The sequence below is a fragment of the Lepus europaeus genome, chromosome 18, assembly GCF_033115175.1.
Source record: "Lepus europaeus isolate LE1 chromosome 18, mLepTim1.pri, whole genome shotgun sequence".
In the NCBI taxonomy this organism is placed as follows: domain Eukaryota; kingdom Metazoa; phylum Chordata; class Mammalia; order Lagomorpha; family Leporidae; genus Lepus; species Lepus europaeus.
Window position 1 is genome coordinate 52,668,125 of NC_084844.1, and position 60,948 is coordinate 52,729,072.

At 54.5% G+C, this 60,948-nt stretch overlaps 2 protein-coding genes and 1 pseudogene across 2 annotated transcripts; all 3 read right to left on the bottom strand.

The window, feature by feature from the left end:
- Nucleotides 1–99: 99 nt before the first annotated feature.
- LOC133746750 (synaptophysin-like protein 1) lies at nucleotides 100–815 on the bottom strand (annotated as a pseudogene).
- A 19,750-nt stretch (nucleotides 816–20,565) lies between these two features.
- On the bottom strand, nucleotides 20,566–22,323 carry MFSD6L (major facilitator superfamily domain containing 6 like). Its single transcript, XM_062175600.1, has one exon. The coding sequence runs from the start codon at nucleotides 22,321–22,323 to the stop codon at nucleotides 20,566–20,568; it is 1,758 nt and encodes a 585-aa protein (XP_062031584.1).
- Nucleotides 22,324–25,473: 3,150 nt separating this feature from the next.
- Nucleotides 25,474–58,927, bottom strand: PIK3R6 (phosphoinositide-3-kinase regulatory subunit 6). The gene is made up of 19 exons (XM_062174933.1): nucleotides 58,915–58,927; nucleotides 52,241–52,324; nucleotides 51,675–51,766; nucleotides 51,462–51,530; nucleotides 50,821–50,953; nucleotides 50,595–50,664; nucleotides 49,440–49,623; nucleotides 48,504–48,669; nucleotides 46,856–46,942; nucleotides 45,745–46,168; nucleotides 45,373–45,451; nucleotides 44,753–44,884; nucleotides 42,845–42,955; nucleotides 36,541–36,631; nucleotides 36,232–36,302; nucleotides 35,642–35,732; nucleotides 33,608–33,723; nucleotides 26,147–26,259; nucleotides 25,474–25,713 (listed from the first exon to the last, which is right to left on the bottom strand). The coding sequence occupies exons 1-19, from the start codon at nucleotides 58,925–58,927 to the stop codon at nucleotides 25,557–25,559; spliced, it is 2,283 nt and encodes a 760-aa protein (XP_062030917.1). The 3' UTR covers nucleotides 25,474–25,556.
- Nucleotides 58,928–60,948: the final 2,021 nt, after the last annotated feature.

The window sequence follows — 60,948 nt, forward strand, 5'->3', positions numbered from 1 at the left end:
AGTCATATTACTTTTATTAGGAACCAGTAATGCTTCTCAAGATGTTGGCAACAAGTCATAACAAGACACACATTTCCTACAGCGTCTTTCTCCCTTTAATTATATTCCTGCAGCAGGTGGAACACCTCCTTGGCTGTGGGCAGTGGAAGTATTTGATGGACTGTGCTAACTGTCCCCTGGTATAAAAACCGTGCACTTCCTCCCCAAAGTATCAGGTTCAGAAAGCCAAGGATCCCAGATATGTTTACGGACCCCACACTAGTCACAGAAAACAAAGCAACAATACACATCAGCTGCTTACAAGGCGGAAGTTCCTGAACAATGTGATGCCCAGTGGATACTTTAATATCCGTAAGAGCTTCACCCAGGCTGCTGGTGCTCACCAACCACAAAACGGTGGCTACAAGAGAGGTAACAAAGTCAGCCCTGAGAAGTTCGCCACTATCCTGATGTAGGCTCGTGTGACCAGCACACAGCAGAAGGGCAGCAATGCGGGACAAGAACAAAGCCTGCAAACCTAACAGACAAGTGTGCCGAGGAAGAGTAATCTCCTATGAGAATGGGACTTTCTCAACATACACCACACACGCTTATGTTTGCCTAAATGACACCTGATTCAACCTGAACAGATAACCAAAACTGGCTGCGATAGTTTTACTGTCAGGAACCGGAGGAGGACAATTCACTAGAACCTCTGTTTTGTCCTTAAAACCTCCACAGGTGGCAAAAGTGAAGATGGAGGCAATCCACTCCAGGATCCTGATGAAGCCGGGTGGCAACTTGAGTGGGCTAAGGTTGATCTGGAAGTAGGACATCCTCTGAGGACAGGAGCGAGAGAGACAGGACAATGGGGGTGGGGGGTGGGGACCAATGAGACCCCGAGCAGCCAGCTGGCGAGCTCTATTTCTTTGTTAGTCTCATAGCTAGTCTTATTTTCACATATAAACGTTTCTTTTTTACCAAAATTAAATTTTTAATTTATTTCTTTTTGTTAGAGAGAGAGAGAGAGAAAGAGAGAGAGAAAGACAGACAGAGAGAGAGAGAGAGAGAGAGAGAGACTCACCTGCTGGTTCCCTCTCCAAATGCCTGCAATAGCTTGGGTAGGACCAGGCTGAAGCCAGGAGCCCAGAGAATATGAATCTTCCACATGAGTGGCGGAGACCCAAGAACTCCAGCCATCACTTGCTGTGTCCCAGGGTCTGCTGTAGCAGGAAGCTGAGATCAGCAGTGGAGCCAGGACGTGAGCCCAGACGCTCCAATAATGGATGAAGGCGTCCCGAGTGGCATCTTAACCGCTTCACTAAACACAGACCCCCCCCCCCCCCCATCAGCATTTTAATTCCCAAAAATCTAGCTTGGAAGACCTCTCTCTCTGTCTCTACTTCTCTCTGTAACTCTGTCTTTCAAATAAATAAAATAAACCTTTAAAAAATAAATTGATTTGAGAGGCAGAGTTACAGAGATAGGAAGAGAGAGAGAGAGAGATTGGTTTCCATCTGCTGGTTCACTCCCTAGTTGGCTGCAATCACCAGAGCTGAGCTGATTCGAAACCAGGAGCCAGGAGCTTCTTCCGGGTCCCCCACACGGAAGCAGGGGCCCAGGCACTTGGGCCATCTTCTACTGCTTTCCTAGGCCACAGCAGAGAGCTGGATCAGAAGTGGAGCATCTCGGACTCGAACTGGCGCCCAATGGGATGCTGGAACTGCAGGCGGAGGCTTAACCTGCTATGCCACAGCACCAGCCCCATGCAGTTTATTTTATTTTATTTATTTATTTATTTTTACAGTGAGAGAGAGAGCTGGACTGGAAGAGGAGCAACCGGGACAGAATCCAGCGCCCCAACTGGGACTAGAACCCGGGGTGCCGGTGCCACAAGCGGAGGATCAGCCTAGTGAGCCGCGGCGCCGGCCCTATGCAGTTGATTTTAAATCACATAGGAAAAGAGATGACTTGTAAAGAAAGAAATGTTTATACCGTCACTTATTTTTACTGATTTAGGGAGCTTTCCCACTGCTGTTTATCTTTTCATACGGGGAGGAGTTACTGTATAGTGTCCTTTTGTCTCCAGGAGTCCCTTTGGTATGCCGCTCAGGTCTGCTGGTAATGAGTCTCTTCATTTTTGTTTACAAGCACCTGTAAATGTCTTAACTCTACTATTTTTCAAGGAGAGCTTTGCTAGGTATGCTGCCTCCATGGTGTCTGATAACATAGCTGTTAGTCTTATTGAGTGTCCCTTGTACACAACATATTCTATTCCTCTTGCCACTTCAAGAGTTTCTCTTTGTCTTTGACCTTCATCAGTTTGACTATATTATGACTAGGTGATTTTCTTGAATTATTCTACTTGGCGGTAAGTTTCATGGGATATGCATACTAATGGTCTTCTTCCTGCATTTGGGATGTTTCACTCATTTTTTTTTTCAGATTTATTTATTTATTTGAAAGGTAGAGTTACAGAGGAGAGGGAGAGAGGGAGAAAGGGAGAGAGGGAGAGAGAGGGAGAGGGAATCTTTCATTTGCTGGCTCACTCCCTACATGGCCAGGCCAAAGCCAGGGAGCCTGGAATTCTATCTGGGTCTCCCATGTGGGTGCAGGGGTCCAAGCACTTAGGCCATCTTCCACTGCCTTCCTGGATGCATTAACGGGAGCTGTATTGGAAGCGGAGCAGCAGGACTCGAAGCAGTGTGTATATGAGATGTTGGATTGTAGGCAGCGGCTTAACCTGCTGTGCTGCAAAGCTGGCCCCGCGACTGTTTTTCTTGTTACTACTTATTTGTCTGCTAACTTTCCTGCATTACTTCTCTGGATTCTGTATTCCCTGCAGGGTGCTGCCCCTGAGTTCTCTGTTAGCTCTTTTTATTTTTTTTTAAGATTTATTTATTTATTTGAAAGAGTTAAGAGAGAGAAGGAGAGGCAGAGAGAGAGAGAGAGAGAGAGAGAGAAAGAAGGTCTTCCATCTGCTGGTTCACTCCCCAGTTGTCTGCAACAGTTGGAGCTGTGCCCATCTGAAGCCAGGAGCTTCTTCTGGGTTTCCCACGCAGGTGCAGGGGCCCAAGGACTTGGGCCATCCTCCACTGCTTTCCCGGGCCATAGCAGAGAGCTGGATCAGAAGTGGAGCAGCCGGGACTCAAACTGGTGCCCATATGGGATGTGGGCACTGCAGGCAGCGGCTTTACCCAATATGCCACAGCACCGGCCTCAAGAATTATTTCTATTCCTAAGTCTGATTTCCTGGCATTCACTCATGGGTCAGTATAAGGAGGGGTCGGCCAATGAGTGCTCTGAAGATTTCCCTGAATGTCTTGCCCGTATGCCTCCCACACTTTGCCAAAAAGATCTGTTTCTGAAGGCAGACCTCCAGACTGCAGGCCGTTCGTGACACCGATTTACTTCTGCTTGTTGTTTGCACGGATACTCGGGGTCAGCCCAAGGTGGGTGCCTGGGACCCTCTTCTTTCCAAGGTCTTCCCTTAGCGTGCCCAAGTGCCCAGCTTCCAGCATCCCTGGGAACACACTGCCGCGCCCTGAGGTTCTCTCGCTCCCAGGGATTTCCTTTTTAAACTGGTTACTGTTGTTGGCCAGGCTCTTGTTTGTTGCAACCAAAGTCACAGTGGCGGGCAGCTGAGATGCACACTGAGAGCACCGCTTCGGCAGTGCACTCATTGGAGGTGGTTCGCTCCCCCTGAATTCAGCTATGAGTCAAGAAAAACGTTCACAGCACCCTGGGAATGGAGGTTTTTTTTTTTTTTTTTTTTCCAGGAGGCTGCTAATTTGTAGAAAATATGGACTCTGCTCCAAGGAGAGGATTTTAATAGAGTTCCAAAGGAGGTCAAGCCTCTCCATTAGCTTTGCACCTGCAGGCTTTTCAGGGCTGTGAGGCCACCAGGCTGGGGAGGGAGAGAAGCTGGGAACGGCTCCGTGGCCAAAGTGCACAGACACCTCGGCCTTATGGAAATCCAGTGTTTTCTCTCGGACGGATGATTTTCAGTGCGCCCTGTGGCTTTGGCACATTTGCATAGCTCAGACATGGTTTATTGTCATGGTTTCGCCGGCAGTTGTGTTGTTTTTTAATGGAAGAGTGGTTCAGCAAGGGCCTCACTTCACCATTCCAGAAGTGAGTGAAATGATTTTAAGAACAGAAAAACCTCAGTAAGATGAGAAATGAATCCAGGACGGATGAATGCAGAAGGCGGAGCGAAGGGGGAAAGCATATCTTGGAAAAGTGTATTGGTGCCTAAACTGGCAATGCCTCTGTCCTTAAAAAAATAATATATGGAATTGAGAAATAGAGTCCTAGACCAGCAGAGTGGCTGGGGAATGCAGACGGGAAATTGCTGGTGGGAAGAAAGATCTGCAGGCGGCAGGAGTGTGCCAGGGTGCTTGTCCTGTTTGAGGAGGCAGATACATGTTGTTCAGCTTCAGAAACTGACAAGGGAGGGGCCAGCACTGTGGCACAGTGGGTTAAGGTGCCGCCTGCAGTGCCGGCATCCTATATGGGCACCCATTCCTGTCTTGGCTGCTCCACTTCCCATCCAGCTCTCTGCTATGGCCTGGGAAAGCAGCAGAGGATGGCCCCAAGTTCTTGGGCCCCTGCATCCACATGGGAGATCTGGAAGAAGCTCCTGGTTCCTGGCTCTGGCCTGGCCCAAACCTAGTCATTGTGGTCATTTGGGGAGTGAACCAACAGATGGAAGATCTTTCTCTGTAACTCTACCTTTCAAATACATATATAAATCTTACAAAAAGAAATTGATCAGGCAAAGAATAAGCGTAAGTAGCGGCCATAATGAGTTAGTATAAGTCACAATGAGGATATAAATAGAATGCATTATTTTCTGAAAAATAAACTTGACCTTGTCAACTCAAGTAGAAAACACAAACTTTTTGGTGGGAGGAGGAAAATGTGGAACCACTGCCAAGAAAATGGACAGGAATAGAAGGGAGATAGGAGAGATAGGAAATACAAAATGAGATCGCAAAAGACGGCCCAAAGGAACACTAATGAATGTAAGTGTTGATGAATTTAGCTCACCAATCAAAATATAGAGACTCTGACTGGCTTTACAAGCAAAATCCAACGAGGTATTCTTAGCAAGAGATCATTTAGGAAAAACTGGAAAGTAAAAGGTTAAAAACTCTGGACACACTAATTAAAGAACTCCAGAGTAGCAATTTTGACATCAGAATAAAAGTGAATTCAGGGTGGAAATAGTGTAAGTGCTGAATAGAAACGCTCCATATTAATGAGGAATAATAAATCAAGAAGAAATAACAATATTACACATATATGCCCTGTGATGTATCCTCAAAAGATAAAAAACAGCATTCAGGCCGGCGCCGTGGCTTAACAGGCTAATCCTCTGCCTTGCGGCACCGGCACACCAGGTTCTAGTCCCGGTTGGGGCGCCAGATTCTATCCCGGTTGCCCCTCTTCCAGGCCAGCTCTCTGCTATGGCCCGGGAAGGCAGTGGAGGATGGCCCAAGTCCTTGGGCCTTGCACCCGCATGGGAGACCAGGAGAAGCACCTGGCTCCTGGCTTCGGATCAGCGAGATGCGCCGGCTACAGCGGCCATTGGAGGGTGAACCAACGGCAAAAAGGAAGACCTTTCTCTCTGTCTCTCTTTCTCTCACTATCCACTCTGCCTGTCAAAAACAAAACAAAACAAAACAAAAAAAAAAACAAAAAACAACATTCAACCAAAATGGGAGAAATTGACATAGTAACAACTATATTTGGAGACTTCAGCAGAACTATTTTAGAATATGATAAATCAAGATCAAAAATAAACATGTTAGGATATTTGAACACTCAATTAATAAGATTGAACAATTAATAAGTTATATGTGTACATGCACACAGACACAACTTCTTATACCTAGCAAAGGAAACCTGTGAATTTCAGAAAATGAATTCCAAAGAAATTACATCCTTCAGTCATAATGAAATAAAGTCAGAATTCAATAAGAAGAGAGCACTTATGTGACCCATATTCCTAGGGAAAAAAAGTACATTATCTTTAGGCTAAGGAAGAAATGACAAGGGAAATTATGAAATACTTAGAACCTAATTACAGCCTAAACGCATGTGCCAAATCACAATATGAAAATTTGTGCTAAAAGCAGTCGATAAGAAAAATTAAAAGGCTTGCCTACAGAGACTGGGAAATGAGAAATACCGAGCATCAAAAGTTGAGTATGGAACTTAAGAAGTGAAAAGGAAAGAGTGAGGGAGTGAACCTACACGAAGGAAAAGGAAGAAACAATAAAGACAATGGCAGAAATGAAAAATGGATAAAGTCAGCAAAAACAAAAACTCATTGAAAACCCTAACCAGAAGCCTCTGGCTGAGGAAGCAAGCGTGATTGTGTTCAACTGAGTACGGGCTTGGCTGCCCCAGCTTCTCACCTCCTGCTTGCCGGGCAGCGGATTCTCCCCTGAGGGAAGGGGATCAGGAGGAGGCGGCACCTAAATCTCCCTGGCAGACCTGGGAAGCGGGGGAAGCATTTTTGGGTGAACACAATGGCCGGCAAGACGCAATCGGTGAAGAAGAGAGAACAGGTGTTGGGCAGGGAGGCTGTCTCTGACTCAAACTGTACAGCAGTGAATTTCAAAACCTCGGTAAAAGAGGATGAATTTCCAGGAGAAAGCAAAGGATCGTATGAAGAAATGCACAACTACTTGCATCTGCTGATCTACAGATACGGAAATGTCTAACCCACGTGCAACAGCTAAGCCCTGTCTTATACAAGCTGTTCCAGGAAGTAGGAAAATGTTCTTTAAAAAAGGAAAGGTGCTTGATTGATTTTATGCGGAGAGCATAACTATAATAACATACCTGAAGGAAAAGCAAAGAGAACCTAAAGGCAAAAAAATTGAAATAAAATATTGCCTAGTTAAACCCAACAGTGTATTTTAAAAAACACAACTTATCGGAATCGATTAGGAGCTATCTAATAATGTTTAGTAAAAAGAAAATATACTGATACAAGCACTCAGATGGACCAGAGAAGAAAAGTTACATTATTTTCTCAATAGACGCTGGGAATCCTTGATAACATTTCTGATAAAAGTGACAGGAGAACTAGGGGGAAAAAAGAACTTTTTTTTTTTTTTCACTTATTTGACAGGCAGAGTTAGACAGTGAGAGACAGAGAGAAAGGTCTTCCTTCTGTTGGTTCACAACCCCCTACCCCCCCAAATGGCCACTACGGCTGGCTTGCTGTGCCGATCCGAAGCCAGGAGCCAGGTGCTTCCTCCTGGTCTCCCATGCGGGTGCAGGGCCCAAGCACTTGGGCCACAGCAGAGAGCTGGACTGGAAGAGGAGCAACGAGGACTAGAACCCGGCGCCCATATGGGATGCCAGTTTTGCAGGTGGAAGATTAGCCAAGTGAGCCATGGCGCCGGCCCAAAAGAACTTTTTTTAAAAAAAAGATTTATTTATTTATTTGAAAGGTGGAGTTATAGAGAGGCAGAAGCAGAGAGACAGGAGAGAGAGAGGGAGAGAGAAAGGAGAGAGATCTTCCATCCACTGGTTCACTCCCTCAATGGCTGCAATGGGTGGAGTTGGGCTGATCTGAAGCCGGGAGCCAGGAGCTTCTTCCGGGTTTCCCACGTGGATGCAGAGGCCCAAGGGCTTGGGCCATCTTCCACTGCTTTCCCAGGCCATAGCAGAGAGCTGGATGGGAAGTGGAGCAGCCGGGACTCAAACTGGCACCCATATGGGATGCTGGCACTGCAGGCTGGGGGTTTACCCACCATGTCACAGTGGCAGCCCCGGAACATCATTAACTTAATAAAACCTCAGCAATGGGTCCGGTGTTGTGGTGCAGTGGATTAAGCCACCACTTGCGATGCTAGCACCCCGTATCAGAGTGCCGGTCAGAGTCCTGGCTGTTCTACTTCTGATCTAACTTTCTGCTAATGTGCATGGGGAAGCAGTGGGGCATGGCCAAGGTGCTTGTGCCCCTGCCACCCACTTGGGAGACCAGTTCCTGGCTCCTGGATTCAGCCTGGCCCAGCCCGGGCCATGTTGGTGGCCATTTGGGGAGTAAACCTGCAAATGGAAGATTTCTCTCTCTCTTCTCTCCCTCTGTCACTCTGTCAAATTAATTTGACTCAAAAACAAAGCAAGCATCATACTTAAAACTTTGGATAAGTTCTTTTTAAAATTTGGACTAAAAAACTAGTTACTTTATCATCACTATCCAATATAACATTGGAAATCCTTCCTATAGGAACATCATTGCCACCACTGGGCCACAGAGTAAATGCAAAATTTCTATTTGCAGATGACACACTCACCTACACGGTAAGCCCAACAGAATCAAGTCCTAAAGACACATTTCAACAAGGTTACTGGCGCCTCTGCCCAGCATACAAACACCAACAGGATTTTTTTTATACACCACCAATCACCAATTCAAAATATAAGAGAAAAATAAAATAACCTGTCACAATCACATCAACAAGTATTACATATTTAGAACCTTTTCAACCTGGGAGTAGTGAAAGATTCTTAAATCAGATCCTTAACACAAATCATAATGGAAAAGTTAGAAAGTGTGATTGCATCAAAATCAAGGATTTATGTTCAAAAAGGACGGCAGAGACAAGGTTAACAGATGGGTGACAGACTGAGTGAAGTTCCCTCCAGCATGGAAATCAGCAAGAGGTTATTTTTAGAATATAAAACACAATCCCGCAAAACATCAAGAATAAGTCAGGAGGGGCCGGCACTGTGGCAAGCGGGTAAAGCTGCCACCTATGGCACCCACATCCCATATAGGTGCTGGTTCGAGTCCCGGCTGCTCCACTTCCGATCCAGCTCTCTGCTATGGCCTGGGAAAGTGGTAGAAGATGGCCCTGGTCCTTGGGCCCCTGCACTCATATGGGAGACCCAGAAGAAGCTCCTGGCTTCGGATCGGTGCAGCTCCGGCCATTGCAGCCAATTGGGTAGTGAACCAGCAGATGGAAGACCTCTCTCTCTCCCTCTCTTTCTCTTTCTCTTTCTCTTTCTCTTTATCTTTCTCTTTCTATTTCTCTTTCTCTGCCTCTGCTTCTCAAATAAAAAAAAAATGCAGAACTTCTGCAGTGGTCCCACATATAAGTTTAGTACCCGAGAGAGCAGAGAGAGATACGTAGAGAGAGCTTCCACCTGCCAGCTCACTCAGATGCTTGCAATAGGCTCAATCCCGCTCTTGCATGTGGGTGGCAGGAAGCCAATTACTCGAGCCACCTTCACCTGCTGCCTGCCAGGGTCGGCGTCCTCAGCCAGTGGGAATCAGGAGCCACAACCAGGAACCGGACCCCAGCACTGCACCACAGGACCAGGGCATCTTAACCATGGCCGCCCAGCCCAGAAGGAGCCACTTTGTCTTAACAACAAGTAAAAAGCTGAACCAAGTGGGGAATCAATGACACTACTAAGATCCATAAGGCATTGCGTCCCCCAAATTGGAGAGATTGACAGGTGGATGGAGGGAATCACCACATGCTGGGACAAACCCACTGGCAGAAGCCTCCCCCAGGAACCTGGGCAAGGGTAGGAAAACCTGGGCTGGAGTGACAGAATGCTCAGAGGGGAGGGGGAGGGGAGGCGGAGGCGGAGGCTGAGGGGGAGGGAGGAGGAGCCAGTCAGAAAACAAATTTTATCTCCGAGAGCTCTACCACGTTCCCACAGTGAGCATTGTGGGAAAATTCCCATCCTGCTTCCATCACGGGGGAAGAAAGGCGCCATGTTGAAATACGCCCCAGCTTTCCATTATTCTTACCCAGCTCTAACCTGCTGAGCTTAATGGGCTTGAGGAAAGGGCGTCCCCCCCCCCCCCCCCGCCTCCCAGGGAAATACTTAATTCCCCTCCAGCCTTCTACGTGGAAGAACAGCACTAACCCCCTCCAGCCCACTCTAACCATCCCGGCACCCCTAAGAAGGGGGAGCCACCGAGGAGCGAGTGTGCAGTCCACGGCACAGGGGCACCAGCCACGGACAGATGTGGGACCACCGAACACTTCCCTCCTCCCTGCATCCTCCCACCTTACTCTAGGCTGATTTACAGCAGTTTCCTTCAGCAAGAAGCTCAAGTCTAGCTATGAAGAAAAATGTACAAGGCAAACTCAAAGGGACTCCCACCCCCGCCTTAAACAGCATCTTTTTATGTTTTAAAGATGTATTTAGGCTGGCTAATCCTCTGCCTGCAGCGCCTGCACACCGGGTTCTAGTCCTGGTCGGGGCACCAGATTCTGTCCCGGTTGCCCCTCTTCCAGACCAGCTCTCTGCTATGGCCCGGGAAGGCAGTGGAGGATGGCCCAAGTGCTTGGGCCCTGCACCACATGGGAGACCAGGAGAAGCACCTGGCTCCTGCCATCGGATCAGCGCGGTGCACCGGCAGCAGCGCACCGGCCGCGGCGGCCATTGGAGGGTGAACCAACGGTAAAGGAAGACCTTTCTCTCTGTCTCTCTCTCTCACTGTGTCCACTCTGCCTGTCAAAAAAAAAATTAAAATTAAAATTAAAAAAGATGTATTTATTTGATTTGAAAGGCAGAATTACGGAGAGAGGGAGAAACAGAGAGAGAGGTCTTCCATCTTCTGATTCGCTTCCCAAATGGCCACAATGGTTGGGGCTGAGCCAGGCCAATGCCAGGAATGTAGATCTCCATCCTAGTCTCCTATGTGGATGGCAGGTGGCCAAGTGTTTGGGCCATCTTCTCCTGCCTTCCCAGGTGCAGTAGCAGGGAGCTGGATCAGAAGCAGAGCAGCTGGGACTTGAACCAGCGCCCTTATGGGATGCCAGGTGTTGCAGGTGGCAGATAAACCCCCTGCACCACAATGCTGACTCCCAAAGAGCATTTTTTTCCCCAAATGTCTGTTGCCCTTTTGTCTTTTGCCCTTCTTTGCACAAATGTTTATTCAAGGCCCTTGCCCATTTTAAAATCAGGTTTTTGGGGGCCAGTGTGGTTTTCACACAGCATTAAGACACCGCTTGTGACATCGGCATCACGTATTGAGCACTGCTTTGAGTCCTGGCAGCTCCTTGCAAATGCACCTGGGGAAAGCAGCAGACCATGACCCACGCACTTGGGCCCATGTGGGCCACTCATGTGGGAGACCCGGATGGAATTATGGGCTCTTGGCTTTGGCTTGGCCCAAACCCTAGCTGTTACAGCCAACTGGGGGAGTGAACCAGAAGAGGAAAGATCTGTCTCTCCTCCTCTCTCTCTATCACTCTTTCAAATTTATAAAAATAGATATTAAAAAAAAAAGTCAGGTTTCCGTTGCTGTAGAGTTGTAGGAGTTCCTTCCATAAGCTGCATGGTAACCCCTTCTCAGACGTATCACTGCTGAAGTGGTTGTGTAACTGGCTGATGCTCTCTTCCCTCCTGTACGTGGCCTTTTCTCTCTGTTTCTCATGACCTTGGAAGCCTGACCTGCCTCCTGGTGTCCTTGGCGCCCACTCGTGAACCCCTCCGTGTGGCACTCGGGGACCCAGAATGACTTGGAAGGTGGCCCCTCCTTAGATTCCTTGGGTTGCAATGGAACAAAGACACTTAAGCTTTTTTTTTTTGTTTGTTTCATTTTCTAAATGCTTCTTTATTCTCTGTTCATGACAAGGCTAAGGAAAATCAGAGATCACCCACACAAGCTGTGGCCCTCCCCGTGGCAGGTTGGATGTCTTTGTCCAATCCTCCCTAGCCACTGCCCAGCCAGTCTGGCTCACCAGTCCCCAGGACAGACGTAATAAAGTTTATTTGCTGCTGGCAGCCAAGAACCCTCTGGCTGCTGGTGGCCCCTTGCTACCGTTTATCCGCGGCTCAATGCTGCCATTTAAGGTAGGTTCTTGCAGTGGCCCTCAGACAGCTTCTCTCTGCCCTAATTCACCTCCCGGTTCTCCAACAGAAACCTAGAAAGCATTCAGGACAGCTCACAAGAAAGGAGGCTCCAAGCCAACACAGGCGTGGGATTCTCCGCTTCCTGGTCGTGCAGTCTGCCTGCGCGCACAGATTTCCATGCCTTTTGCCAAGAACCGCAGAGAGGGGCGTCGTTTACTGATGCCCCAGACCAAGGGGGCGGCGACGGCCCAGCGTCCACCGACACTGCAGCCCCAGGGGTTGCCTGCTTGAGGCCAGAGTTCCAGAGGCTGGGGGAGACGCTCTCTGCAGTCCGGCCCTGCTCCGATCAAGGCGGAAGCCGCCGCAGTACTGGCGCCCGTGTGCTTGGGATGCACATCCCCAGGGCTGCCCTGGGCTGCCCGGGCTGGGAGCCCTGCCTGTGCGTCTTCCAGATCAATTGCAGGAAAAGCCAATTTCAGTCTCTCTGGGACCTGCCGCCTGTCTCTCACAAGACCGGCTCAGATCCAAGCTCCCAAGGCTGAAAGACAAAGAGGGAGCTATCGTCACCCTGAGCTGGCGAGGGGACAGAGGACCAGGTTCGCCGGGAGGAAGCAGCCGCCGACTTGTTTTCTCCGATTGTGTTTGGTGCCCTCTGGTGGTAAAGCTTCCAAACTGCAGGTCGAATCTCCACTTCCAGGACCGCGTGGGCTTTTAGGAAACCCTCACTGAGCGGGGGCTTAGAGCCCTCTCCTGCTGAGTGGAGGTAGGAACTGGCTCTTCAGCCTTCACAGGATGCTCCTGTCCCTTGCCCCGGGGAAGAAGGGCTCAGGGGTCCCCATGCCAAGGTTGAATGGCAGCAGGAAGGCACCCCCTGCATTGATGGTGCCTAGCCAGTCTTCTGTTCCCTGACAGCCACACCCCCCCACTGGAGCCCCCACCCACAGGCTGCTCCTCTGGCTTGCATCATCAACCCCTGGACCCTGGCTGTGAGGGCACGTGGGCTACCCAGTCTGCTAACCGTGGGTAACAAAACCTGGGGAGGAATGTCCCCTGTTTCACACCCAGGAAGCCCTTTGTCCCAGAGAAGGGGGTGGTGGGAGGAAGCGGACCCCATACCCTTATCAAGCCTGGAGTAAATGCAGCCTGGGCTGCTTTCTCAGATCCGGCTGGAGATCTGCCCACCCAGTCTCTATTCTTCACCCTCGCTGCCTTCTTACCACTACTCTCTGCCCCATGTCTGAAATTCTTTTTTATTTTTAAGATTTTATTTATTGGGGCCAGCACTGTGGCATAGCAGGTAAAGCCACCATCTGTAGTGCCTGCATCCCACATGGGCACTGGTTTGAGTCCCTGCTGCTCCACTTCCAAGTGCTTGGGCCCCTGCCCCTGTGTGGGCCTTTCAAATATGTAAATAAATAAATAGGCAGAGTTATAGACAGAAAGAGGGAGAGGCAAAGAGAGAGGTCTTCCATCCACTGGTTCACTCCCCAGATGGCCACAACAGCCGGAGCTGGGCCAGGCCGAAGCCAGGAGCCAGGAGCTTCTTTTGGGTCTTCCACACAGGTGCAGGGGCTCAAGAATTCGGGCCATCTTCCACTGCTCTCCTGGGACATTAGCAGAGAGCTGGGTCAGAAGAGGAGCAGCCGGGACACGAACTGGCACCCGTATGGGATGCCGGTGCTGCAGATGGAGGCTTAGCCTATTATGCCACAGCACCGGCCCTGAAATTCCTTTCTTGCAGGAAGACCGGAACCTCTGTTGCAGCTTTGTCTGCTCGGCTCAAAGGAGGGGCTCGTGTCCATGTTGAGGGCATGAGCTTAGGAGGCCGTAGAGGCCAGGACACTCACCATTGAGACCTGGGAGCTGAGAGGCGGCTGGGAAAGCCACTTGCTCAGGAGGTCATAGCTTAAGCTTTACCCCTGCAGCAGAAGACACCTTGCAAACCACATTCCCGGCACAGGCCACGGCTCCCACTTGTAACCTCCCGTCTCTAAGCCGCTCCACAGCCGGGCTCTGAAAGCAGACAGGAAAAGCCTCTGGATGCTAGCAAAGTTCTCTGCTTTGCCCACTTGGTGGGCCAACTTAGAAAGAGGTTTGCAAATATGGGCCATTGGCAAGATGCTTGGTGAACACATGTCTCACATAGGTTAGGCTATGGAGTTAACCTCGGTTAGTAAGAAGGTTGTTGTTGTTGTTTTAATAATCTGTGCTGAGTATGAACAGTCTGTATTTCAGAGAGAGCACCTGTGACCTTCATCAGATTGTTTTAAAAAATTGTTATTTATTTGAAAGACAGAGAGATTTTTTTTTCAATTTTTAAAAAAATTTATTTGACAGGTAGACTTATAGACAGTGAGAGAGAGAGAGAGAGAGAGACAGAGAGAAAGGTCTTCCTTCTGTTGGTTCACTCCCCAAATGGCCGCTACGGCCGGTGCTGCGCCAATCCGAAGCCAGGAGCCAGATGCTTCCTCCTGGTCTCCCATGCGGGTGCAGGAACCCAAGCACTTGGGCCATCCTCCACTGCCCTCCCAGGCCACAGCAGAGAGCTGGACTGGAAGAGGAGCAGCTGTGACTAGAACCCAGCGCCCATATGGGATGCTGGTGCCGCAGGCGGAGGATTAGCCAAGTGAGCCACGGCGCTGGCCCCTCCACCTGGGTCTTCTATATGTGTGGCAGGGACCCTGCTACTTGAACCATCACCTGCTGCCTCCCAGGGTGCACGTTAGTGGGAAACAGGAATCGGAAAGGGAGCTAGCAGGGACCCAGGCACTCCAATGTGGGATGGGCGTGCCCCAAGCACCATCTTCAGTGTTGTACCAATGACCCACCCCATTCAGTCCATTACTAAAAAGATCTATAAGTGTCCAAATGTGAAAAATGACTTGTAGGGACAGCACTGTGGCGTATAGGTTAAGCCTCTGCCTGTGGCCCCAGCATCTCATATGGGCACCAGCGCTTGTTCCAGCTGCTTCTCTCCCCATCCAGCTCCTTGCCAATGTGCCCGAGAAGCAGCAGAGGGCGGGCCAAGTGCTTGGGCCCCGGCACCCATGTGGGAGTCCCAGATGGAGTCCCAGATGGAATGGGAGTCCTGGGTGGAGTTCCAGGCTCCTGGCTTCAACCTGGCCCAGCCCCAGCTGTTGTACTCACTTGGGGTGTGAACCAGCAGATGGAAGGAGAATTCTCCTCTTTCCCTCTCTCTCTGTCATTCTGCTTTTCAAATACATAAATAAATCTTAAAAGAAAAAGAAAAAAAAAAGCATAGCATGGATTTCAAAATCCTTTGTCCCAAAATAGACTTATATTTAATTCCATTTTCCAGAAACTCTTTGAATTGAAAGATTGCTATTTGCACACACGGCGCAGGGTGGGAGAAATCGGCTTTATTTAAACAGAGTACTTTGCACTAACGACCGACTTCCAGATCTTTATATATCTTGGACGTGATCGGTGATCTTAGCGTTTTCCCACAGAGGCTGTTGTCCCAGTGCGTGGGATGGAATTCTCAAAGAGATCGCCGGAGGCCCTGGGGCTGGATTCTGTATGGGAAACCATCCCTGCCAGCCCAAAGGGACCGAGTCTTTCTGGTTTTGTTTTCCCCTTTAAAACGCTCGAGGATCTGGTGCCCCGACCGGGACTAGAACCCGGTGATTCTGTCCCGGCTGCCCCTCTTCCAGGCCAGCTCTCTGCTGTGGCCAGGGAGTGCAGTGGAGGATGGCCCAAGTGCTTGGGCCGCGGCGGCCATTGGAGGGTGAACCAACGGCAAAGGAAGACCTTTCTCTCTGTCTCTCTCTCTCACTGTCCACTCTGCCTGTCAAAACAAAAACAAAAACAAAAACAAAAACAAAAAACGCTGGAGGAACGAATTCCACTGCGTGCAAGAGCTGCTCTGCTAGGCTAATGCGCCCTCGGGGCCACCAGGGGGCGTCTGTTCTCCCCCGTTTCTTTGCGCAAGGCACAAAGATGCTCAATGCCACAGTCAATAAGGAGAGTTAAAGCCGCAGGGAGGTACGGCTGCACTCCTGGCTAACATGCTTGGTCTTTAAAGATTTGTCTATTTATTTGAAAGGCCGAGTCAGAGAGAGAGAGGGAGAGAGGGAGAGAGGGAGAGAGGGAGAGAGAGAGAGAGAGAGAGAGGGTCTTTCATTCATAGGTTCACCCCCCAAATGGCCACAATGGCCAGGGCTGAGCCAAGCTGAAGCCAGGAGCCTAGAACCCATAAACCTCCCACATGGATGCAGGGATCCAAGCACTTGGGCCATCTTCTGCTGCTTTCCCAGGCCATTAGCAGGGAGCTGGATCGTAAATGGAGCAGCCGGGACTTGAACCAGTGTCCATATGGGATGCCAGTGCTGCAGACAGCAGCTTAGCCCACTGCACCACAGCGCTGTCTCTGAGGGTGAGTTGTTATTTTAAAAAAAAAGTGGGCCTGGTCCGTTGCCAGGCCCCGGCGCCCCCCTCCCCAGGTGGCCTCCGTCTCTTGCCCACGCCCACACCAGGTGCACCTGCTGTAAGGGGCGCAGTCAGGGGAGCCCTCGCAGAGGGAGAGGCAGCTCCACACTGCTGGCACTTTCCGCCTCCATCACCGTGAGCTGAACAAACACCTTCTCTTTCCAAAAGCTCCCGGGGCACGGTGTTTTATTATAATCATGGAAAATGGAAGAATATCCTTCTCTGTCTATGTGCCCAGGGCTTCGGAGAGTTCATGAAAAGAATGTGCATTATGAAAAAACTGGGCATAGATTTCAAAAAAATATTTTGCACTCAAGTAAGCTCATCTTTCCATTCTGTTGTCCACAAATGTTTCGAAGTGCCCTCAGCTGCAAGTGTTTTAGTTAGACTCTTCTCTTCTCCAGGGGAGGAGCTGGGGATTTTATTGATCCCTCGCTTCTTTCTGGCCAGTAGCACAATTCCTTTTTTTTTTTTTTAAATATTTTATTTATTTATTTATTTATTTGAAAGACAGAGTTAGAGAGAGGTCCTCCATCTGCTGGTCTACTCTCCAGATGTGCCAATCTGAAGCCAGGAGCTTCTTCTGGGTCTCCTACGCAGGTGCAGGGAGACTTGCACTTGGGCCATCTTCTACTGCTTTCCTAGGCCATAGCAAAGAGTTGAATTGGAAGTGGAGCAGCTGGGACTCGAACCAGCGCCCATATGGGATGCCGGCACTGCAGGCGCTGGCCCCCAGTAGTACAATTCTTTACAAAGGACAGGTAGCTGGCGACTCACTAAGCCTGGATGCGAATTTCCCAGCTTCCCATAAAATCTTTTAGGTCATTGAACCATTACCACCTTGTCTGTTATCCCACTCCTCCAGCCCAGGCCTCTCTCTCTCTTCCTTCTTTCCCTTCTTCAGGTTAAACCACACCTGCTAATTTCGATCTTAAGCTCTTGTTTGCCTTAGGAAGTGGCTTGTATTTGGCGTTCTAGTGTGTTCCGCCTACATAGTAAATACTACCCACTGTTCAGTAAATGTCACGCGATCCCTGCCTTCGGTCTAAACTTTCACAAATGTTTAGTTTATTCCAGAGACCGGGGAGGGAAACAGGCAGACAGAAAGACCGAACTCCCACCTGCCAGTTCACTCCTCGCACTGCCCGCAACAGCCAGGACTGGGCCAGGCTGAAGTCAGGAGCCAGGAACGCAGCCCAGGTCTGCCCCAGGGGAAGCGGAAGCTGGAGCTATCGTTTGCTGCCTCCTAGGGTGCACGTTACGAGGAAGCTGGAATCCGGAGTTGGAGCCAGGGTTCAAACTCGGGCACTCCGGTGTAGGAGGGGCTTTGTAACTGGCATCTTAACAACTCGGCTGACTGTCTGCCTCTGCTTACACCTTACTGTTTCAGCCCTCTTCCTTCCCCTTGCCCAGTTCCCTAGAAATAGACCACAGCGATTAAAATCTTAGGGCCCAGGGCCCAGCCTTGTGGCACAGCAGGTTAAGTCGCTGCCTGCACCACTGGCATCCCATATCAGAGTGCACCTGGGAAAGCAGTGGAAGACGGCCCACGTGCTTGGGCCCCTGCACCCACGTGGGAGACCTGGATGGAATTCCTGGCCCCTGGCCTCGGCTTGGCTCAGCCCCGACCTTAGCGGCCATTTGGGGAGTGAACCAGCAAGAGAGATGATCCCTCCTTCCTCTCTGTCTCTCCCTCTTTCTCTGTCAACTCTGCCTTTCAAATAACACACATGTTTGATTAAAAATAAAATCGTAGGTTCCAGAGCTACCAGGCTAGATCTGAGGCTCAGCTCCTCCTCCTCCTGATTGTGTGAGTCCAGCAAGTCACTATTCATCAGTAACCATCTGACAGTGGGACAGGCTGAGAGTGATGACGCCGCGTCTGGAGCGCTTCTTGGCGAAAGTCACCACTAGGGGTCCTTCTTCTCTGCCCTGCACACTTACAGGCACGGAGACACGCAAGGCTGGAAGGGGTAACCCAGGCACTCCTGCAAGGTCCGACCCATCAGAATCCCCTGGAGACTGCACTAGACATACAGGACCCCTTGGTCCACCTGAGGGGCTCTGCTGGGACCCCAGGAACTACTGCATTGTAGACTGGGATGCACAGCCCGGCTTGGGAACTACAGAACCGGAGCAAAATGTCTTAACCTGGGGGTAAGGAGAGCAGGACCCTACCAGTGACCCAGCGTGGGACTTTTCTCAGATTCCGCCCTCCCGTCTGGGAAACTCGGGCCCCAGGCCGGAGCCCCCGCCCTGTAGCAGAGTGCTGAATCCAAGCCCCAGTTCCTGCACTTCTGATCCAGCTTCGTGCTAACGTACCCCCTGGGAGGCAGCAGGTGATGGCTCAAATACTTTCAGCCTCCCAGCCACGTGGGAGACCGGAGTGGAGCTCCAGGCGCCTGGCTTGCACCTGGCCCAGCTCCTCCATCTGGGTCTCCCCCGTGGGTGGAACTTGGTTTATTGTTAGGGTTGCTGTGTGTGTCAAACTGCTGACGTCCTTTCTGTAGGGGGGCTGGCTCATTGGGGTGAAAAGAACATCCCGGGTGTGGATTCCTCTGCTGCGGCCAATAATCCTATATCCAGCCCCTCTTCTTCCTGACACAGGCCTGGTTTTCTCTTGGGGTGTAACCGTGCCCAGCTGAAAATACTCCATCTCCCAGACTCCCTTGCAGTTAGCAGTGGCCATGTGACAAACTCAGAGATCCCCTGAGGAGTGCTGGGATGGCACTTGCTTTCCTTGACGTAGGCATTCATTCTGCATCTCTCTTTGCCTTGTTGTCGGTCCCTCTTTTCCTACCAGGAACATGGGTGTGAGGCCTGGAGCTGCAGCAGCCGTCTTGTTATCATGAGAGTACAACTCTGAAAAGGGACCTCTACAAGGTGGAGAGGGATGAAGAGATGAACAAAAACATTCTAGGTCCCCAGTGGCACAGTGGAGCAGCTAGGCCACCTCTGGACTGCCTGCCTCTGGGGGGTTTTACGTGAGGCAAGTGAATCTCTAATCGTTTCAGGCAGTGGTAATTTTATTTTGTTGTTGTTGGCTATTTGCACCTTTATATTCTTAGGCAGCATTTGAAAGAAAGAAAAAAAGAGGCCCTGGAGCCATGTCTCAGGGGTACTTGAGAAAGTCTGGGTTGTGTTATCAAGTTGTAGTATAAAATATTAATCTGGCCATACTGAAGGGTCTAGGGACTTATAGAACAGAGTAACCAGGACGGGAGGGTAACTTCCAGAGGGCCATGGGAGATGGAATTAAAAGATTTTATTTTGGTGCAAAGTTTTTTGATATCCTTGCATGTTTTCCATCACCTGCATTTCCACAGACTTTTTGAAGTAACCTCGTGTAGCTGCTCCCCTCTCCAGCAATGAGACTTTCTCTGTGTGTGTACAAGGAGGCTCCTTCTACACCCCGTGTCCTGTATGTACGTGGCAGAGGAGGCCTGTTGAGGACTGGCCCTGGGAATGAAGGGCCCCACTTGCGGGGGGCGGGGGGTGTTGGGAAAGGCCCCGGCTTGTCACTGTACCAGCTCCACTATGCGGCAGGGCACAGGTGCAGCGGGACTCCCTCGGCAGCCCACACCATGGGGGGGGGGGTGCCAGCTCCCCTGCAGAGTCAGCACGGCGGCTCTAGCAACCCCTTTCCCGGGATGCGGGGAAGGGATACACCCATTTGCAAGGAAGATCGAGTCTCCTAACCTTCCCTCCCTCCCTCCCTCCCTCCATCCGTCCGTCTGTCCGTCCGTCCGTCCGTCCCACCTGCTCCAACCCAACACAGGGTACATTTCCCATCACGATGTCTTGTTGGAAACCCCAGCACACAGCATTCACAGGCTCGGGCTGATGTCTGTACGACCCGGAGGGGCGGATCCCTGTCCACACGGGCCATGCTCCTTGCCCACCGCATTCCGCAGGGCCCACTGCCTTCCTGGTACCACCAATGTAATGGGATCACGTGAGCCACGGTGGACCTCAATAATGAAAAACTGAAGCTCCCTTAAATGTGACACATCAAATAGAGCGCATACATAGGCAGCAATAAAAAAGAAGTTTTTTTCCTTCTTCCTTTTTTTTTTTAGCAAATGTATTCTTCCTCCATTATTGAAAAAGATTGAATGGCAAAAGCAGTGACTCTCCTTTTACTACAAAAGTGGAGAAAATCCAGGGATGAGACCATCCCCGCGGGGCCCTCGGCGTGGACCCACGGACCAAGGGCTCTCCCTGTGGTCCGCGGCAGGGTTCTGCCCTCCGAAGACCGTGTGTCGGACCCGGCCCCCTGCCCGCCCCGGCTCAGCCCTTCCCGTGAGACTGCTCCTCCTCCACGGCCTTCACAAACCAGTCCTGGTCCAGCCCCGGCTCCGAGTCACTCGTGTCACTCGCCTCCACCGCCAGCAGCTTCGAGTAGTTGATTTTCCGCTCCTGGGGCAGCCTAGGCTGGATGGCCAGGAACAGAGCCAGCCAGAGCAGCAGCGCCACGCAGCAGGCCTGGTAGAGCACAGCCAGGCCAAAGTGCATCACCACGAAGCCTCCCACGAAGCTGCCCAGGCTGCAGCCGCCGCCGTAGAGGTGGCCCCGGAACATAGCGGTCAGGGGTCTCTCCGTGCCGGACGTGGCCAGGTCCTCTATGGAGGCAACCACGGCCCACCACAGGGCCCCGCCGCTGATGGCGCTCAGGGCCTGGACGGGGAGCACGGACCACCAGCTCCAGAGGAAAGAGTAGTAGAGCAGCTGCCCAGCCAGGCAGCCCAGCCCCAGCCCCACCATGCCCAGCCTGGACACCTTGCTGAGCAACACGGTCTTGAAAGGCCGGAGAGACAGCTCTCCCAGCAAGCCCAGGGCCAGCGAGAAGCCCATGACCAGCTCGCCACTGCCGTGGTCCCTCATGTGCCAGAACAGGAAGTTCTGCACCGTGCTGGTGACGGCGCCCATCAGAAAGACGGTGAGGGCCAGGAGGATGAGGCGGGGGGCGCCTCCCATCACAGACAGGGCCTTGATGGTTCTGTAGCGGGGCTCCTGCCGCAGGCACTTGGGCACAGGGAAGGCGATGCTCACCAGCAAGGCCACGAAACTGACCACCGAGTAGCCGTAGAAGTGCAGCGCCCCCTGGGGGCCGCTGCTCACCAGGAAGCAGCCCAGCTGCTCCACCAGGGCCGCGGTGCCACACGCACCTGCTGACACGCCCAGCAGTCTCCACACCCACAGGCTCCCGTACCGGTCGGTGGCGTCCACAAAATCCAGGTATTCGTAAAGGCTGTCGTCGGCCACCTGCTCCAGAGGGGCCGTCAGCAGCTCCCACAGCACCACGGACCCCAAGGAGAGGATGAAAGTCCAACGCAGCCCTTCCAGGGACAGGTCAAGGGCTTTGGCGTGCCCCTCGGTGGTCGACCAGTTGGCTGGACTTGCCAGTCCGGAGCCCTCCGCGGGCAGCAGAGCCAGGGCTGTGTTGACCACCTCATAGGCACCTTCCCAGGTGTTCAGGTCCTCCTCTGAAGTTGGAGTCAGGAGCCCGTGGGAGGTAGTCCTGGCTAAGTAGCCGCCGTGAACGTGCCCCACCGAGTCTTGGTCGCTCCGGCCGGGTCCGTCCGGGCCCGGGGTCCAGTTGCGGGCGAGACCTGGCGCCCCTGCTGGTGGGCTGGAGGCAGATTCCAGGGCCCAGGTGGCGTTCGCAGCGGCCCAGACCCCCGGCGGTGGGGCCGTGGCCGGCACCCGAGCGCTTCCATTACAAGGACCGGAGCCCGGCTCCGTGGGCAGCGGCGGGACCAGCACCAGCAGGAGGCTGGCGCCCACCGAGCCCAGCAGCGAGCCGGTGAGCAGCGCTCGCCTCTTCTGGTAGCTCTGCGCCAGGAGGGCGCAGAAGGGGGCCCAGAAGGCGGCGATCAGGTGCTTGGTTCCCATGAGGACGCCCACCCAGGGCGCGGCCAGGCCCAGCTGCCTCAGGTAGAGGGTCAGGAACGGGCTCACGGAGCCATCGCGGACCCCGCACACCAGCTGGAAGAGCCTGGCCACCCCCAGCGCCCGGCTGACGTCCCACTGGGGGTTGGCGCTCATGGCTGCCCCGGCGCCTTCAGCCCCGAGCTGGCGGCGGCGCAAGGCGGAGCTGGGCGCGGAGGGCACGCCGCGGAGGCCGGGCGGGGCGGCGCCCCATGTCCACCTCCCCTCCCCGGGAGGGAGGCTCGAGGGATCCGGGATCCGAGCTGCGAGCGAGCCGCTCCGGCCTCCGGCGGCGCCGCGGTCGCCAGGTCAACTGCCGCCCCCGCCCCCGCGCAAGCCCCCGGCCCGGAAGTGGCCCCGCCTTGGGGTGGGGGGGGGGCGAGGCGCACCTGCAGCGCTCAGCGGCGAACGGTCGTTACCTGCGCAGGTGGGAGTGGGGAGGAGGGTGGGCCGCAGGTGCGCGTCCTGTGGCCTGCGGAGCGCGCTGCGAGCCAGGCCGCTGTGAGTGCTGCCTTGAGTCTCTGGCTGCCCAGGGTCGCCCCGGAAATCTGGGCTAAATGCCTGGACTGCTTCGGGAAGGTGAGACTGAGTCAGGGTGGGGGAGTGAGAACGCAGTGAACGGGGTCGGTGAGGCTCCCTCCCTCCTCAGATCGGTACAGACACGGGGCTGAGATGGCAAATCCCATCCTCCCCACTTCCTCCCGGCACACACTCCCTTTCTCTGCTTTCTCTCCTTCTAGCACCGTAGAACCACTGCCGGGGGGGCTGGGTGGGGGTAGTTCCATGTACTCACCTCGCCTCTACTGTATCTCCACCCAGATAAGGATTTCTGTCGTCAGGGTCCAGAACTCTCTCACTGGGTGGGAGCTGTCCCCGAAAGAGGCATGGCCTTGGGCCACAGTTTCCTTCAGCCAGAACAGCTGAGGCCAACAGCTGAGGGCAGTTCTTGATGGCTGCTCCTGGGCCTGCTCATTTTAATCTGTGGCTAATCGAGGTCTGATGTGCTGTCACGAAGCCCACACTCCAGAGGTGGTTACAGAAGGGCCTTGTGGTGCAGCGGGTTAAGCCACCACACCTCGGGCAGCATCCCTGGGAGCGTGGGTTGGAGCCCTGGCTGCCCCACTCCAGATCCAGCTCCCCTGTGGATGTGCCTGGGAAAGCTTGGGCCCTGTGTTATATCTTAATGTTAGCTGTCGCAAAACACACCGGACACCGGAGTAAGGGAAAGGGTTTATTGGGGAACACCCAACAGACCGTAGTGAAGGGGCGGTGAAGGAAAAAGAGAAGGAGACTGTAAGAGAGAGAGACAGAGAGGAGGGAGAAGAGAAAGGAGAGGAGGAGAGAAACCAAGAGAGGCCAAGAGAGCACGTGTTCAGGAACAGGCCCTTTTAAAACTTTGCCTGAGGGCGGGCAGGGAAGCAGGAACAGCGAATCCCATTAGGATGGGGGTGGAGCCTGGCTCAGGTCGATGGGCTGTGCGGCCACCTGGCTAAAACTGCACCAGTTTCCTAACACCCTGGAGTTCCAGGCTCCTGGCATCAGCCCTGGCTGTTGGAGGTCATTTGGGGGAGTGAACCCACAGATGAAGATCTCTCTCTAACTCTGCCTTTCAAATAAAATAAATCAAGCTTTCAACTAAGCACGTCAACAATATTAGGTCAACAGAAGTGGCTTCATTGGTTACCATGATAGATATCAGAAATCGTTCCTCACTGGCAAAATGAGTTGTGTCCAAGTCACCATGGCCTGGGCAGAGTTTTTTGGGAAGTATCTCCTGTCTCGCTGGACCAGGGTTTCAGAGTTTGAGAGTCCAGACATTGCTGCAGTCCAGGCCTTTGTAATCTGCTGTAGGCTTTGCTCCAAAGTGGTCCAGTGTCCAGCTACAGATTCAGTAGGTATCTTCATGCAGGGTTTGCTCAGAGCACCTGATTTGGCTGGGGTGGGAGCCACTTGCCAACGTGTGTGTGTGTGTGTGTATTGTAGAATGTGGTCTGCAACTTGTTTTCCTTGTCAGCCCACAGAGGGGTGGTTGGGCTCAGAGCCCTCACCTAACCTAAACAACCGGTAAACTCTGCTGATGTTTCCTTAACAACGTGATGGCTGTAAAATGCTGGGCGGATGTGGGTCAGCGTGCCTGCCCTCGAAGGCAGAAAGAAGAAAATCTAAGCCTCTTCTAGGAAAACCCACTCAAATCCAGAGCCCTTGCACCACCTCCGTCACCAGAAGACCGTCCCTGGCCTCTCTCCTCCCTGGGGGGCCAGCAGCAGGCAGCTCTGGGGGGAACAACACCTCCAACCACCTCTTGGGCTTGGTCAGCCCTGGGCTCCTCTCCACGGGGAGACAGGCACTCTGCCAAGCTGGTGTCCGGTCGAGGTGCCCACAGCTACACCCCTTTCCCTCGGAGGCCCCTGGGCCTGCCTACTTTCAGCTATCTGGTGAAAAACTTGGCCTGTTTCCCGTGAGCCCCGGGGGCACAGGGTCTTTCTCTCTTGCACTCTCCTCTGTGCTGTGAATGTGCCCTGGGCTGGCTTGCGCCCACTCCTGGGAACAGAAGGCCCAAAGTGAGGTGCCCAGCTGTCTGCTCTTGGATCTCTCCCGCAACTCCCATCCGCACCCCTGCCACCTCCTGGGGCTCCGTCCAGGTGACTCAAGTTCAAGCCTTTAAGGTCTCTGTTACTGTCTCCCCCACCCGCTACCTGGCCCTGGCCGTGAGGAGTTTTGTCATTGATCTGTCCTGCTTTTACACCCAGGTGTTGAGTTTTTGAACTTGAAAGTCAAGAATTTTCATGTCTTCCACCACTTGCAATTACCTAGCATCCTCCCCTCCATGTGGGGACAGTGGTGGTCAGGAGAGACCCTCGGTTTATAAGAATGAGGAGAGGATGGGGGCAGGGGGCCAGAGGATACCACCTAGTGCTCCCCAAAACCCTCACCTAACTGTAGCCACTGGGTTTTAGAAGCACTGCTCCCGATGTCTATGCAAATACGCATGGTGCTGGGCGCTTGGGAAAGCAGAAAAATTTTAGTGTGCATTTATTGGATCTAGGAGAGACCCCTGCCCTGGAGTGGGTAAGGTGGGCAGTGGCCGAGTGTGGGAAGGGGGCAGACAAGGGAGGAGCTGGTTTCAGTTTTCTTCATCCACAGCCCCTTGCCTCCACCCCCAGGGTAGCCACAGGGCTCTGGCCACGTCGGCAGCTCTAGCCTTGGTTTCCTGGGGTGGGTGGGAGGACTGGGGACACCAAGCCCACGGCAGGCTCCCTGGGCTCCTGGGCACTTGCTGTGGCCCATTGTGTTTCAGGTTGATGGGGGTAGTGTTTCCTTCCTCGGGGGTTCCTGCCACCTCGGTGGGCTCACTGGATGATGCCGGAGAACGTGTTGATGGGCATGCGAAGGGGTCTGGGCTGGGCTTTGGTCGTCTCCATCGGCTGCTGCCCATGGGAACTGAGCCATGATGGCTTGGACTTCTGGGTCTCGGAAGACGGCTCTGGGCAGGGAGCGACCTGGAACCTGTGGGTGGGGAGAGGCCCATCTCAGGTGTCAAGGCTGCTCAGGGTGTTGGAAAGGCAAACTCGTTATTGGGGGCAGAAGGGAGAGGAAGAATCAGGATGAGGAAGAACACCCTGCATAGAGCTCCTCTGCCTTCCCAGGTCAAACCAGCCGGGGCTTTGTGAACTGGTGCCAGCAGAGGGGGCGGGATCAGGAATGTGTGTGTGCATACGGGACTCTGGGACTCTCGGGAGAACTAAAACCTGGGCTGCTCAGCATCAGCCATTCATTTGCCTCTTCTTCCTGGTGCCTCTTCTTCCTGGATTCAAGTCCGTGTCCACCAAGCCACCTGCCTGGCTACCAGTTGTGCATGGGACAAGGTGTCCTGGGCTAGATTCACCCCCCCACACACACACCAGGGCCTGGATCCTTGTGGGTGGCAGGTGCAGCTCACCTGATCACATCCTTGAACATGCGCCGACTGTCTTTGTCCAGAGTCAGGGTCAGTGGCCTCTGGTCCTGGCTCTGGATCTGGATGTTGGCTGTCCGGAAGGTGTTGGTAACTGTCTGCAACAGAGAGAGAGAGAGAGAGGGAGAGAGAGAGAGAGAGAAAGGGAGGGAGGGAAGGAGAGAGAGCGAGAGAGAGAAAGGGAGGGAGAGAGAGAGGGGGAAGAGAGAGAGAGGGAGAGAGAGGGAAAGAGAGAGAGAAAGGGAGGGAAGGAGAGAGGGAAAGAGAGGGAGGGAAGGAGAGAGGGAAAGAGAGAGAGGGAGAGAGAGGGAAAGAGAGAGAGAGAGGGAGAGAGAAAGGGAGAGAGAGCGAGGGAGGGAGGGAGAGAGGGAGAGAGAGAGAGAGAAAGGGAGGGGGGGAGAGAGGGAGGGAAGGAGAGAGAGAGAGAGAGAGGAAGGAGAGGGAGGGAGGGAGGGAGAGATGTGAGTGTCACCTGCACCAGGCAGGTGCCCAGCTAGCACCTCCCACCCTGGAGGTGTGTTTCTTTGGTCCAGCACGGCAGGGTCTCGGGCTGTCTTCCTGCAGGTTAATCACAGCAGTGAGTGACAACTGATGTGAACTGCTGATAAGCTGCTGTAGCCCTGGGGTCTCCCACAGGTTCCTGCAGCTCTTTTTCCAACCTGATGCCCTCTCTTGGGACCCAGCCTGGGATGCCGTGGACAGTGCCTGCCAGGTTGTCAACTCGCCCGAGTGTTGATTTGGTCTACTTTTGTTTTGCCAAGCATCTCCCGGGTGACAGGCATGTTGTTAGGTGTGGAAATGTGGGGGTGCTTCAGGGGCCTTATACATCCTCATCTCCGGCTCTTCAATGACACAATTATTTGCTTGGAGCAGAGATCAAGGGTCTAGAAAGCAGCCTCCATTTAGGCCCGAGGGCAACAAGACCCCAAGCCCCCTTCCAACCCCCAACCCGAGACAGGCTCCTTGCCACTGGGCACAGAAGCCGGGGCATCCTGGGCGCCAGGTGGCCTCCCTGGGCCTCTGGCCCGTTCCACACACACAGAGCAGCCTTGGAGCCAGGGGGTGGTGGGAGTCCTCCGAGTCCCTCTCCCCATCCTGAACCCTGGCTGCTGGTAAGATTCACCTTTCAACTGCAAAAATTAGAGATTCTTATTGAAGTAGTCAGCATTTGAGCCCAGGCAGGGGCACTTAAAACTTTTATTTATTTCTTAAATAAAAAAATGTATTTATTTGAAAGAGAGAGAGAGAGAGAGGCAGCATTTCAGTGAGGCTTTTGGGAGGAGAGGGGAGGGGCCAGGGATCCCGTCCAGGGCACTGTCCAAGAGGAGTCATAATCCTGGCTCTGCTGTTCACTCACTGTGTGACCTGGGGCATGTTTGTGCTATTAGGAAAAAAAATATTGCAGGGGGCCGCACTGTGGGTTAAGCTACCACCTGAGATGCCGGCATCACGTGCCAGAGTGCTGGCTGGAGTCCCGGCTGCTCCGCTTCCAATCCAGCTTCCTGCTAATGCACCTGGGAAGGCAGTGGAAGATGACCCAAGTGCTTGGGCCCCCGCACCCCTGTGGGAAACCTGGATGGAGCTCCTGGCTCCTGGCTCCTGGCTTTGGTTTGGCCCAGCCTTGGCTGTTGCAGCCACCTGGGGAGGAACCCAGTGGATGGCAGATCTCTCTCTTCTCTCTGTCACTCTGCCATCCAAATAAACAAATACATCTTAACAAGGTATACTTTGCAGGGCTGCTGTGATGGTGAAGTGACACAGAGCATGTTAAGCGCTTGGGCAGTGCCCCTTGGTGTGTCTCCTGGCCTCGGCCCGCTTCTCTCCCCGCCACCCCCACCCCCACCCCCCATCCCGACTCCTGTGACTCTGAGCAGGTGTCCTGTGGGTAAAGACAGGCCTCTGCAAGACAGGGAGGGAGCCCATGACAGAGGGCAACACGCAGAGGATGGAGGCATCCCTGGCTGTGCCACAGAGCCTGTGGCAGCTTTGGTGCCCTGGAGCCCTCCACCACGGCGGGCAGCTGTGGGCAGGGGACAGGCACTGGAACCTAGAGGGGGTCAGGTGGTGTGACCCGCTGCACGTTGGGAGGTGTGGGGTCCAGCTCCCCGACTCCCCACTCAGTGCTCTTTCTCCTGCCTTGGCTGCAGCACCAGGTGACTCCAGCCAGATCTGGGCCTTGGCCTTGGCCTCTAGGGCATCAGATGCAGCCCTAGGCTCTCTTCTCCCCTGGCTGCAGTGTGGACAGAGGCCCTTCACTCCTGCTTCGTGGCCTGCACGCCTCACATGCCTCCCTGCCTGGGGCGGGCCCTGGGAGGCCTGTATCGTAGTCTCAGAGTCCCGTCTGGGAAGGGGGCACTGAAGGACAGCAGAGGGGCCAGATGCTGGCCTTGCCACGGGTCCCAGGCTCAGGGAGCAGAGGCGGGGGGGAAGGAAATGCTGCTGTTTTCTGGTCCCTGGTGGCAGCTTCCTGCCTTCCACACCCTAAAGCTCCACTTCTGCCCCTGCCTTCCTTCCCACTGCTCTTTTATGTCAAACTCCCAAGCCAGCCACAATGCCCTTGCCTGTGCTCTTCCCCCGAGCTGGGAATACCTTCACCTTGAACTTCCCCCGGCCACGCAGCAACTATCTCATCTCCTTGGCTAGAGCAGGCACACAGGGAAAAGCAGAGCTGCTGGAATTCCCCGCTCCCCGCCACCTGCACCTGTGGCCCCAGCAAGTCAGTACAGGAATGAAAAGGAACTGGCCGGAGCTGTAAGTTTAGATTCTCAGAAAGCCCCTGACCAGGGTGTTTAAACAGAAACCACTGCAAGGAACTGACTTGAAAGGGGAAATACAGCGGAAGGGTAAACAGGTCCACCTTGGAGCTGAAAGCTGATGAGCCCCACTGTGTATCAGCCATAGCCCTGTGTACTCAGGAAATGGGGCAGCCAAGGCCCAGGAGCCTAGAGAGCTCTCCGGCCAGGGACACGTACTGATCATGCTATTTACAGGGTGTCAGGTGCTCCCAGGCTGTGTCCCCAGAGCCCTATCAGAGCACAGAGATGGAGCGCCCAGCTCCCCAGGGAGTGGGGGAGGGGAGGAGGGATGGGGTTCCAGGGGAAGCTAAGGCACCAGGTGTGGCTTCTGCACCTGCAGGGAATGGCCAGAGCTCTGGGCACAGAGGAACAGGAGCCAAGTTATGCAGCACCAGAGGTTTGGCTGCCCTAGGGGACCGAGTGAAAGCACAGGGGGACATGTCCGAGCTGTGACCAAGAAAGGTCAGGTGGGCACAGGGGTGGGAGGTGGGCTTCAGGAGCCCTGCTCCGGGGAGGCCATTGCATTTGTCCAGGAAAGGGACAAATGAGGATGAGGGTCTGGACCGAGGGTGGTCAGCTTGGCCGGAGTGGCCTGGGACTTCCCTGGTTTTAGCCCTCAATGTCCCAAGTCCAGGGACCCCTTCAAGTCCCAGGTGAGCTGGGGTGGTTGGACAACCTTGGTGGACCAGAGCAAGGAGGGTGGAGGGGGAGGGGCGGTCTGAGGAGTGCTTGAGAGACACACAGGGCACAGTGGGGAAGGAGGCGGCGTCTGGGTGCCCCCCTACCCCGCTTCAGCCTGGCCCAGCCTCAGCTCTTGTGGGCATTCGAGGACTGAACCAGCAGATGGGAGAGTCTCTGTCTCTCCCTTTCTTGCTGGTGCTCTTTCAAATAAATAAATTTTTTTTTTAAGTCTTTCCTGAGAATTCTGAGCTACAAGTCTGCCCTGTTGTGGATTTGGGTACACACGTGTATTACCTGTGGGACATATGTAATACATGATCACAAGCAAGACAAATAATTTAAAAAAATGATTGGGAGGTTTGGCTACATTAAAATATAAGGCTATTTTAGGTTAAAAAAAAGGACACATTGGGAAAAGTGTTTCTTTTTAAAATTTTTTTTGACAGGCAGAGTGGATAGTGAGAGAGAGACAGAGAGAAAGGTCTTCCTTTTTGCCGTTGGTTCACCCTCCAATGGCTGCTGCGGCCGGCGCACCGTGCTGATCCAAAGCCAGGAGCCAGGTGCTTCTCCTGGTCTCCCATGAGGGTGCAGGGCCCAAGCACTTGGGCCATCCTCCACTGCCTTCCTGGGCCACAGCAGAGAGCTGGACTGGAAGAGGAGCAACCGTGACAGAACCAGTGCCTCAACCGGGACTAGAACCCGGGGTGCTGGCGCCGCAGGCAGAGGATTAGCCTATTGAGCCGCGGCGCCGGCTGGGAAAAGTGTTTCTGAGATATATGACAAATAAGGGGCTTGTGTCCTCCTACGATAGAGACAGCACAGAATTCATATGGGATGAAAGTATAAACAGGAAAGGGGGAATGCAGAAATAGAAATAACTGGCCGGCGCCGTGGCTCACTAGGTTAATCCTCCGCCTGCGGCACTGGCATCCCATATGGGCGCCAGGTTCTAGTCCTGGTTGCTCCTCTACCAGTTCAGCTCTCTGCTGTGGCCTGGGAAGGCAGTGGAGGATGGTCCAAGTCCTTGGGCCCCTGCTCCCACATGGGAGACCAGGAAGAAGCACCTGGCTCCTGGCTTCTGATTGGCGCAGCTCTGGCCGTAGTGGCCATTTGGGGGGTGAACCAACGGAAGGAAGACCTTTCTCTCTGTCACTCTCTCTCACTGCCTAACTCTGTCAAAAAAAGAAAAAAAAGAAATAGAAATTACCCATAAGTGTAAAAAGGCATTCAAGTTCACTGATGGAGCGAGAGAAATGTAAACTGTGAAAGTGAGCCGGCCTCATGAAGTTCGTGGAAATGCACATTATGAGAAAAACACACGTGGATGGATTTCAAAAAATGTTTGCATCAACATCGACTTTAATGCCCCTCTCTATGAAGTACCCTTTTTTTTTTTTTTTTGACAGGCAGAATGGATAGTGAGAGAGAGACAGAGAGAAAGGTCTTCCTTCCGTTGGTTCACCCCGGAAATGGCCACTACGGCCGGCACGCTGCCCTGACCTGAAGCCAGGAGCCAGGCGCTTCTCCTGGTCTCCCATGCGGGTGCAGGGCCCAAGGACTTGGGCCATCCTCCACTGCCTTCCCGGGCCATAGCAGAGAGCTGGCCTGGAAGAGGGGCAACCGGGATAGAATCCAGCGCCCCAACCGGGACTAGAACCCGGTGTGCTGGCGCCGCAAGGTGGAGGATTAGCCTGTTAAGCCACGGCACCGGCCTTGAAGTACCCTTATAGTGAAACGTCTGGCAAGAAAATTTTCAGAAAAGCAAAAAAAAAAAAAAAAAAAAAAAAAATTCAGCATGTTCATGGCACTGTGAACTTGGCGCTACAGCCTACAGGGAGGATGGCTTGAAGGTGGGCCGAGGGGCAGTTTGACCAGTGGCATGAAGTCCTCAAATATGCCTGCCACTGTCTAGGCTTTTTCCTTAAAAAGGCAAAACCATGGGACTGGCATGGTGGGTTGGCTTACCGCTTACCGCCTGCAACACCAGCATCCCCTATGGGCGCTGGTTCAAGTCCCGGCTGCTCCACTTCCGATCCAGCTCCCTACTGATGTGCTGCAAAAGCAGCAGAAGATGGCCCAGGTGCTTGGGCCTCTGCACCCACGTGGGAGACCAGCTCCTGGCTTCAACCTGTCCCAGCCCTGGCTGTTGCAGCCATTTGGGGAGTGAACCAGAGGATGAATGACCTCTCTCTCTCTGTCTTTCCTCTCTCTCTAACTCTGATTTTCAACTAAATCAACAAATCCATTTTTTTAAAAAAGGCACAACCATGATTATTATTACATATTTGTCCCAATGGATGCTTCTCCCAGACGCTTATGATAGAGAAAAATGAGCACTTAAATGTCCTAATAAGAAATCACTTAGGGGCCGGTGCTGTGGCACAGCAGGCTAAGCTTCCACCCACGGCACTGGCATCCCATATGGACGCCAGTTTGAGTCCCAGCTGCTCCACTTCCGATCCAGCTCTCTGCTATGGCCTGGGAAAGCAGTAGAAGATGGGCCAAGTCCTTGGGCCCCTGCACCCATGTGGGAGACCCAGACGAAGCTCTTGGCTCCTGGCTTCAGTTCAGCCCAGCTCCAGCTGTTGCAGCCATTTGGGAGTGAACCAGTGGATGGAAGACCTTTCTGTCTCTCCCTCTCTCTAACTCAACATCTCAAGTGAATAAATAGATCTTTTAAAAAATAAAAAGAGAAAAAAATATATAAAGAAATTATTTAAATATATAGGCATATGCAGCCAGCACAGACTAGAGATACAATGAGACACATGTATATTTAATAACACAAAACATATGACACAGATAAGATCCTACCGAGACAAATTTCGTATATTTTCGAGTGACATTGAGCTACAGACAGGTGTGTACTGAGGCTGTCGTTTACGTGGGACTGTGTCAGAAGGCTAGATGCTGAAAGTGTTGCCAGTCCTCCTCTGAAGACGGGAACGCTCAGTAACTTCACTTCTTGGTGCTTTTTTGGATTAGCCCAAAATAAATCACAAAACCTTTGTTTATCGGTTTGAATAGATTGGCCTTGGCACCAGGAGGTGACTGCCACCGTGGGGTGGGCTGCACGAAGACACACAGAGCCCTGCTGTCTGCCGGCTCTCTCCCCAGGTGCTTGCAGTGGCCAGGACTGGGCGGAGGCCAAAGCCGGGACTGGCAACACCTGAGCCAGCACTGCTGCCTCCCTGGGTCTGCATTAGCAGGGAGCTGGAGTCAGGTGCTGGAGCCGGGTATCAACCCAGACATGGCTTCCTAATTGCTAGGTTCCTTTTTTTTTTTTTTTTTTTTTTTTTTTTAGGATGAAGGTCAAGGTCAGAGCTAGAGCAAGGCGAACTGCCAGCATGTGGGGATGAGCGCGAGGGGATGGATGAGAAAGGGGCTGAGCAGCACTGAGGACCCCAGGGAGGCAGGTGAGCCCCTAATCAATATGGATGCAACATTTACTCCAGAAGCCCTGGGCCCCTGGATTTCACGGGCAGCTTCGCGTAAGCCAGGCGTCTGCCTGGAGGTGGTACCTGCTAATGAGAGCACAGTTCAGGGGTAACTGGGGGGCCCCGAGGCCAAGCAGCATGGGGAGGTGGGCTCCCGAGGGGCCATCAGACAGGGAGGAAGGGGTAAGTCTCATGTCTGCTATCCGTGAGCATCAAATCGGGGCCAACGGGCAGCCACAGGGGGCACGGGGTTGGACATGATGGCTTGGTCTGGTCAGGGGCTGGGCTGTCACTGGCTGACACCCAGCTGTGTGTCAGGGCAGGTAGAAGGCAGGTGCATGCTGCTGTCCACTGCCATCCTGGAGGGTCTCAGACGGCCAGCCGACGGGGCGCCTGAGTGTACCAGCTGGTGCTGAGCGCTTCAAGCAGACTAACCCCGGTTCCCCTGCTCTGCACTCCCCCCGCTGGGCTCCCAGCCCCCCCAACCACATCCCATCCGGCTGGCCTCCTCTCCCCGTGCACCCCGTACTTACGGAGAAGGACCTTCCCGCCAGGTTGGAGGACTTGATGACCTCCGTCACGCTGACATGCAGACACGTGTGGTCTGTCACCGGAGCAGCAGCAGCGGGGCAGAGCGGGGTCCCTGCGACTGAATGAGTTGGGGGAGGGGGAGACGGCTGTGATTGGGTCTCCAGGGAGGTAGGGGAGTTAGAGACCCCAGGCCCTAAGCCAACCTCAGGGAGCCCACAGTGTCCCTTCCTGCTGCCACACCCCGCTGGGACCCCACTTCCTGGTTCCTCCTGGGGCCTAGCTAAGGTTCACTTTCTTCCTCCTTATTCATTTCTGTCCCCTGGAACATTCACAAAGTTTCTGTGTTAATCTCAGCAGGCAGTACACTACTTCTTGTTTTTTTCTTTGTGTCAAATGCCAAGACGTGAAGGTGCTCTGGTGCCCCCCTACGTCAAATGCACAGCACACAGAGAGGTGCGCCGATGGGATGCTGGCCAAGCTGTGACACTACAGGCGGAGTAATTGCCTGAAGTTGCACAGGAGAGGAGGGGTCAGAGTTGGCTTCCTCATAAGTATTCTGGCCTGGCCGATGTGTATATTCACTCAGAATTTCTTCTAGAAAATTCTAAATTCAGGGCCGGCACTGTGGCGTACGTAGCAGGTTGAGCCTCTGCCTGTGGTGCCAGCATCCCATATGGCCACCAAGTCCCAGCTCCCTGCTAGTGGCCTGGGAAAGCAGTAGAGGATGGCCCAAGTGCTTGGGTCCTGGCACCCATGTCGGAGACCCAGAAGATCCTGGCTCCTGGCTCTGGCTTTGGACCAGCTCAACTCCAGCTGTTGCAGCCATTTGGGGAGTGAATCAGCAGATGGAAGACCTTTCCCTCTGTCTTTAAAAAAATTATAAATGTACTCACTCAACTTTAAAAACAAATTTTGGAACAAAAGGGGGGCCAGCATTGTGGCATAGAGGGTAAAGCTGCACCATATGGGTGCCGGTTCGAGTCCCGGCTGCTCCACTTCCAATCCAGCTCCCTGCTAATGCACCTGGGAAAGCTGTGAAGATAGCCCAAGTGCTTGGGCTCCTGTACTCATGTGAGAGACCTGGAAGAAGCTCCTGGCTCCTGGCTTCAGCCTGGCCCAGCCCTGGCTATTGTGACCATCTTGAGAGTGAACCAGCAGATGGAAGATCTCTGTCTTTCTCTCTCTCTTTCAAATAAGTAAATCAGTTTTTTGAAGAAAAAAATTTTGGGGTGTAAGGTGACACCTCATTTATTTAGCAAGTGTTTGTTGAGTGCCTACCACGTGTCAGGACAGAGGCTAGGGCGCGGAACCAAATGTACAGCTGCCTGGGGGGCTTTCTCTTCTGCTCTGAAATGATCTGCAGACATCAGGGGGCGACGTCCCTTGGGTCTGGGAGGGGGGCAGCGAGGTGCAGCGCTGGGAAGGCCTGGGTCTGAGTCCCCTTCCGACTCTTCCTCACAGAGGGGAACCTGGGTGAGTTATTCTCTTTGCTTCGATTTCCTTTCCAGTAAGAAGTGGCTAACGCCAAGAAAACGGCACGAACACACTTAAAAGCGCTTGTGCATCTAGCACGTTGCCTGGCCTCTGCTAACACATGCTGTGGGGGATGGTCCATGTTGGCATCTTTCCCTTTCCCCTGGGAGACCAGGGATCTCACAGTAGGAGCTAATATTTCTATTTGCACAGAAATTGTTGGTCTTTGATGGTTTATATGTTTTTTTTAAAGTGACATTAAAAATCTCAAATTTCCAAACAGATTATAGCCACCTGTACCCCCAGCCCTAGGGTGCCTCTACCTTCCAGCTGTGATACCCCAGCTGCCAGAGGCTCAGTCCAGGGGCCAAGGTCAGAGTCTGGGTTGCTCAACAGTGAACCAGCTGGGCGTAGAGGCCCTGTGGCACTCTGGCCAGCACCAGGCCCAGCCCTGAGCCCAGCTCCATCCCTTGATGGGAAGGGGTGATGTGAGAGGCCTCCCTCTTGGGATCCCCCATACCCCACCCACCCTGACTTTCCCCTTCTTGTCCCCAGCTCCTCACCTTCAGTGTCACCAGCCGGGATGGCTTTCAGGACCAGCCCAGTGCTCCGCAGGGAGACAGTGACCTCCCGGGGTCTGTGGCTGAGCAAGGCCTGGGAGAGGGCATAGAGGAAAATATGGGGTCCTCAGGGCGTTCCCTCTGCCCCAAGCAGCCTCACACCCATGGTCTCACCTCTGTCCTCTGCTTCCTGCCCCTGCACCTGCCCCCGCTCCTGCCCCAAGAGTCTGCATCACTGATGCCCACTAAGGGGCTAGCAGGTAGAGGCTCACGGTGCTCCTGGCCAGGAGCATCTAATCAGCCTCCGGACCCCAGGGAGATGGGTTTGAGCTTCCGCTCATCTGGTGGGGAGGGTGGTTTTGAGCCAGGGGTCAGCCTCCGGTCCCTTCCCGGGGTCATCTGCTTGCTTGCTTGGTGACCTTGCAGAGAGCCTTGAAGGCTGGGAGATGGAGAGTGGGGGGTGGGCAACTTCAACCCAAGGGACAGAGAGTTCCTTTGGCTCCAGCTGCATCCCACCTGCCCCCCCTGCCCCCAGTCTGCCCTCTGGCTGCCTCTGTGCAGCCTCCCTCCCAGCCTCGCCCAAGCACACTGACCTTTTGGTAGCACATGGATAGCTCAGCCCCCAGGCTCTCGGCCACACCTCGCCTCCTGGGGGAAAACCCATCTGGGGGAAGATCAGAGGGGTGAGGTGTGAAGCCCCTGGTGCTAGTTCCCTGCACCTCTCCCCAGGTACAAGGTCAGACCTGGGGCGGGGTGGGGGGAACGGGACACATGGGCAGCCCTGGTACCCAGCAGGGGGTCAGGCCGAGGGGATGAGGGTGGCATTAGGGGTGGGGGGAGGAGCCAAGTTTTGGGGAAGCTGGGCCCAGGGGAGCTTTGGAAAAAGGGAGGTAGAAGCTCACCTTTGGGGGACTTGGAGTCTTGGATCTTGGCCTTCAGCTCGGTGAGAAAAACATCCTCCACCGGGTCTTGGCTGGGGTCGCTGAAGAAGATCTGGAGGGGCGAAGGGCAGGGGTGGCTTGGAGAAGGCTCCCCACCTGACCTGCTCTGCACAAGGGGCAGAAGCCTGGTGGGTGTCCCTCCCCGCCTGCAGAGTTGCGGCACAAGATTGCCTAAGGTGGCTCTGGATCTGTCTGTATCCATGGTGATGCAATCCATTTAGAGGTAGTGCCAAGGAGTATGACCTGTAACCACTGCTGGCTAAGGGGGAGGCAGGGAGACCCCAGTGGGGATCCAGGAGCTGGGAGAGACCAGGTGTGTCTGGGGCTATGGAGGAAGTCTGGGCAGGCAGTGTGGAGGAGTGGCCAAAGGGTTTTGAGAACAGGGATGTGAGAAAGAGAAAAGCAGCCCTGGGAACCAGGAGCTGGCCAGTGCTCCCAGCAGGTCCATGGTGTCCTGTTGACCAGGGACAGTATCACAGATGCCACCTTCATAAGGCAAGGCAGCTCTGTGACCGGGATGGAATAAGACGGAAGCCAGGGGGCGATGCTGTGGTGTAGCAGGTAAAGCCACTGCCTGCAGTGTTGGCATCCCACATGTGTACTGGTTCGAGTCCTGGCTGTTCCACTTCTGAACCAGCTCTCTGCTATGGCCTGGGAAAGCAGTAGAAGATGGCCCAACCCCTTGGGCCCCTGCACCCACATGGGAGACCTGGAAGAAGCTCCTGGCTCCTGGCTCCAGAACTGCCCAGCTCTGGCCATTGTGGCCAATTAGGGAATGAGCCAGTGGATGGAAGACCTCTCTCTCTCTTTCTTCTCTCTGTCTCTAGCTCTCTGTAACTCTGCCTTTCAAATAAATAAATAATAACAAAAACAAAACAAACAAGATGGAAGCCAGACCCCTGCACAGCCATGTGCGATACAGACACAGCCATCCTCTCACTGTCCCATCACAGCAAACCTTGCTAGTGCAAGACATGTGTGATGACAAAGGAAAGTTTTTTGCTGGATGGGTATTGTGGTGCAGCAGTTCAGTTGCCACCTGGGACGCCAGCACCCCATGCCGGAGCACCTGGTTCCAGCCCCAGCTACTGCGCTTCTGATCCAGTTTCCTGCCCTGGGAGGCAGCAGATGACAGCTCAAGTTAGTTGGGTCCCTGCCATCCACACGGGAGACCCAGACGGAGTCCCTGGCTCCTGGATTTGGCCCTGCCCAGCCCTGGCTGTTGCAGGCATTAGGGGAGTGAACCAAGGGAAGAAAGGCCTTTCTCTCTCTCTCTCCCTCTCCTTCCCTCCCTCCCTCCTTCTCTCCCTCTCCTCTCCCTCTCTCTCCCCCCTACCCTGACCCTGTGCCTTTCAATAAAAATGAAAACAAAAATTAGAAAAAAAAAACATTTTCTGTACCAAAATAAATATTTTTTTAAAAAAAGATTTTGAAAATCAGAGTTACAGAGAGAAAGAAAGAGAGAGAGAGAGAGAGAGAGAGAGAGAGAGAGAGAATCTTCTGTTTCACTCCCCACATAGCTGCAATGGTCATTGCTGGGCCAGGCTGGAGCCAGATCCCAGGAGCTTCCTCTGGGTCTCCCACATGGAGGCAGGGGCCCAAGGACTTGTGCTATCTTGCACTGTTTTTCCCAGGCCATTAGCAGGGAGCTAGATTGGAAGCAGAGCAGCCAGGACATGAACTGGTGCCCATAAGGGATGCCAGCATTGCAGGCTAGTGGCTCTATCTGTTATGCCACAATGCTGGCCCCAAGAAACTTTTTAAATTCAATTTTCCATGAACTTTTTGAAGTCCCCTCCTATGGGGCCAGCTGACTCCCCGGCCTTGTCAATAAGAATGATGGAGATGTCCAGGCGAGGAGTCAGCCCCGTTCCCTGCCAGCACCCAGCTGAGTGCAGAGCTGTACTTCTGGGAGCCCACATCCCAGAACAAGCTCTTGTTAGCATCCTCCTGCCGAGACACCCCATGGCTCCCCCTGCTGTGTGTCCCCTGTATTGTGCACCCAGGGGTGCCCTAGTGGCATTGACGGAGGGCTCAGATGGATGCCAATCTTCCCTTTTAAATGAGTTGCATTGTTGAGCTACTACCTTGAGAGGCTTTTCTTGATTCGTTTTGCATTTTGGAAATCAGGGAACTGGGCTCCATGCTGCCTGTAGCTCAAAACCAGGAGGTGGTAAAGATTGCAGAGTGGAGAATGGGAGTTCCGTAGGACAGGAAAGCAGAGGCAGAGCGGCCATGAGAAGTCAGTCCCAGGACCTGGTGCTCATAGAAACCTCAGGCAGAAGGGCTGGAGGCAGTGCTGAGAACGTGGGATCAGAGTCAAGCAAACAGAGATTCTTTTTATTATTATTATTATTATTATTATTTTGACAGGCAGAGTGGACAGTGAGAGAGAGAGAGACAGAGAGAAAGGTCTTCCTTTGCCGTTGGTTCACCCTCCAATGGCTGCTGCGGCCGGCGCACCGCACCGTTCCAATGGCAGGAGCCAGGTGCTTCTCCTGGTCTCCCATGGGGTGCAGGGCCCAAGCACTTGGGTCATCCTCCACTGCACTCCCTGGCCACAGCAGAGAGCTGGCCTGGAAGAGGGGCAACCGGGACAGAATCTGGTGCCCCAACCGGGACTAGAACCCAGTGTGCCAGCGCTGCAAGGTGGAGGATTAGCCTATTGAGCCGCAGCACAGGCCAGAGATTCATAAAGTTTCAAAAAATCGTATTTATTTGAAAGAGAGACATGGAAAGAGAGGGACAGAAAGACACACAGAGATCGCTCATCCGCTGATTCACTCCCTCAATGCCTGCAACAGCTAAGCCAGCTGCCAGAACTCCATCTGGGTCTCCCACGTGAGTGCAGGGATCCAACTGTCGGAGCCATCAGCACCTGCTGCCTCCCAGGGTGTGTGTATTAGCTGGAAGCTGGACTTGGAAGTGAAGCCGGGACTTGAACACCCAGGCACTCTGATGGCATGGTAGTTTTTTTGTTTTTGTTTTTTTTTTTTTTTTTTTTTTGCTTGTCTACCTCCTGGCCTTCATTTTACCCTCGTCTTCCTTCATCTCTGTATTTTTCTACTCCTTTGAGTTTTCACAAGAATCCTATGGCCAAGGAAGATAATTATTTCCATTTTAAATAAGGAGGAAAAATTGGTTTTTGGTTGGTGGGGCTGCCCATGATCACCTAGGTTGCTGGGTGGGGAACCACAAATGTTTTACCAGTCCATGTTGTCTCACTGCACACACATTCCACCAGCCAATCCCCTGGACCACACTGATTCACACACACACACACACAGTTTCTGGTGCTAACAGCAAGAGATTCCAGGACAAACAAACACAGCCCCTCATCTGCAGGTGCCAGGCAGATCATCAGACAAGAGCAGCTGGGGAGGAGCCGCAGGACCCTCCTCTAAGGGCGGAACTAAGGAAGCTGCTCTCTGAGACCCAGCCAGGATGGGTTTGTGGGTGCAGCATCCTGACACCACAGGAGCCCAGCCCCCCACAAAGGTCGGCAGCTCCTAGATGTCCATCACAAATGCCGATCACGAGTGTCATGGGCCACGTCGCCAGCAAATGCCCCTCGTGCCCCAAGCCAGGAGGAAAGGGGGCCATGTGCTCTCTCTGCTGCCCGCTCCTCCTTGGAACATCTTTCAATAAACGTTTGCTCTCTGAACTGCAGTTCCTTACTTGTCAGGGAAGGAATGGAGGAGAGCCAGCCGGTCGCGGGGACAGGGGGACACCTGGCTTTGGTGGGGAGCGGCACCTGCCTGAAGGGGAGCATCGCATAGTGGAACAGAGCAGGCCAGGCCAGGCTGGGCCTAGAGCATTGCAGGAGCTCAGAGGCAAAGCCCAGACCCCAGCTGGGGCCGAGGGGCTGAGAGGGTGGGGCAAAACAAGAGTGGGTGGGGCAAGAGTCAGGGGCGGGTCAGCATCGGGAAGCCGGGCATCACGCTTGCATTTTTGTAATCGTGACGCGAAGGCAGATGGGGACCTGGGTACCCGGCATGGAAGCCGGGCTCAGTTAGATAATTGGCAAGACCAGAGCTCGCCTACCAGGGTTTGAGGATCAAACCAGAGAGAAGGAACAGGAGAACTCTCGCCCTCAGTGGGGATGTGGGACCCGCCTCCTGGGGCACAGGCATGGTGTAGGCACCAGCACGTGGGAAGAGGGGAAGGTTTCCAGGCTCACAAAGGCGGATCAGCAACTGCTGCTGACCCTCTCCTCACCGAGAGGCGGGGGGAGGGAGAGAGCTCGAAACAGCCCTGAGGACACGATGCTGTTTGAGTTCTCCAGACCAGCTTTTATGAAGCCACCATCGGTCCTGGACAAAGTGAGCAATTACAGTACCTTTTTCTTTCTTCCTTAAACTAGTTTTTTTTTAAAAAAAAGATTTTTATGACCTGCAATCGAAAGGAACCTCCAAAACAGAACTGAGGAGCAAGAAGGGACTGGGGAGACTTTGGTCAAAGGATACAGAATTCCAGCTAGACAGGAATGAGTTACTAAGAGAATAGATTTTTAAGCGTTCTCACCACAAAAAATTAGCATAGGAGGTAATGAATATGTAAATTAGCTCAATTTAGACATTCTACAACGTAGACATTTTTCATAACGATATGTGCTCAGTGCACGTATATACAATTTCTGTTTGTCAATTTAAAAAAAGAGTCTCACTTATGCTAAATCATATTTGCAAATGGGAATTATTCCCTAATGCCTATTTCCTGTTGCTGGATATTATATCCTGCAGGGTAGGTAGGGCAGGAGATGATAGTAGATTTTTAATACTATCTGACCAAATCTGTCAATGAGGACTCTTAAGACAACTCAAAAAAAGTGAATTACTCACTCCAGATTCACTTATGACCTCAGCTGGTCCAGCCACTCAGCTATGAAGCAGAGCTATCGTCCAACACTTCGAATCAAAGCAGAACTACAAAAGAGTCTTCCAGACACAACAAGAACTGGGAGTGGAGGCCGGCGCCGTGGCTCACTTGATTAATCCTCTGCCTGTGGCACTGGCATCCCATATGGGTGCAGGGTTCTAGTCCCGGTTGCCCCTCTTCCAGTCCAGCTCTCTGCTATGGCCCGGGAGGGCAGTGGAGGATGGCCCAAGTGCTTGGGCCCTGCACCCGCATGGGAGACCAGGAGGAAGCACCTGGCTCCTGGCTTCGGATCGGCCCAGCTCCGGCCGTAGTGGCCATTTAAGGAATGATCCAGTGGATGGGAGATGTCTCAATGCCTCTCTGTAACGCTGCCTTTCAAATAAACAAATACATCTTTTAAAAATCTTTTTAAATTATTGTTTATTTGAGAGATGGGGTGGGGGTGGAGAGAGAGAGGGTCCCATTCACTGGTTCATTCTTCAAATGTCCACAGCACCTGAGTCTGGGCCATACTGAAGCTGGGAACCCAGTCTGGGTCTCCCACATGGGAGGCAGGGACCCAACTACTTGAGCCATCACCTGCCGCCTCCCAGGGTCTGCACTGGTCAGGAAACAGCTGGAAATCAAACCGGGGAACCAGACTCCAACAAGGGACACAGGGGTGTCTGCCATGAGGCTGGACGCCTGCTCTCTTCCCCAGGGGAGGTGGGTGGGGAAAGGCACTGGCTGAAGGGAGGGGCTTGAGCAGGGTGGTGGCAGCCACGGTTGCAGAGGGAGAGGGAGCTGCCCTGGGGGGTGGGCCCCAGGAATGTGGGGAGACATCAAGCCAGGGCGTTTTGGATTTGTTTTCCCAGGAGCTACTCAGGAGCCCAAGGGTGGCCAAAAACAAGACCCATCACGGCAGGGATCCCCCAGGCTTGGGTGCTGCTGGGATGCAGAGGGTAGGGAAGGAGTACAAGCCGGGCAGGAGGGACCCGTGAGAGAGGGGTTGGGGAGCAAGCGGCCCGGCAGAGGAAGCAAGGCAGCCGGGATGGGTGGGTGTGAGAAGACAAAGGGGCCTGCAGGTCTGCGTGAGGGTGATGGGAGGTGTGGCGCAAGGAGGAGACCGCCTCGGAGTGACGGGAGTCGGTGAGCAGAGACAGAAAACGGAGTGTAGTCTCAGCAGCGTAGCCCTGGCTAGCTTGGGTTTGAGTTCCTGGGAGTTAAGAACCACGTGATTCATCTGGACGGGAAGATGACACGGCCAACAACCCAGAGCACCTGCTCATGGCCCCTGCCTGCAGCCCGCTGGGCCAGGATCTCCCAGGAGCCGGGGCATTGCGGCTGCAGGGTCCTGGGGTCCGGCGGGCTGTCCCATTACCCTTGGGGCCCCGGGTGGGAGGCTGACCTTGACCGTGTAGATCTGGAAGTAGACGGGGTGGGTGCCCATGCGGACGTAGTAGGTGATGCCATCCAGGATGAAGGGGTCCACAGCCCGGGAGGTGTCCAGGGAGGGAGGCTGTGGGGAAGACAACAGTGTCCTCAGCCAGGTGGGAGGGGCCACTTTCCTGGCAGAAGGAGCAAGGCCCCACATGCTCTCTGTGATGCACAAACCCAGCTGGTCTTTGCACACATTCAGCCCTTTGCCTGAGTGTCAATCCCAGGTGAAATACACCTGCTGGGCCCCCATCTCCCCGGGGGAACCTGATTCACATCAGTCTCACAAAGTCACAATAAGCCACACAAATGGTTCATTATAAGGAGAGGGAATAGGCGGGGAGCGGGGGAGACCCAAATTTGACAGGTGTGTTGGCTGGGAAAAGAAACCACCCAAGAGGCCTGCAGCAAAGGTGGCTCCTGTAAGATCTTTCAGGTTTCGGGGGCACAAAGCAGCCCTGTGTGTGTGCAAAGGTCCTGTTGGAGAAGGCATCATTCAGAGAACACGCACCGCCCTGAATCACACACGTAAGATGTCCAAATCATTCGGACGATAAAGCGAAACGGACAGCTCAGTAGAATACCGAGCTAAACAGATAAATAGGGGAAAGACGGTGCATTTTGTAATGTGTGTGGTTTTTTTTTACAATTGAAAAGATCTCAAATAAATAAAAAGCAGAGCTCCCTCTGCTACGACTGTTAACCAGATATAACGAGAGGAAGAAGCCCTGGCTAACAGCAAGAATCGTTGTCAAACGTGAGGCAGAGGTTTAGCAAGGAATGCAGAGACACTGGCTGATGGAAGCTGTAGGGGATACAAGAAGACGTTAATAATGGAAAGTCGGATCATGCTCTCTTAGAAGGCAATGCACTAGGGGCCACCTGCCATGCTGGCATCCCATAGGGGTGCCGGTTCGAGTCCCAGCTGCTCCTCTTCCTATCCAGCTCTCTGCTGTGGCTTGGGAAAACAGCAGAAGGTGGCCCAGGAGCTTGGGCCCCTGCGCCCATGTGGGAGACCCAGAAGAAGCTCCCAGCTCCTAGCTTCGGATCAGCACAGCTCTTGCAGTTGTGGCCATTTGGGGAGTGAACCAGCGGATGGAAGACCTCTCTCTCTGTCTCGCCCTCTCACTATCTGTAGCTCTACCTCTCAAATAAATAAATAAATAAATAAATAAAATCTTTTAAAAAATGAGAGAGAGAGGCGCGCTCCTCTATATGCCAATCCAAATCCCACTAGGATTTTTGAGGTTTTTTTTTTTTTTTTTTAATTTGAAATTCTAAAGCTTATCAAAGAAGATAGAATAGACAAGCATAGCTTGAAAAGTTTTCAACAGTGGAATCCATGCCAGGGATTAAAATAGCAACATGCTAACGTGTACAGAAATGCTTGGATCAATGAGAGAGAAAAAAACCCAGGCATAAGTAGGAATTCAGCGATTAATAAAAGCAGCATTTCAGATGGATGCAGCCAGATGGGCTAGGCAATAAATAGCTTTAAGACGACTGGCTGAATGTTTGGAAATGATAAGCCTGCACACCTTACAGTAAACACTAACATCTCACAGATGGGTAGCAAGTGAAGTACAGAAACGGAGACGCTGAGCGCGCTGGCATGAACGATACGGGGGTATTTATTTGATCCCGCGGTAGAGCAGGCTGGTTAGCGCCTAACTCCAAGGCAGAAACAATGAAGAATAAAAACACCCCTGGGCTGCACGGAATACTCAATTCCTGCACGTCAAACACCGACAGGCAAATCAGGAAGGCGCCTCCAGAGCTTCATAGCTGAGAATGTCCTGTGTCTTCCCCAAAGCCCCGCTCCCTGGGTGCACCCCGGCTCCCCCGCCCCAGCTCCCCGCCCCGCCCCGCTGCCCCCTACCATCTCAGCCAGCTTGTGGATGGCGGCACACAGGGTGTTCACCGTGCTCTCGTACCAGGGGTCTGCGCGGCCCAGGAACGCGGCCAGCTCCGCCAGCTCCCCCAGCTCCAGCTGCCCGGACGTAGTGGACTGCTGCGGGGGAGGAGGGGTGAGGCAGACCCGTGGGGCCCTCACTTCCTGGCCAGAGGGGCCCCGGGCCCGTCCACCTTTGCTTTGTAGATGTGGTCACCCACTTCATCGCTCGGGGCCTCCCTTTCTGCCCTGCGTGTGCTTTGCTGAGGGCCATTGGCCAGGGACATTGGGTGACAGTCATCCCAGCTAAGAACGGGAGTGAACAGTAGAGAGTGAGACCTGCACCTGTGGTGAGTTCCCCCTGCCTGTGTGGTCCCTAGAAGTGTGCAGTAGTGGGGGGGGCAACTCAGGAGCCAGGAACTCAATCCTGAGCCCCCCACATAGGTGGCAGGGACCCAACAACTCAAGCCATCACGGCTGCCTCCCATTGCACACGTTAGCAGGAAGCTGGCACAGCAGGTGCTAAATGTGGTTGCAGGTGTCCCAGCCAGGGTTCCTAACTCCTAGGCCAAGATCCCGCCCCTTCTCCTGCCCCCCGCCTCCATCACCTGTGGCCCCAGCACGGGGATGTAGTAGAGCTGCAGGCTGAGTCTGGGGGTGAGGCAGAAGTTCTGGGTCTCCCGTTTCCTGGCAACAGGCAGCGAAGCACAGAGGGTGAGTGAGGGGTTGGCTTCCAGTAGCCTTGGCCCTGCCATTTATTTTCATTATTTGTCCCCGGGGAGATTTATGCCGTCTCATCGAGCCTCTGTTTTCTCGTCTATAAAATGGGCATGAGCGTGCGTCCCTGGCAGGGTGGTGACAAGGACTAACCGGGCTGACAAGTGTACAGCAGCAAGTCCCCTGCAGCCTCCTTCTTCCCCCAGCCCATCCTGCCCCTCCCTGAGCCCTCCCCAGCCCAGCCCCTGTCTCCAGACCCTCACCTGAGTCTGTGGTAGGCCTGGGCCAGGCGCCCCAGCATCCTGTCATCACCCAGCACCAGCACACGGGCCGTGTGCAGCCGGGAGATGCCGGGCAGCAGCTCCCCATCGCTGCCGGGCCTGCCCGTCCTGCGGTGCAGCCCCGGGGGCCCAGCCCAGCCGGCAGGCATCAGGAGGTCTGGAGGCCATGCCCGCTTCTTGACGCCCCCTTTGCGCTGCAGCCCCACGCGCTCCAGCTCCGGGCTGCCGGGAGCCGGCAGCTCCTCGGGCCCCAGAGGAAGGTCACGCTCGATGCCGCTGTCCGTGGACAGCACAGACACCCGGGCCATGTCCCGGTCTGGCCGGAAGCCCTGCAGATCCAAGGCCTCCAGGTCAGCGCTGAGGCGGGGCTGGGACTGCGGGCGGAGGAAGAGCAGCAGCTCCTTCCCTGTGGGCCGAGGACATGGGTGCTGTCAGGGTGGTGAGGCCCGGGGCCCGTGTCGCCCAGACTCCGTGCGGCTGAGCAGAAGGCCCATGAGGCGCTCCACCAAGGACTCAAGACCCTGTGGTCGGCAAAGCTGCAGAATCCCACTCGCCCCTGCCACCCTGTTAAAGGTCGTGAGAAGTCCTACAGCTGTGCCCTCAATCCTCCCCAGCATTCAGCTGACCTCCGGCCCCCTCTGTGTATCTGTGTGCTCCCAGCCTCCCAGCCTCCCAGCCTCCCAGCCCCCAGAGCTTCCTCCAGACACAGGTACGGGGCCTCGAGGGCACAGAGGAGAGCCGGCTTCGGCTCATGTGGTTCAGCACGGGGAGGGAAGGGCTAAGATGTGAGCCCAGCTCCCTGGCCCCAGGCTTCTTCCCAGCACAGCCTGTGCGTCCTTGTCTTCTCTTGAGAGGCAGGGGCACGAGGTGGGCACGGGACCAATGACCAAGGTGCTGAGCTATAGCGCTGGAAGGGGCTGGTGGCTTCCCTCCAGGCATGCACAACAGCTCAGAGAGGGACAAGGTGTACACATTGAGACAGACACACTCACACACATACTCACACATGGGCACAGACACCTGCTGGAACCCCCACCCCCACCCGTCTCCAGCCAGCTCCCCACACAGCAGCAAATGGGCCCCAGGCACATACAGAGCTGCTCCTCGTCCGTCCACAGGTGGAAGGTGATGTAGGGGCTGGGCAGGGGGGTGCTTGGTGGCCGGTCCTGGGTGGGGTCACCTGAGGAGAGGAGGGGGCTGTGCTCGGAGGACAGCGTCCAGTGGTACGCCCCCTGCCCAGCTCCCGCGTGGGGGTCCCCAGGGCTGGCTGGGACTTCTCCCCGGCGGCTGGCGTCTGCCCTTCCGTGTCTGCCGCCTTCCGTTCTCACGGGGTCCAGCACTGCCGCTGCCCCTTCCCACCCAAGAAAGCTTAGTGGGCTCCTGCTCGCACCAGGACGGCCAGCTCCACCTCTGGGCCCCTCCCCAAACCAGCCCAGAGGGTCCTTTCCAGCCTCTGCTCCCTCCGCGGCCCCTCCTCTCAGCCCCATGTCACCCTGCCAGCCTGAGGCTGCTCTGGTTTCTCGGGGCCACTTCCGGTCGCCCGCAGGTGCACACTCAGTTAACAGCTGCTCCTGCTGTGGATGCTAGGGCAGCGTGGAGCAGAGACCAGGGCAGCCCTGCCCTCCCTTGGCTCTCTGGAAGCCTTTTCTGACCACGCCGGTGGTCCCCAGGGGTCGTTCCCTCCGGGCAGACCTTCTTGTCTGCACACGGGGTTCAGCTTGTGTCTGACAGTAGGATTTGGCTCTTGCGTCCCTGTCTAACTTCTACCCAGCTGTGCCTCCCTCCCTAACGAGGCCGCAGGTTTCCCAGGAGGGAGCACTCCCCACCTGCCAGGTGCCGGCCCACTCACCTGGCACACTTCGTAATCCCCTTTCTCTGGATCCTGCCAGCGACCTGGCAGACGCGTAACAGCCCCAGTTCACAAGGGAGGAGCTGGGAGAACCAGCAAGGGCTAACCATCTGCCCAAGGTCACAGCGTGAGTGGCAGAAGTTGAGCCCAGGCTGCCCGGCTGTTACCCACGACACTGCGCTTGTAACCACTGTCTCCTCTGTAGCCATATGGGCTTCTCAGGGGGCCTGGCACACAGATGCACAGAGCAAGTCTGGGTAGGACACAGGTACATCCTGGTACACCCCCAGGCTGGCACGCTCCACGGACGCTCTGGGTGAGCCTGGAACAGGGCCCACGGGGGAACCCACCCACCACAGCCAGGAAATACTGATTCCTGACACCCCAGGGCTGGCTCCTCTCTTTCAGATCCCGGGTGGCAGAGCTCTGAACCATGCACACCAAGGAGCAGAGTGGTGGAGAGCCAGATAGCCTGGGTTTGAGCCTTGCTTCTGCTACTCACAAGGCTGGGTGCTCTGGGGCAAGATTTTTAACCTCTTTCTAACTCAGTTATTCTGCTCTGGAAAAAAGAAACATCGTAGTTTCCATCTCCTAAGTCCACGGTGAGGATCAATTGCACTACTAGACCTAAGATATTTAGCTATATGTGAAGCGCTAAGAACAGCAACAGCGAGACAGCAGGGGCTCTGCAGGCATGTGCTGCTAACGAAGTCCAAATCGGCCACCTGCTTAGCCTCGTGGCCGGCAGCCACGTCCCTAGGCTTCCCCCGGGGGCCCGTACGCTCCGTGTCCGGCTCCCTCCGCACGCACGCACGCACGCACACCCCTAGCAGCGGCCGCGCTGCTCTCTGGCGCCCCCTGCCGCCGCCGCCGACCCGCGATCGCCTCTTACCTGCGCGATGCCCCCTGGCGGCGGCTGCCGGGCCCAGCAGCGAGCAGTAAATTTCCTCCAGCCGCTCCAGGTGTCCCGCGCGGCTGGAGCTGCCCTCGCTTGCCACCTGCTCCACGGCAGCCACCACGGCGTGGAAATAGCGCTCCAGGGTGCGGCGGGGGCTGGCCTGCCGGGAAAAGGCGTCAGAGCCCGGGGACCCCGACTCCCGCCCAGTGTCCGCGGAGTCTCAGACAGCCCAGCGGGTGGCGGTGGGGTGGGGTGGGGGGAGGGCCCTCGGCAATGGCCCTGGAAACTCAGGATTCTGGCTGGCAGAGGTCGGGGCTCCTCCCTGCAAGAGCTCAGATGCCCTAGACAGGAGTGGGGGCTGGGGAAGTGAGTGACAGCACAGGCTTCCATGCGGCCTCTTTCCAAGGACAGGGGGAAGGAAAAGTTACATATATGTGCATGGGCACCCGTGCAGTGCATACCCCCGGGGAGAGTTTGGGATCTTGATTTGTCGGGGAGCTAGAAGGGCTGATGGGCCAGTGAACAGCTCTGGGTTCAGATCCTGGCTCAGGCACTCTGCACGTGTGTGAGCTCTGCACAGCTCCGTGCCTTAATGTCCCCAACTGCAAAAGCAGATGGTCATTGTATCCAAGTCCCAATGCCATGGTGTGTGTGTGTGTGTGCATGTATGTGTGAGAGAGAGATGCAGTGCCTGGAACAGAATAGACCTTCCAGAAATCACGGCTGTTGCAACCAGGAACGTTGTAGCTATTGAAGACATAAAGGCTCACTGCTCTGTGATTTTTACTTTGCCCTGTAGCTCACCCACAGCTGTTGGGTCTTCCGTGGCCCCCCTGAATGCACTTTAGAGGAAGGGGCTGAGGGGAAGTGGAATAGCAGAGGGGGAAACAGCAGCAGGGCAGGTGGGCGGTTGGCACGGGCGTTGGTTACCTGCAGCTTCTGGTGCAGTGCGCCCACGTGGCAGGTCTCGCCCAGGGCCGCCTGCAGGGCGTGGGAGACCACGTGGCGCATGCAGGCCTCGGGCGTCTGCTGCCCCTGGGCCGCCTGGATCTCCAGCAGCAGAGCCGTGCACACGGACGCAGACACCAGCTCAGGATCCACAAAGAGGAACACTCTGAGGGTGAGGAGTAGAGGGGGCGGGGCTGGATGGGGGGGCACCCCCGGAGCTGTGCAGCCCCACCCCACCTCGAGTTGTTTAATTCCTTTAAAAGGAGGGGCCTCAAATCCAAACGTCTATAGTGGGATGGCAGCAGGGAGTGGTGGGGGCTGTGGCAAACAAGAGCACATAAGGCACTTCTGGGGGGCAGCCCTGCTCACTCCGCTGACGTCCACGGACATCATATAGGAATGCAGCCAGAGTCCTATGTCTAAAGAAGCGCCTCAGCAGCCTGGCCTGGGGGCCGTGTCACCCTCCAGGAGGGACCCCACATCCTGCCTGCCAGGATTGGGGCACGGAATGCCGAGTGAGTGAGTCCCAGCCCCTCACGTCACCCTTATCATGCTCAGAAGCCAACCTCACCCACCTGTCCTCCTCACCCCACTGTGTCATTCCCCCCTCTGACTCCCCGGGGCGCCCCTTCCCCTCCCTGCACCCTGCACCCAGCACCCCCAGCCTCAAACTCCAGCTGTGCCTTTCAGTGCCAAGTGAGCAGAGGGCCCAGCAGAAGAGGGAGGCGTGCGCCCTCTGCCATCAGCCCCCTGCCAATGCAAACAGGACATTCCACGGTCTTGTCTCCAGCGCTGGGCACACACAGAGGACACTCTGGAGCCACCTCTGCTGCCCAGCTGCTTTGATGCTGCATCAAGGCCAAGGGCAGGGTGCAGGTGCAACCCCAGGGCTCCAGGGTGCCCCCCCCCCATGGCCACATCCAACCCCCATCCCCACCTTGCGAGTCCAGCTCAGGAAGACAGCCCTGTCCTACCTCCAGGGGCCTCTAGACAGACACATGCAACCTTGTCCACCCTCGGAGGGTGAACACCAGGAGTCCTGCCCCCACCCCCATGCTTCATGTTTATCCTCCTGCCCTGAGCAGCCAAACAGGTGCCTGTCCCCCCAGGGGGCTTAAGGAAGCCAGGGCCGCTCACCTCTCTTGGTAGGGATACAGCTCGCTCATCAGGTTCTGTTCAGCGATGACAGTCCTCTGGTACAGCGTCCCTGCAAACCAGACCCCATCAGCCAGCCCTGGGATGAGCCTCAGGGCCTCGTGCTCACTGTCCTGTCCCCCGCAGATGGTGGCTGAGACATGTGAGCTCCCCAGTGCCCTGGAGGAAGGGCCTGGGGCTCAGGTGGTGCAGGGGTAACAGCCCTTACCGGGCACGGCCGCCTCGGTCTTGAGCCTGATGGCGCAGTCCAAGGCAACTGTGCAGTAGGGCGCGGGCAGGGTCAGGAGCCTGGTGCAGAAGGCGTAGGTCCTGCGGTACAGCTCCTCGGGGATGCCCGTGGCCTGAGGGAGAGGGGGCGGTTGAGGTGCCCAGAGCCCTGAGGCATGAAGGGTCTGGGTGGGGTGGGAGTTGGAGAGGGAGGAGGAGCGTTGGGTCTGAGAGCCTCTCTCCCAAATCCACCCATTCTAGCTTGTTCCGCCAGCCTCTCCGATGCCCCCCACCCCACTCACCATGGCCTCGTGCCCCACCAGCAATTATACTCCACCCCGCAACCTCGCCCTGCTCGGTTGAAGCCGCACGCTTCTGTGGGTCTCCACGCTGCAAGTCTTGGGGTTACTGCTTGCACCCCGCCTCTTTTTGTTCCACGCTGCCTCGACTTCCCCGTGGTCTCTCCACTCCTTTCTCTTCGCAGGACAGGGAAAGGGCACGGCCAGTGCCAGGGAGCCAGATTGGAGCAGGCAACGCAAAGGTTTTCCCAGACTCACACGGGGCCAGCGCCCAGCCCAGCCACACAGGGGCCACCACCACTACCACTACCACCACCACGTCAACCCCCGGTCCCCAGCTCACCTTCGTGAGCACATACATGAGGGTGTGCAGCAAGGGAATGATGACGTACCGCAGGTCCTCGCTCTCTGCCTGGCGACCAGGAGACCAGGGGATATTACTGGGCCAGGCCTGGCTGGGGCTCCCCCAGGCTCTGAGCAGGGCTGGCTGAGGGTGGGCAGGTGCTCATGTCTACCTGCACCTGGTCCCCCTCCACCCTAGGCCCCGGGAACCCACCTTTTCCAGCTCCCTGAGCAGAATACGGACCAGCGTGGGACTCCTAGCAGGATCTCGCTCGAGCTTCTTGTGCAGGGACCACCTCCACATGCCTGCTGCGGGGGATCCAGACCTCAGCAGCCGCTGGCCATGACTTTGGCCAGACACGGCTCCGACGCCGCAGCCAGGGCTTGGCCGCAGGTGCATGTAGGTGCACAGTGAATTTGCAAGGTGGAAGCCAGCAGGGGGCGGGGACACAGGTGGGGACAACAGCCACGGGTAGGCACTCACAGAGCTGCGGGTGTGGGCCCCGAGGCACATCCCACAGGCTAGAGTGCCCGGGAGAGGCTGGGTTTGGAAGTGGAGTAGGGAGGTAGCCTAGACAGAGGGTAGCAGGTCCCCAGGGCACTCTGCCGGTTGGTAGGGTGTTGGGGAGGGGAAGGCTTGAACCAGGGAGCAGAGAGGCCTGCTCCATTCCTCTCCAGGTGTTTCCAGCAGGAAGGGGGCTCAGCTGGGGCCCTTTGCTGGGTGTGTGGGCAGAGCAGGCTGGGGTGGGGCAGGGGAGGCTGCGTGCTGCTGGCTCCTACCTTGGTTGCTCTGCAAGGCGGGGACCTGGGCGCTGAGCTCCCGGAGCACGGCTTGTACGCTCCTCTGCAGATCCAGCTCCACATCTATTCCCGGTGGGTGGGGGAGGGGGAAACTTTGAGGCCAGCAGCTTCTGGAGCTCAGCCCACCTGGCCTCACCCTTGCTCCCACCTCCATCCCCCCTACCCCGCCACCGAAAGTGCTGTGAGCTTCTCCCATGAGCCTCTAGCGGTGCCGGCAACATTATCAGCTTAGAGCTGGGAGCCAGCACGCTGAGCCAGGGCAGGGGTAATGCCTTTCCATGGGTGTTTCTGGGTTCTTTGTAAAAGCAGCCCAAGATGTGGGACGCACAGCACTTCCCCTTTATCTGTGGTCGACTTGGGGCCAAAAACATTACGTGGAAAATTCCGGAAGCAAACAATTGACAGGTTTTAGACTGCGTGTGTGGTTCAGTCCTTTGTCCAGGGTGTCCAGGCTGTGCACACAACTTCCCCCAGGCACGTTAGTGACTTAGCCATCTGGGTTATGGAATCCACTGTCAGGGTATCCCCAGGGCTGGTGTTCCGGAAGCTTTTATTTGCCCTAATAATGGCCCTAAAGGGCAAGAGGATTGAGGCCAGGGGGACACCAGGGCACAGAGCACAGCAGGATAAGGGGTGGGTGCGTGGCCGGCAGGTCAGCCACCGGTCAGGTTGCCCACGTCCCATACTGGGGTGCCTGTATTTGAGTCCTGGCTCTGTGTTCAACTCCAGCTTCCTGCTCATGTGCTCCCTGGGGGGCAGCAGGTGATGGGTCCCTGCCACCCATGTGGGAGACTTGGATGGTGCTCCTGGCTTCTGGAGTCAGTCCTGGCGGTGGTGGGCATTGGGGGAGTGAATCAGCGGATGGCAGTGCGCTCTCTCTCTCTCTCTCTCTCTCTCTCTCTCTCTCTGTCTTTCACTGCCTCCTAAATACAAAATGAAAAGCTATGATAGGACAGGTTAACTCCGGCGCTCCGGGGCAAAGCTGCGGGCCGCACAGGATAAACACCAAAGCTCTGGTTCCGTACTTTCTGCAGCTTTTGGCATCCGCTGGGGACGTGTCCCCCACAGATAAGGGGGAAGCCACGTTAGGTGGTGGTACACAGTCTCAAAATCCGAATAGTTACACACTGATTTTCATGTGTATTAGGAAAAAAAAATACATGGGATTAATTCCTCAACCCGTGCAGAAGCTAAAAACCTCAAGTCAACTGAGCAGAACGTATCAGACAAACACGAAGACAAGGGGTAACAAAGATGCTCTCTCTCCTTGGCCAAACCTTCCAAAGGCTCCCCAGAGCCCTCTCCCTGACCTGCCCAGCCCAGCCCAGTTTCAGCAAGAATCCCACGGAGTCGGTTCAGAGCGAACACCCCGCTCCTGACCTCGGATCAAGCATTTCTCCACCGTCAGTGCGTGAGAATCTACCCGCCTCCAGCAAGAATCCCCCTGCCCCGACCTCTCTGGACCCCTCTCTCTGCTCACTGGCTGTGAAGCCCGGGCTCTGCTCCTGTTGCAATGGTTTTCCACAAATGTCAGCCTAGTCTTGTTTTCTGCAGTGGTTGGTTGACATGGCAAGAACATGAAGGCAGCCCAAGAAGAAGCAATGGACATTTGAAAAGTGTTGGAGTGGGGCTGGTACTGTGGCACAGTGGGTAAAGCCACCGCCTGCAATGCTTCCATCCCATATGAGCGAGCACCAGTTCAAGTCCCAGCTGCTGCACTTCCCATCCAGCTCCCTGCTAATGCACCTGGGAAGGCAGCAGAGGATGGCCCAAGTACTTGGATCCCTGCCACCCATGTGGGAGACCCAAATGGATTTCTTGGCTCCTGGCCCTGGCTTGGCCCAGCCCCAACCCCAGCTGTGTGGCCATGTAAGGAGTGAGCCAGTGGATGGAAAATCTCTTTCAGTAATTGCCTTTCAAATAAATAAATAAATCTTTAAAAATAAATAAATAAAAATCAGCAGGTGCAGTCTGAGAGTGAAAAATGCATTTAGGCCAAGGCACGCTGTGTCCTGGCCACACGGCCCATCCCCCATGGCTCTGGGGCTGGCAGGTGCCTCTGAAGCCCCCAAATTTCCTCTGGTTTTCACTTGTCCCCCTGTGAGACCCTTGTCACGGCCAAGGCCTGGCCCTGAATCTCCTGCCTGAGAGCAGGCATCTGTGCACCTGCTGGATCTGCTGGGGAGGGCAGCGGCTCCCCAGCTGGGGCAGAGACTGCTTATCTGGGCCTGGGGGCTGGTTGGTCTGTCCTTCTAGCCACCCATCCCCTCCTGCCTGCATGAGTTAATGCGAGGTGAGTCATTCACAAATTTCCTCCCTTCTCCCTTCCCTCTCCCCCCTATCTCCCTCCTGTCTCCCCCCCCCCCCCCCTTTTCTCCTTTCTCCTCCCGCACTTTGTCTCTCTCCCTCTCCCACTGCAGACTGCTCAGAAAGACTCAAGGTCATGACCACTGCGAGTCCCTCCCTCCTCGCTCAGCAGAAGGGCAGCCACGCCTTCATCTTTGGAGCCCCAGGTCCCCCCTACTTTGCAAGGGGAGCTAAGTTTTTACCTTCCAGAATAAAATACAGAAGCTTCCCAGGAGCCCCAGGAGACAACCTCAAATCATCTTTGCTTTTGGAAGTCTGGGCAGCCAGAGCAAACCTTCTACCCCTGGACCACATCTGGCTGGCAGACATGTTTTGTTTGGGCTTGTGCAGTGTCTTAAAAAAAAATTAATGGCCAACATGAACACATCAGGAGATTTTAGGTAAATTTTAGGGTTTCTGGCACCCCTCGAAAATTCAGAGGCACTGGGCGGGCCGCGTTTTTGCAGGAGACTGTGGAGAGGGGCTGGGGAGCAGCTGGCCCTTTCAGCTCGACACAAAGCAGAAAATTCTTGCCCCGCCCCCCCATCCACATCCTCCCTCTGGCCCTGGACAGCCCACCCAGCCCCTACGTCAGGCTGTACTGTCGGACGGACGATGCTTTCTATTAAAGAGGAAGTGCGCAGTTCAAGGAGAGGAGGTTGGACTCCCCAAGACTGTGAGGGCCCTGGAGTTCTGGGGTGCTGGGGAATCAGAGGCACCAGGGCTGGCTGGGTCGCAGCTTGCTGGAGGTGGCAAAGAGCTGATGAGAGCAGCAGAGCCCTGGAGGCCATGCCTGTGACGTGCCTGTGACATGCTGTGTCTGCCAGGCACAAGAATGGCCCCCAACGGAGCACCCCAGCAAACCAGTCCCTCAGTTCCACTGCATGGAAGACCTCACACATTGCCCACTGTCCAGACTTCTCACAGGCCCCCGAAGAAGGGCCGAGTGTCCCCAGTGAGTGACACTGGTGTTCCCGCTGACCTTGGAAAAATGAGGGCCTGAAGCTGGATTTGATTTGGGTAAGGAGAGAAAGAAATGGAATGTCTCAAGTGTCAGAGGTCAGGTGACAAGAGGCTCAGAACTGGGGCTAGCACTGTGCCATAGTGAGTAAAACAGGATGCAGGCACTGCATGGGCTCCCGGCTGCTCCTCTTCCAGTCCAGCTCCCTGCTAATGCGCCTGGGAAAGCAGTGGAAGATGGCCCAAGTGCTTGGGCCCCTGCACACACGTGGGAGACCCAGAGGAAGCTCCAGGCTCCTGGCTTCGGATTGGCCCAGCTCTGACTGTTGCGGCCGTTTGGGGAGTGAATCAGCAGATGGAAGACTTCTCTCTCTCTCTCTCTCTCTCTCTCTCTCTCTCTGCCTCTGCCTCTCTGTAACTCTGCCTTTCAAATAAATAAATAAATCTTTAAAAGGAAAAAAAGAGGCTCAGAGCTCCGGGAGGACAGTTGTGCCCGAGGGCAGGACGAAGATCGTGGTGTCAGGATGTGGGTTCCTGGTGGTGGCAGGAGGTGGAAACCAACTCAGCTGGATAAAGTTGGTGTCGTTTGCCAGCTTGTTTGGGTGAGATCCGGCCTCTGTTCAGAAAGGTAATTCTTGGGGGGCTCTGGGACCCTGACCCCCTCCTGACATTAGTGGAATCATCTGAGACTTCATTTTCAAGGTCACCGCTGCATGTCTTCCTGGGGTTACCCCAAGACCCTGGGACGGCTGACTTCACATGTCAGCTTGACTGGATCACACGGTGTCCAGTTGTCACACGGTGTCATTTGCCCCGGTGTGTCTGGGAAGGTGTAGGGGTGTGTTTTACTTTTAGGTGGACAGACTCAGCGCAGGAAAGGCCCGCCCTCATGGGGCTGGCCTCAGCCAATCAGCTGAAGGCCTGGATAGAACCGAAGGCTGACTCTCCCCTGAGTAGGCGGGACCTCCCAGCCTCTGGCCTTGACCTGGAACATGGGCTCTCCAGGGTCTCTCTGCTTTGTGGACTGCAGCTCTTGGCACTTGAACAGCCTCCACAGTCACCCTGGGGCCCTTTGCAGAGACAGTCCGGCACCACAGCACAGCCTTTCCAGCAACCAGAGACCACGGATACAATGCTGATTCCATAGATTCTAATGGCGAGGAAAGCATCCTATTGCCCGGTGACATGGCAGCCATCCTGACGTCATGGGCCAACATATTCCTCCCGTGTTTGTGTGTGTGTGGGGGTGCTGGTGTAGACACACCTGCATGCCATCAGTTGTGTAAGAGTGTGGCACATACAGTGATGCACAGTATTCATACTTGACAACCATCATAACTACTATGCTCTTCATTTATGTATTTACTTGTTCATTTATTTTGCGAAAGGCAGAGACACAGAGAGATCTTCCATTCACTGGTTCACTCCCCAAATGCCTGCAGCAGCCAGGGCTGGGCCAAGCTGAAGGCAGGAGCCCTGAAACCCAGTCTGGGTCTCCCACATGGCTGGCAGGGACCTGACTACTTGAGCCCTCGCCTGCTGACTCCCAGGGTGCACCTTAGCAGGGAAGCAAGCATTGAGAGTGGAACCGGGAGTTGAACGCAGGCACTCTGATGTGGAAGGCAGCCATCCCAAGCAGGGCCTCCTGTTGGGCCAGACACCTGCTCCTGTTAGACTCCCTCCCCCTCCCCCTCCCCCTCCATCTCTCTCCCCCCTCCTCCCCTCTCCCCCTCCTCCTCCATCTTCCTCCCCCTCCTCCTCCTCCCCCATCTTCCGCAGCCTTATTTAGAGGAAGGCTAGGAAGGAAGAAGGCTTGGGCTCCACCTACCTCTCCCTGACCTGGTGGCAGATCTGCCCTATCCCCTGCCCTTTCTAGTAACTGGTGCTTCAGTTTTTCTTCCATGCTTGGTCACTTTTTAGACAAAAGCTTACATTGGCCACCTCAATTTTTATTGCTTGCATCCAGAGAAACTTTCCTGGCACCTGTCTCTCCCTAAAAGACAACAGGGCTTATCATTTACGATGGGTTTATCATTACAATTAAAGTGAGTGGGAACAGTTCACCTGGAGAGGAAGATGCTTGGCCATTTCCAGCTTCCTGCTAATGCTGACCAGGGAGGTAGCAGGTGGAGTCTCAAGTCGTTGGGTCCTTGCCACCCACATAGGAGACCCGGATTGAGCTCCTGGCTCCCAACTTCCGCCTGGCCCAGCCCCTGCCGTTCTGGGCATTTGTGGAGTGAACCAGAGCGGATGGGCGATCTCTCTCCCTCTCTCTCTCACTTACTGTTTCTCTCTCTCTCTTTCTCTGTGCCTGTCTTCTTCTATTTGTCTCTCTCTCTCTGCTTCTCGAATAAATAAACACAGTGCAAAATGAGCACAAAAGAAATTGGTTCTGAAACATTAGGAGGTTCTCACAGTGCTGCTCCACTCCTGGTCCTCAGCCCCAACCCCTCTGCTTAAAGACAACCCAGAATTTTGGGACCGTGGGGTTCACTGGGGGTCCCTGGTTCTGTGGAACTGCTTCTGATAGAGCCAGGCTCTCAGAGGGTGGGTGGGGTGCAGGGAGGATCCATGTGGGAGGGATGATGGCAGCCAGACACCTGTCCCTGCGTAGAGACCCCTCCCCTTCATCAGTGTCCGTGCCTGGTGGCCTTGGTGTGGCCTTGGGCTTGCTGGCTGATCATTAGAGGGTGCACATCTCGAGGGGAGCTGGCCCCTTTCCTTGTGGTCCCTGCTGACGCAGCCTTGGCATCACCCAGGCCCCGGTCCTGGCTTTAAGAGGATTACTAACCACTCTCTCAGTTTCCCTTCCAGAAAAATGAGGTTACAGCGACGTCACCACTTCATAGACTTCTCGTGACACTTCTACTAGGCAGCCAGAGTGTGGGTGTGGGGGTGAGACTGCCAGGTCCGGAGCCTGATGTGGCCTTGGGGAAAATACCTGCCCATACCAAGCCTCAGTTTCCCCTTTGGGAAAAGAATCCTTGCCTTATGGGGTTATCATAAAAACTAGGAGAGTTAATGTTTGCCAAGTGTTTTTTTTTTTTTAATCACCCCTTGATACACTGTACACGCAATCTAGGTTTTCGTTAAATCGTCCCCGTGTTTGGTGATAAAGCCTGGCTACTTTGTCATCAGCTCAGTGCAAACAATCAGTGCCTCCCACAGCAGGTGTGAAGGCGTCCACCCCTCAAGATGTTCTTCCCCTCGGGCCACAGAGTTGGGGTCTCTCAGCCTGGCTGGGTTCAGGGGTCCCTGCCAGCCCTGGGGATGTCCCCCTGCAACCCCACCCCAACAAGCAGCAGCCGTCGGGCTTGGCAAAGCCCCGCAGCCCCCAGCACACTGACCTGAGCTCTCCATGGGAGCCCGCGGAGTCTGTGAGGAGGATGTGGTCGCCCAGGCAGCGGAATGGAAAGCAGAGCGGTTGCTTTTCTGCAGAGGTCCTTCTGCAAAAGAGGCGGTGGCGTGAGTGGTGGGAAGGTGCAGAAGTAGAGTCTGAGGCGTGGAGGAAATCCTGGAGGCCCTGGGTCTCTAGCACGATGGGGGAGGCAGAATCTAAAGATATTCAAGAAATACTGAAGTCATTAAAATATTTAAATGATGGGGAGGCTAGAGCTCTTGGAGAAATACAGCTAGCTTTCACCCACATGGGTCATGGGTTCTACACCCGCAGGTTCAACCAACCAAGGTTCAAAAATACACCCCCCCCCAAAAAAAAAAAAAAAAGCATCTGAAATGAACATATACAGACTTGGTTTTCATCGTTCCCTGGACGGCACAGCACAACCATCATGTATAACGTGTTAGGCATTAGAAGTAATTGAGAGAGGATTTAAAGCTTAAGGGAGGGTGTGCAGGCTCTATGTAAATACTTCACGGTGTTCCATAAGGGGTTTGAGCATTCCCAGGTGCTGATACCTGTGGGGGTCCTGGAACCAATCCCCTGTGGATGCTGGGGGGTGACTGCGCTTAAACAATCCTTACGTGGTGCTCAGTATGCAGCCGGCATGCCTCTGTTTAAAAGCCACCAGCTGTTTACTATGAATATGTTAAGCACGTGAGGGAGGTACTGTTTCCCCCCTCTCCTACAGATGGGGAGACTGAGGCACAGAGAAGCCAAACAACCATTCAACGTCAAACAGGCAACAGAGGCAGACACCACCCGGCACCTGAGCCCACACCCTCGGCCACCATCCCTGACCTCCCCACTGAGGACAAGGGAATTGCTCCGCCCGACCCCTGGGCGGGGGAGGAACCCTAGAAATACCCGAGAGAACTGACATCGACTTAGGAAAACTAATCCAGAGAGAGGAAATGACAGTATTAGGAATGACACATGTCCTACATGAAGGGAGTTCAAAGAGCTTGTGGGAGAATGGAATTGAAAGACCAGGAGATAAGCTTGTGTGTTCAGCAGCAGCTCCCTCAAGTTCAAGAAACTTTTGGAAGTGATGAGATCTGCCTTTTAGTCCATCCCTGTAGAGCTGAGGCTCCCGGGACTTGAACCACGTCCACGCAGACCCCTTCACAATATTAACTGTAGAAAGATTTTCCAAGATTACACAGATTTTTTTTTTTTTTTTTAAAGATTAGGAAGCAACAACAAGTCAGAAGGGGCCAAGTCAGGACTGGTGATCTCCCATCAAGACTCACACATTACTCTTGTTTGATGAGAAAACAGGAGCACCTTGACGTTGGAGGAGGACCCAGGTGGGGATTCCCAGGCATTTTTCGGGCAAGGCTTTGACTAACTTTCCCCAAACACTCTCCTAATAAGATGATGCTGTCATTCTGTGGCTCTCAAGCAAGCCAACAAACAAAATGCCTTGAGTGCCCCACAAAAAACAGCTGCCGTGGTCTTTGCCCCACCTGCCTGCTTTGTGGGGTCCTGATCCTTCCGCTTCTTGGGTTATGCTTTGTCTTCAGGATTGTACTGGTAAAGCCAGGTTTCCTTTCCTGTTACAATTCTTCTAAGAAACGCGTCAGGGCCTTGAGCCCATTAGTTAAACACTTTCATGAAGAGCTCTGCTCTCATCTGGAATACATCTGGGTGCAGCAGTTTTGCGCCCAGAGATCAGAAAATAATTTTTTTTTGAATTTTATTACTTTTATTACACATCAACTACTTTATATTTTAGTTCTTTACAAAGAAAAATGCTAAGAAAATTAAAATCACATATTATATGGTTTTAAATCATAATTCCACATTTCTTTACATAGAAGAGGGAATGGTCCACTGTCACAGACTTTAGTTCTGTTCACATCCTACAAAATTAACTAGTCACACACAAAAATGTCTCAAATACAGTAAAATGTATGTAAATTAAAGGTAATTTATAAATCTTTAAAAACAGATTTATTTATTTACTTGAAAGTTAGAG

Coding starts and splice junctions, on each gene's coding strand:
- MFSD6L (XM_062175600.1), bottom strand. CDS start 22,323: ATGAGCGCCAACCCCCAGTGGGACGTCAGCCGGGCGCTGGGGGTGGCC.
- PIK3R6 (XM_062174933.1), bottom strand. Junction 46,169..46,855: donor GACGGACGAGGAGCAGCTCT/GTATGTGCCTGG, acceptor CTCGGCCCACAG/GGAAGGAGCTGCTGCTCTTC. Junction 25,714..26,146: donor ATGTTCAAGGATGTGATCAG/GTGAGCTGCACC, acceptor CCCCACCCACAG/GTTCCAGGTCGCTCCCTGCC.